The sequence below is a fragment of the Gopherus evgoodei genome, chromosome 1 (assembly GCF_007399415.2).
Source record: "Gopherus evgoodei ecotype Sinaloan lineage chromosome 1, rGopEvg1_v1.p, whole genome shotgun sequence".
Classification (NCBI taxonomy): domain Eukaryota; kingdom Metazoa; phylum Chordata; order Testudines; family Testudinidae; genus Gopherus; species Gopherus evgoodei.
In genome coordinates this window covers 2,957,884-3,014,411 of record NC_044322.1, presented here as the reverse complement: position 1 = coordinate 3,014,411, position 56,528 = coordinate 2,957,884, and the positions used below count along the sequence as shown (strand labels likewise).

The 56,528-nt window shown below is 49.1% G+C and overlaps 1 protein-coding gene across 4 annotated transcripts; it reads right to left on the bottom strand.

Moving 5' to 3' along the window:
* Positions 1 to 3,519: 3,519 nt before the first annotated feature.
* On the bottom strand, positions 3,520 to 49,393 carry RNF121 (ring finger protein 121). 4 transcript variants are annotated; one of them, XM_030556205.1, is made up of 10 exons: positions 49,314 to 49,391; positions 46,545 to 46,641; positions 36,170 to 36,207; positions 34,848 to 34,989; positions 33,228 to 33,382; positions 32,397 to 32,504; positions 31,432 to 31,552; positions 22,560 to 22,732; positions 8,527 to 8,628; positions 3,520 to 6,879 (listed from the first exon to the last, which is right to left on the bottom strand). In XM_030556205.1, exons 2-10 carry the CDS (start codon positions 46,554 to 46,556, stop codon positions 6,759 to 6,761), a joined length of 972 nt encoding a protein of 323 aa, XP_030412065.1. In that variant the 5' UTR covers positions 46,557 to 46,641; positions 49,314 to 49,391; the 3' UTR covers positions 3,520 to 6,758. The 4 variants fall into 4 exon arrangements, with proteins under 4 accessions (XP_030412065.1, XP_030412074.1, XP_030412048.1 ...); XM_030556214.1 differs by having other exon boundaries at positions 46,545 to 46,605; positions 49,314 to 49,340; XM_030556188.1 differs by lacking the exon at positions 46,545 to 46,641 and having other exon boundaries at positions 49,314 to 49,393.
* Between the last annotated feature and the right edge of the window lie 7,135 nt (positions 49,394 to 56,528).

Genomic DNA, 56,528 nt, shown 5'->3' with positions numbered 1-56,528 from the left:
TCTTTATTTTTCAGTGTATATAAAAAAAATGCATTTAGTTCCCACTAGGTACATGTACAGAAAGCTAAAAACACCATTAACACGGCAGCTGTGCCAATCTCCCTGGGCCGCACCCCAAACTCCTGTCAGGAAAAACCCAAGAGTGAATGGATTGATTTTTAGACCACGTTGCAAGGTCTGACCCTGGCTCTGTCAAAGCCAGGGGATGCGTGCACATTGCGAAGGCCCAAGCAAATTCCAAAGCCGAGGTCCATCCAGCAAGAATGGGCCTCAGCCATATTGTCTGCTCAAGTATTTCAGTGGATCTCTGGGTGGGAAGAAAGAGAGAGAGGGGATTGGTGGGCTGGAGCCCAGAAATAGCTCTGGACCAAAGGGCTTTGTGCTACAAAGCCCCATCACCTTAAGCTGCTGAAGCAGGTCAGTGCAATAAGCTGCCAGTGCAATCTTTGGTGCACAAGTGTAACATGCTCCACATGGTCAGCACTCCAAGTACAGAGGCAGCTGCATTCCGCAGTAGCTTATGTCTCTGTGTAGTCTTCATCTGTAGCCCCAGGCACACAGGAGTGACAAAGGAATGAGCCACAGTGGTGAGCTCCACGTGCGATGGGAGCAGTCGGCCTCCTTAGCCAAGTGAAGACTGCAAAAAAGTATTCTTGGCTGCCCCTCCGGCTTTTTTGGCCACCTAGAATGCAAAGGGCCTCCTGGACTATGGACAGAGTAACAACAGGCAGGCTCACACCCTCAGCCACAGGGGTGATACCAGCTTCTGATTCCAACAACTGACCAGAAACATCTACGTTGGGATTCACTTGCTCATCCATGCCCCGTCTGCACCAGACACTGAAAGAGCAAGAGATCCAACTACCTAGGTCCAGTGAAGCAGAACGGAGATCATCAAAAAGAACAAGGAGTACTTGTGGTTATGCTCAAACAAATTTGTTAGTCTCTAAGGTGCCACAAGTACTCCTCGTTCTTTTTGCTGATACAGACTAACATAGCTGCTACTCTGAAACCGGAGACCATCAAGATACCAATTGAAAGACTGTTTAGCCTGCAATTCTCTGTCCGCTTACACTGACGTATCAAGAACCACGAGTCCTTCCAGGGTAGATGCACCATGAAGCACGCAGCAGATCAGGTGGGGCTTTAAGGCTCCAAAGGCAGCTAGCTGATCTGGAAAAGGTTAAATCTTGAAATCCGAGTTGCGGTCTATATAACACCAGGACCACTTTGAGAAGCCCTTGGAATCATAGAAGGCCACCAGGAACCATTACAATCTGCTGTGCTCCACAGAACAGATACAGACAGAAGTACTCCCTAATAGGTGTTCAGTTTAACAATGTCTATTGCACAAAGGAGTGTGCAAACATTCCTCTGAAGATCCAGACTTTTGACTGCAATGGCCCCCATCTCCGTGAGTCTATGAGACGGTGTAATCAGTGTCAGAATGGGACGTGTACAGTGCTTAATTTGTACCAGGGCTTGGCAGAGTTGAGCCTTGGCACTTCTAGGCTTGGCAGTTCATAGCCTCAGCACTTCTGGGCTTGCTATGTCAGTTATGAATGTAAAAATATTGCTTAAGGCCTGGCACTTGTCTCATTACAAATTAAGCAGATGGGCATGTATCAGAACTGGTTACAATTAAGTTACTTCCTATGGACAGAGACCCATTTTCAAATGCTGATACGAGGGCCTCCATCAGAGAGGGCTAGGTTAGTTTTTGCTCTTGAGTAGCCATGCCAGTCAGGGTACAGGGTGCTCCTGCCTCCTACCTTCCAGAGCAGACCAGCCTCTCAGCCCCGCCACTCCCCATTCCAAAAGTGTTATGGAGCCACCTAGGCCAAACAAGGGTCTAGATTTTCGAGAATGGCCTAGAGATTTTGGGTGCTCCACTGGAAATGCCTCAACAGGGCCTGGTTTTCAGAGGCTGGGCACTCAGCCCTTTGAGCCTCTGCCTCCATTAAGGCATTTGCAGTTGGGCACCCAAAAAGCATTAGTCACCCTTGAAAAATGAGGCCTAAGCGGTAGCACACAGTATCTGAATACTTTATATAGCTCTGGTTCTTTGAGGTTTTCAAGGGCTTTATAAAAGGATGGCTAATAGTTATCCCTACTACACAGCTGGGAAAAACGGAGGCACATGGAGAGGAAGTGACTTGACCAAGGTCACACAGCAAACCTGTGGCAGAGGTGGGAACAGAATCCAACAGCCCTCTGCTGCAGCCCTATACCACATAGCCTCCTAGAGCTCAGAAAAGTCACACTTTACTGCAACTGAACATGCAGAGACAAGCCAGCTAGCCAGGACTGGCTGTAAAACTGGTTCCGGACCGTGAGACATGTGGAATTCACATAACAGGAGTAAAACTGACGGGGCAATGGGCCTAAACAAGTGACCCCACCTCATGTACTCACCAGAGTGCTTGCTAGGTAGCTGCAAAACCAATCACCCAAACAATGGATTTTTGAGTTACTCAGCCAGCAGCTGAGATTAGAAGCCAGCCGTTCCCTGGTCTGAACTGCTCTCAGAGATGTCCCTCGGGTAGGTCGAATTGGGGTGACCGCCCCAAGCCCCACACTTTGATCAAAATTGGGACTGCCCTGATATTTAGCCTTTGTCCCACATCCTGACTGATGTATGATCAGGATGCCATTTGTCCCGATAGTCAGGTGAGGAGGCAGGTGGGGTGAGGAGGCGAACAGGGAGGTGAGTGGCAGGCAAGAGGGGGGTGAGGCTGGTGGGCAGACAGCGAGGAGAACAGTGGGTGGGCGGATGGTGTGCCGGATGGAGAGAAGACTAGCAGGGAGGCTGATTTGTCCTGGGCCCCGCATGCCCCTAGGGATGGCCCAGCTAGCTCTAGTGTCAGGTGCTGGTCAGGTCACCTACTCGTTAATAGTAGAAAGCAGCACAGGGCTTGGGTAAGGTGACATATTTATGACCTAACCTAACAGCCACATTTTCTCCCCTTCCTGAGAGTGTAAATACCTAGCTAGATCCTAATTCATACTGATAATGTGACCTAGACCCATCACTATCTGCCCTGTTACTTCACGTGCTACAAGCAGAACCAGGGTTTGACATTCAGATCATGTCACAGATACCTGGTGAGTCGGGGCCATCAACCATTCTTGTAACAGCCACGTGTCATCAGGGTTTGTGACTCTGCATTTACACACTGCATGACCACGTTCACTCTGGGTTTAATGGGAAGAAAGAGGGAAAGCCAGCAAGCCCAGAGGGGGTAGGGGATAGATTAGTCAGAGTATGTTCATAAAGAGGGACATGAGCACAGTCTAGCGGAGAGAGGGAAGACACCTTTTCCAGCTGTGACAGTCTAGACTGCTACTAGGGGAGACATATGGTTAGCTGCCAAAGAGTATTAACCACACGTGGGGTGGACACAGGTCATGTTTGCAGCCAACCATGCCAATAACTGGTTAATGTATCAATCTGAAGGCCTATCATTGCCTGAACTTTGAACAGAAACAACAATAATAAAAACAAAAACACAGCACTACTCACTATCAAGGACTCTATTTTGGTTTTTGGCACAGAATTTCCAGAGTTGAGATTTCACTTTAAAAAATAAAAATAAATAAAACCTTGAATCAATGGTGAATAGGGTTACAGTCAAGTCTGATTTCTTCCAGAGCAAATAAAAGATACAGTTGACGTTGCTTCAGAGCGCTCACCAAGAGGTTGGGGAAAAACATGGCTTTTGTTCAGAGGGAGATCTGCTTCGGCGCTCCCAGACTTCCCTTCTTTCCACACCGTAAGGTCTGACAGTCACTGACAGACACCATTTTGCTCACCCCAATTTGAACTCACCTGGTTTCCCTGCCCCCAGAAGTAACAATACATCCATGTTCAATGGGCAGATTTAGAAACTATTTTGTTTTAAAACCCCCACAATATGTCTGTTAGAACAAACATCTGTGGAAGTGCTCTACTGATATATACAGTACATGCATGGAGTAAGGTAAATATGCAGCCCATGTAACAATAAGAACCAACCTGGACTTAACTGAGTGTCCACGAAGGAGTAACAGTGGTCTGAGTAGAACATTCTCCCCAAGAACCCTGCCCATGCACCTCAATAACCCTTGTGGCTGACCATGTTTCTGCTGATCCTGGGACCTCCACCTAGATCTGCCAATGTACCTCAGTCCTTCGGCACCATCCTTCGCTTCTCCTGGCACTGCCAGTCTTATGGGAATGATCATTAGCCTGGGGAACCATGTGGCAAAGAACCATTGATCAATCAGAATATTGTGCTATCTGCTGAGAGCCACCTAGCACAGAAAGATGTGCAGCCCTCCACAGGCCTGGGCGATTGACTTCCTAACTCTCTGGTCACTGAAAGACATGCTTGCGAGCATCAATGCTTTGCAAATGCATCGCGGTAAAAACGAAGTGGAAGATGGCAGAGCTCATTCACAAAGCCTTAAACAACCATAATACGCCAGGACCTCATGTTGCCACAACCGGTCACATGCTGCCTTGAGAACTGCAGAGTCGGGCTGTGGAGCACAGGCAGATGGGATACATCCAAGGACTGCTGTCTACGTCCCTATTCTCCAACACGTGTCAGAGTTTTTGTTCCAGAGACGCTTCCAAAGACCTGGCCCCATAGATCTAGCAGATCCCTCTGTAGAGCATTCCTGCGGCTGTATTGCAACCAGATTGCTGCACCCAGGTCCTTTGTTCCTTATTATTCATACACTTGGCGACGATGTTAACTATTTCTTTATAGAATTTAAACAGAGGGACAGGGATTGTAACCACCACAAATAATATATGTAGCTTTTTTCCCAGCAGACATCAGATTTGTTGGTAGACCTTGCAAGCCCATTCATGTGCTGGGGAAGTTAACATGAAAGCCCACCAAACACAACTCCTGGGCTGCACACTGAGCATGCCCAGGCTTCACAGAAAGTCAATGTGGCAGGAAGATGCTTGAACTGTGTTTCCTGAAAACGGCTCTTTAAATCATGAGCTCATCTGTATGCCCTAAGGCAAGCTTCAGTCGAAGCTCACTCATGTGTGCCATGCACAAGGACTGGCCACCTCATCCCCGTCTGAGACCGAGTCAACGCTTGCAGCAAGGTCTCCCATTACTAAGACACCGCTGCTTTTACAATCTGTAACTCACGTGTCACATGCTGGTAAAGTGAAACTTGTCAATCAGGGCCCGATTCTGACCCCGACTCAAGATGCGTAGTGCATTACACCACAAAGGGTTCCCTTGAATTTAATGGGACTGCTGAGTTAGCTAGTGAAGAAGAGTCATCATCTGGCCTTATGCGAACAGAACATATTGATAAAGCCTTTTATTAAACTTGCCAAATAGTAAAAGGCAGTTGTCCCCAGTGGGCACCCCTGGCAGCCTGAAACACGGTTCTGCTATCCTCCTAAAGAAGAGGAGAACATCTCTTTAAACGCTTTTTGGTAGGATGTTTGGATTTCAACACATCAAACAGGTTTTCCCCTCCAGCCTCATTCAGAGAAAGCTCAAAAAATAAGATAATTTGACACTTATCCCTTAAATAGGTTTGTCTGTTCTGAGCTGTTGGGAAAAGCAAACAAGCCCGAGCAGCCGTCCCCTTTTTGGGATGACAGAAGGAGGTGAGGGGGCCAATCCAAACCGGGTCAGGTCTGCGCAGCAGGTAGAAAATACACTGCCATCAAAAAATGTGACATTAGCCTGAACGTTCCAAAAAATGGAAGAGCACAGACAGAAGTGGCTTGCCCCCTAGACTGTGTCCATAACAGAGGTCAGACGTGCAGGTTCATTTCTTCGGTTTAGTACCTGGCTCGCCAGGTCGGGAGGTGAGTACACCCTCCTTTGTCCCTTAGTGTTGTGCACCGGAGGCAAGTGCACACCCCAGGTGTAGTCTCTCCCCTGTGCACTGAACATACGATGCAGGCTGTGATGTTACCCTCCCTTCGCTGTAGTTGGCTACTTGACTGCATTCCACGTTTGCTGTGAGCCCCTCAATCATGGGCCCAGCGCTCCGCACCTGTTCTCCTGGGCAGCGCTAGCCACAGGTGGATTCCTAGGTTGTTCTGCATGTAGATGCATTTCACAGGGCATGAGTTGTTAAGTCCTAGGTCTCATGCCTCCAGCTGCACAGTTCTGAGCTTCGCTAGCAGCAGGTGCCTTTTCTCTGGTTAATGCATTTACTCTTTCAGAATCCTGCCCTGACTACGGGGGACTCCAGGTGGCTTTTCCAGCGATCAAGGGCCACAGGTGCCCTCTGCCACCAGCTTACAGCAGAGGCGCTGGCAACTGCTGTGAAGAGGAGACCTGAGCAAGTGGCGAGGGATCTGATTTAGCCAGAGGAGGTGCGAAGGTACCTAGCAAGCTGCTGTGGGTTTCTGAGAGAGGTCTCTGCTAGCTTCCAAAACCAGCTTGGCTTTCTTTGTTCTAGGGGAATAAGACAACTAAGTGGAGAGGTGGTTGGAGGGAAGTGGGACAAACATTAATTTCCTTTTTAATCTGCAATATAAAGTTTTAAATATGCTCATTAAAATAATTGTTTTAAAAAAGAATACCCTTCCCCCACCCCAGCATAAACCCGCTTTGCTGGGAGCTGGCCAGTGCCAAGTCTTTCCCTTAGTCCCCGGAGACGTGTTGTGGGCGTGTAAGATCCTGAGAGGTGAATGATACAAGCAAGCCTTCCTGGCCAGCTGCTGCCCTCCACCACTGCTGTTGAAGTCCTGCTGTGATGTCCACAGCTCACTGGCCGCTCAGGATTTATTCCAGCCCCAGGATGTAGTTGATAGCTTGTACCAGTCCAATGATAACGGGTTGCCAGGCCACCAGATAGCGTAGCCAGTCGAGCAGCTGCCCGTACATGACGTGAGGCCTTTCCCAGCTGTACACAGAAAGAGTTAAGCAGCAAAACAGGGAAGCAGAGAGAAACATGGGGCTGGCTTGGAAGGCTGTGGGCAGGTGTCTTACCTAGTTGAAGCCTTCTGCATGCAGCCCTCTTGTTTGCATTTCTGACTTGAGGATGGCAGAATTATAGGTTATGGCAGAAAGGTTAGAGGAAGTGGACCTATCACACAGTATCAAGATGATAACCAGAGATAATAGCACACAGAGATGGGCCTTCCAATGCAGGGGTCATACAGCTGGGCTTTCATTTCCATGGGCTACGGGCTCAGGGTAGGCTGTGCCAGTGGGGGAGAAGAGCAGGGCTGGGGTCTAGCATTACCCTTGGTAACCCTTCTTGTGTGTCCAGGACAGCGACCTTCTGTGCTCTGCTGAGGGAGTCGCTGGCCTGGCAATAGCCCCTGGTAATGGCATTCAGAATACTGCTGAGGTGTATCCCCACCCCACAGCTCAGTGTTGAAATGGGAGCCTGGGGACAGAGGAACGGTTTCTGGGCTGGAGAATGACAAGGAAAGTACTGGGGAGGGGTCTTCACCCCATAAGGAGCTATGCTACACGGCTGGGTAGTGTAGAATATCCTTAGGCACTGTTCTGATGAGGGTATGATTAGAATCTTGCCCTCTTTCAACTCAGCTTTGCAGCTACAAACGGTACTAGGAACAAGCAGTCAAAACCTGACATTACAGCAAGCAGCCAATAGCCCACGTAGAGCCGACCTGCTTAGATGAGGCCCTGTTTACCAAGTCAAGCCAGACATAAAATTCCCCTAACTCTTACCTACCAGAATAAAAGCTAAGCACAAGCACTAACTGCGGGGAAGGGGGAGAAGAGAAGTACTTGCCTCATTCTTCTGAGCAGCCTGCAGCGGGGGTGTGGTAACAGGTTTACAGTGAGGGAGGTAGGATCTTTTAGAGCAGATGTCGGCAACCTCTGGCACGCAGCTCACCAGGGTAAGCACCCTGGCGGGCTGGGCCAGTTTGTTTACTTGCTGCGTCGGCAGGTTCGGCCGATTGCGGCTCCCACTGGCCATGGTTCGCCATCCCAGGCCAATGAGGGGGGAGGGGCAGGAAGCCGTGGCCAGTATGTCCCCTGGCATGCAACGGGGGAGAGGGGAGTATCGAAAGTTGATGCTTAAGACAGGGAAAGCAAAACTGAGGTGGAGAAACATATCCCGGGTCCCCCTTACACAGGGCTTTATTTTGAAGCACTTGGTAAAGGTTACCCAGTCCTCCCCCCAACCCCTGTGACGGAGCGAGAGAAGCATCACAGTTACAGATGGGGGATGAAGGGCAGGGAAGCGTCAAGTCCAAGGCCATACAAGTTACTGGCAGAGCTGGGATTAGAGTTTGAGGCTTCCTTACTGCCAAGTGTGCTCATTCTTCCACCCCATGCCACCTTCGCGGTTAAGGGACTAGATCCCTGCTCCCCACTGAAGTAAATGGGAGTTTTGCCATTGCCTAGAGTGAGCCAGGGAATCAGTGGAAGAGCTGTGATTAGAAGCAAGGAGACCCAACCCTCCCTGCCCAACTCCAGCACAGTTAATAAGTTTGCAGATCACCTTCAGGGGGCAAGGCAAACAAAAGAGACGAAGTTGCTAGGATTTGGCCCCAAGACCAGAAAAGGATACGGGTTACTAAACATTCTCTTGAGATCCACCTTCTCTTTGCAGTAAGGACACGTCTGTTTCTTCCCAACGATACACCAGCCTCGGATGCAGAACTCATGGAATCTGAAGGGTGACAAGTTAAGGGAAGCTGCTCTGGGGGGGTGAAAAAAAACCACAGCAAGAGAGCAGGAACACTGGGATTAGAACTCAGCACACCCAGATACACAAGTTGCTGCTCTAATCACAGATGAAGCCATTCAGATCTGCACAAGCAGCCATGTATTTGTTCAGTCTACTTAAATACATTTTGGCAGCCACATTTATACAAGGGAAATAATTCGGCATGAATTTAGACTTGCTGCTATGTACTGAACTCACTCCTGGGGCAGGCGTGCTCTACTGTTCACATCATCCTCCCCTAGGAGATAACAGTGCCACCTGAGTAGCCAAGTTACCGGCAGAATCAAGAACATAAACCTGGCCAGTTAATCCATCAGGATTTGGCGTACAAGACAGGTTTAACGGTGGGATAGAGAGTGGGACAGTCACTATAACTTGATGGTTACAGGTGGTGCAGGTCGATGCATATAGTCAAGGCTGCCCCCCAGTTTTCATTGTAACTCTGTTTTCTGTTGCTTATAACTACGCCAGACCTAAATCATTCAGGATGAAATTAAGGCTGAGCATGGATGGAACCGGCAATACGGATAGGCTGGAGGGCCAGGGGCAGAAAGGTCTGTAACCACTACAGAATGCTCTCCTCTCAAACCTAGAATTGAGCCCATTATTCCCAAATCTCCACACTCCTCTGCTGTCTAGCAACTAGCTGTGAAACCCATACTGTGTGGACCTGACACGAAAGGAGCTTGTGAACTGCGCCAGGTTGACCCACATGCTCACAGCTCCGCGAAGGAACTGCCAACTACTATCCCCAGTGGGCCATGGAAGCAGAATGGAGTACAGATAGGTCCTCCTCAAGAGGCAGCAGCTCCTGCCACGTGGCTTGGAAGGAGTGTAATTAATGAGGCAGGAGACAGCTGGAAGATAAAACAAAATCCTGATTCTACTATGGCTCCTTAGGGCACCTATTTAGCCTCTCCCACCATGTTGGAAGTTGACTAGTTATTCCTGCAACTCTCTGAGCCAGATTCCAGACCATTACAGCCTTCTACCTCTTACCCTACAACATTGATTCTTTAACAGAATCTTGAGGGATTTTATCAAAGGATTTTAAAAAGTCCCAATTACATCTACTGATGCACCCTCTTCTATTTTGTTGACTCCATCAACTGGTTCTAAGTCTGTCTGTCTAGCACTTGGGCCACCCCTCGTCATGGTTTCATGAGTGCACGATCACACTCGGGGGAAATTCTAACCATGACTAACAACCCATATCTCTAGAAGTTCAAGATTAAATTAAAAAAGGAAGTTAGAGCAGGAAAAATATACTGTCACCTTGGCAACTGTCACTCAGGGTCAGATTGCTGTCTGTAGCATAATCTGTTTCCATCCCATCACACAAATATAAAATTTCCTTTTAAGAAATTCTTTATTTCTCTTTTCCTTCTAATTTTTGGTCCAATATCAACCGCAGTAAGTCTGTGGTCACTAATGACAGACACTATCTACTTCCACATCACTAATTACACCATATGTACCTCCAAATTAAGTCAAGTGCTGCTTGCTTCCCTGTAGTTTCTGCTTTTGTTTTCACATTTCAACACCCTAAATGATGACTCAAATGTCCTGTTAAGCTTGAGCCTACGTACAACATCCCACCACGCCTCTGGGTAGCTGAAACTTCTGACTGCCACCACCTTCTAATGACTGAGTTCTAGAACGCTGCTTCTTGCTAACCCATTGTTCACCACTCTGCTTATGCATATCATGCACTTCAAAGAACAAACAACATCTGTAGTCCATGCCCACAGAAGCTTACAATTGAATTAAGACATGACACGAAGTAAGAACCAGCAGTATATAGAGAGAAAGGGTAAAAGAAAGATGAGGATTCCAGTAAGATTGTGCGGTATTTGCAGGGCTTAAATTCAGTCAGAGCTGTCCAGAGCAGAGCCCTGGTGGGGGCTGTGTGCAGGGCTCTGGGAAATACTATATGAGAATTTAAGCCCTAGGTATTTGCATATCTTGATGGCACAGTATTGTTTTTCAGTTGGAGCAAGGAAGTGATGGGAATAAGGTTAGAAAGAAGCAGGGAATGGAAGGTAGGTGAGATGATAGGGAAGACGGGGCTAGGAACAGAACTGCTGTAACTAGCAGTTAATAGGAGAGGCACAGGTGACTTGTAGATATGTAAGACCATGAAAAATAGTCAGGGCAGAAGGAGGGCAGCAGGATAGGAGGAGGTAGAGTTTGAGAACACAGGAAAAAGAAAAATGAGGGGGTGAGAGGAGGAGAGGTATAAGACAGGTAGAGAGCAAGGCAGGAGGACACACGGTACTGTAGGGATGTCCCATGAACCAAGATAAAAATAACAAGGAGATCTAGTGGCACCTTAGAGACTAACACATTTATTTGGGCATAAGCTTCCGTGGGCTAAAACGTACTTCATCATATGCACGGAGTGGAAAATACAGTAGGCGGGTATAAATACATAGCACATGAAAAGTTGCCTTACCAAGTGGGGGGATCAGTGCTAACAAGCCAATTCAGTTTAGGTGGAAATGGCCTATTCTCAACAGCTGACAAAAAGGAGTGAATACCAAGGGAGGGAAAATTCACTTTGTAGTGCTAACGAGGCCAATGAAATCAAAGTGGCCCATTTCAAACAGCTGACAAGAAGGTGCGAGTATCAGCAGGGGGAAATTAGTTTTTGTAGTGACTCATCTACTCCCAGTCTTTATTAAGGCCTAATTTGTTTGGTGTCCCATTTGCAAAGCAATTCCAGTTCTGCAGTTTCTCGGAGTGTGTTTTTGAAATTTTTTGTTGAATAGCAGCCACTTTTAAGTCTGTTATTGAGTGTCCAGGGAGATTGAAGTGTTCTCAGAACCCAATACCTTATTTGCTAGAAGTATTAAAAAGCCTCCCCAAGAACTGTAGAGATTCCAGTCTTATTTTTAACTCAAACTAACAAACTCATCTGTAAATCCTCAGAAAATTCAACCTACTCTCAGATCAAGTGCTGTCAAATTGAGGAGGATTGATACAAAATATTGATACAAAATATTGGCTACAGTATGCAAACGTCAGGATGTTTTTATTTGTATTATGGTAGCATCTCAGAGGCCTGGTCCTTGACCAAAACTTCATTGTACTGGGCCATCCCAGCCTCAAAGATCTGATAATCTAGGCCAGTGATATTTTTATCTTTCAGAGTGGTAGCCATGTTAGTCTGTATCAGCAAAAAGAATGAGGAGGACTTGTGGCACCTTAGACACTAATACATTTATTTGGGCATAAGCTTTGGTGGGCTAAAATCCACTTCATCAGATGCATGGAGTGGAAAATACAGTAGGAAGATCACACACACACAAAAATGAAGGTTGCCATACTAACTCTAACGCGACTAATCAATTAAGTGGGCTACTATCAGCAGGAGAAAACAAACAACTTTTGTAGTGATAATCAGGATGGCCCATTTCCAAAAAGTTGACAAGAATGTATGAGAAGAAGTAGGGGAAAAAATTACCATGAGGAAATAGTTTTTAGTTTGTGTAATGACCTATCCACTCCCAGGTTTTATTCAAGCCTAATTTAATGGTGTCCAATTTACAAATTAATTCCAGTTCTGCAGTTTCTCGTTGGAGTCTGTTTTTGAAGTTTTTTTGTTGAAGAATTGTGACTTTTAGATCTGTAATTGAGTGGCCAAGGAAGCTGAAGTGTTCTCCAACTGGTTTTTGAATGTTATAATTCTTGACATCTGATTTGTGTCCATTTATTCTTTTGCGTAGAGACTGTCCTGTTTGGCCAATGTACATGGTAGAGGGGCATTGCTGACACATGATGACATATATCACATTGGCAGATGTGCAGGTGAAAGAGCCCCGATGGTGTGGCTGATGTGATTAGATCCTATGATGCTGTCCCTTGAATAGATATGTGGACAGAGTTGGCACCGGGGTTTGTAGCAGGGATTGGTTCCAGGGTTAGTGTTTTTGTTGTGTGGTGTGTGGTTGCTGGTGAGTATTTGCTTCAGGTTGAGGGGTTGTCTGTAAACGAGGACTGGCCTGTCTCCCAGGATCTGTGAGAGTGAGGGATTGTCCTTCAGAATAGGTTGTAGATCCTTGATGATATGCTGGAGAGGTTTTAGTTGGGGGCTGAAGCTGACGGCTAGTGGAATTCTGTTACTTTCTTTGTTGGGCCTGTCATGTAGCAGGTGACTTCTGGGTACTCTTCTGGCTCTGTCAATCTGTTTTTTCACTTCAGCAGGTGGGTACTGTAGTTTTAAGAATGCTTGATAGAGATCTTGTAGGTGTTTGTCTCTGTCTGAGGGAATGGAGCAAATGCGGTTGTATCTTAGAGCTTGGCCGTAGACAATGGATCATGTGATGTGTTCTGGATGAAAGCTGGAGGCATGAAGGTAAGTATAGTGGTCAGAAGGTTTCTGGTATAAGGTGGTGTTTGTGTGACCATTGCTTATTAGTATTGTAGTGTCCAGGAAGTGGCTCTCTTGTGTGGACTGGTCCAGGCTGAGGTTGATGGTGGATGGAAATTGTTGAGGATATCATTGTGGAATTCCTTAAGGACTTCTTTTCTATGGGTCCAGATGATGATGTCACCAGTGTAGCACAAGTTGAGTAGGGACATCAGGGGATGAGAGCTGAGGAAGCGTTGTTCTAAGTCAGCCATAAAAATGTTGGCATACTGTGGGGCCATGCAGGTACCCATAGCAGTGCTGCTGACCTGAAGGTACACAGTGTCCCCAAATGTGAAATAGTTGTGGGTGAGGACAAAGTCACAAAGTTCAGCCACCATGGTGGTATCAGGGATACTGTTCCTGGCAGCTTGTAGTCCATCTTTGTGTGGAATATTGGTATTGAGGACTTCTACATCCATAGTGGCCAGGATGGTGTTTTCTGGAAGATCACCGATGGATTGTGCTTTTCTCAGGACGCCAGTAGTGTCTTGAAGATAGCTAGGAGTGCTGGTAGCATGACAGGCTGGCGGAGGCAGTGGGGGCCAGGGACAATGGGCGAGGAGCCCTGCAGCCAAGGGTTGGAGCTCCATGGCCAGAGCCTGCTGCTCCCGACCCCAGGGCTGGAGCCCAACCCTACTGTCCCCGGGAAGGTTGGGAACTCACTAGCTGCCTGCTCCTCCAGCATGTGTGTCTCGGGGGAAGTGTGCATGGCAGGGTCCAACCCCTGCTGGTGGCCCTGGGGGAGGGACCACTGCTTTGCCTCCCCCAATCACTGCCTAGGTGGATGTGGCAGGAAGAAAAGACCTTGGTGGCCGCATTTGAGAAATGGTGGCCTAGATCCCTCCCAAACTGCTCAGCTTATGATGAAGAGTCATTTATTCAAAACAAATGAGTTCAGAACGGTGATTATAACCTTAAAGACAAGTGCAGCCCATAGTTTCAGACGTGTTTTCAATGTGGTCCTTATTTAGGGCCAAGTTTAGACACCCTGGCTTTAGGTCAATGATTCTCAACCTGCAGCCCGTGGGCCAGTTGCAGCCCATGTGACATCCTCAGGGCCATACACGTAGTATTGGATGCGGCCCACAGCAATAAATAGGTTGAGAACCACCGCTGTAGCCCACAGGATTACTTTGCTAGCTATTATATCCTACTAATCCAGCCAGCCATGTCAAATTATGTGTCTTTTTCCAAATTAATCTATTTCATTCTTATATTTTACCAGTATTAATTTGAATTTAGGATGTGTTGAGATATGTGTTTCCCAATAAGATGTTTTACTGAAACGCAAGAAGGCTACCAACCTGTATATTGGGTAAAATCTGCTATATAGCTAAAAGTATAATCAGTTAAGAGTAAATCAGCATAAAGGCTGATAATCTATGGCACAGATAGGAGTGGTCCCTGAACTCTGGGGAACCAAAGGGAGGAACTAAACACAACACTGAACAGGCTTATCCGGCGTCTACAACCAGTTGGTAACTACAGGGTACACCACAATTTGGAAGTCGCCAAGAGAGCCTAGGCTGGCAGTTTTTGGAGTGAGATAATTTCTATATATTAATAAGGATTAAGTGTCAATCCACTAAGCTATAAGATAAGGGTACCCATAAATTTCTTAGGATACAGAAATAAGATTTAGGTATAGTAGGTTGGGTCTGAATTACAGTGTCAGGGTCCTATCAAATACCTTGTATGGAAGAAATCTGGAGCACTCTTCTAGCTTCTTGCTATTTAGCAGCCTTTAAGCTTTTCTTCTAGCTCTCTGAGCTCACTCTTTTAGTCCTTAGCTCTTCCTTTAGTCTTTGTTCTCCTATATTCTATAGAGTATCTTCTATCTCTCTCAGCTTGTGCATCATAGTATAACTACTCAACATTTCTAACTATTGGGGAAGCCAGCATCATCATGGTATGGGGCATGACAGGAGTGAGGCTGGTCCTTCACCTCCTATTACCAGGTCCTCAAGGAAGGATGTGAGTATGTTAAGGTAAGGTACTTACAATAGGAATATTACCACCAGGAGTTTTGGAATTTTTACTGTTTTGCAGTTATAAGTTTCATAACATTTATTATTCTGTTGTTAATCTCAAAGTTTGTGTCACTTTGGTATTGTTCTCAGCGTAAGTGTTTTTGCAGGCACCCGAGAGTCCTCTCCCGCTATAGAACTCTCCGAGTTCTTGAGCCCTGTAGTCTGAATTGGATAAGAACCTATAAGTCTTCTGGCTGGATGTGATCAGTGGCGAGCCATAACAACTAACCCATCATGTTCAGGTCAACATGTGCTAGGTAATCTAAGCAGCGGGTCAGGCTTTTAATTGTGCCATCAGCAGAAAACCCAGAAGACCTTTAGTAGAGACAGCCGCACGAAGTGTCTCATGCATGGGACCAGGAAGCCCAGCATCACTGGGGAACTATGTGGTTAACTCTCTGCAAAGTAAGGTGCACTCTGAAAACCACAGTGATTTCAATCTGATCTGTGTGTTCTGAAGATTTCCTCAAACATCACCTACATCAGATGCACACAAAGCAAAATTTAACCATGACAGAAGCAAGTAACAAGCCCCCCCCGCCCAAGAAAAATCAAAACACAGGAAGAAGCAACAGTGCAAGCTTCTCCAACAAGTCCCCTCAGACCTGCCTTGAGGAACAACCTCTATTGGCTGAATGGCTATTCCCAAACTTTGGCCTCTGGACAAAGTGCATCAACACTGTGGGTTTCTTAATGCCTGTTTCTTCTTCGAGTGATTGCTCACATCCATTCCAGTTAGGTGTGCGCGCCGCGCGTGCACGTTCGTCGGAAACTTTTTACCCTAGCAACTCCAGTGGGCCGGCAGGTCGCCCCCTGGAGTGGCGCCGCCATGGCGCACAATATATATCCCTGCCGGCCCGCCCGCTCCTCAGTTCCTTCTTACCGCCGTGTCGGTCGTTGGAACTGTGGAGCGCGGCATAGCTGTCCTCCACGTCCCTAGCTCTCCTAGTTTCTATCGCTTGTTTATCGCTTATCTCTAGTTCTATATAGTTGTTAAATTAGTATTGTTAAGTAGATAGTTTAGTAAATAGCTGTTAAGTAGTTCCTGGCCGGGGGGCTTAGCCCTTCCCGGCACCGGGCGTCAGGCTCATGCCTGTTTCGCCAGGCTTCAAGCAGTGTGCGGCCTGCAAGAAGCCCATGCCTACCAGCGATCCCCACGAAGCGTGCCTGAAGTGCCTCGGGGAATCGCACAGATCTGACAAGTGCCGCATCTGTAAGGCTTTTAAGCCGAGGACAAAAAAGGAGAGGGATCAGAGGCTCCGGACTCTCCTAATGGAGGCGGCACTTGACCCGTCGGCTTCGCAGACCGTGGTTTCGGCACCGGCACCGGATCGCTCCGGCACCGAGAAGACTCCCCGGCACCGACCTTCTCCGGCACCGGAATCAGAGCCTAGGCCGTCGAAGTCTAATACTCCGGCCAGGCAGACCCGGCTTGAGCGCCCGGCCTCAACATCGGCCGCGGCACCGCCGGCACCGTCAGCACCGTTGACTCCGGGCCCGGCGGGTCCGTTGAGTCCGGTGCCGCCGAGCTCCCCCATGAGATCTGGGGTTGAGATAGTGGTCCCATCCACTCCGGAGACCTTCGCCTCGGCTCGGGACCTTATTGCCCTGACTGAGCCCACTCGGCTGCCACCCCCGGTACCTCCGGTGCGGGTCGTATCCAGAGGCAAGCCCATGATGTCGGCACCGCCCAGAGACAGTCGTTCCCGATCCAGGTCCCGACGTCTTGGGCGCTCCAGATCCCGACGCCGCTCGCAGTCCCGGCACCGCTCCCCTCAGCGGTACCGGTCGCACTCGCGGCAACGGTCGGCATCGAGACGGTCGCGGTCAGGCTCCAGTCGGCGTCACCGCCACCGCGACTCCAGGAGCAGGTCCCGACGCTACTCACCGCACCGGTCGACCTCCCGGCACCGAGCTGGTGGCAGGTCCCGGTCCCGGTCTCGCTCGACCTCCCGGCACCGAGCTGGTGGCAGGTCCCGGTCCCGGTCGATCTCCCGGCACCGAGCTGGTGGCAGGTCCCGGTCCCGGTCGATCTCCCGGCACCGAGCTGGTAGTAGGTCCCGGCACCGAAGCGGCGCCCGGCACCGAAGCGGCGCCCGGCACCGTGACAGATCCCGGTCCCGGTCCCGATCCCGGCACCGATATGACTCCCGGCACCGGTCCCCGGCACCGAGACGATCCTCCGTGCCGGCCCGCGCAGACCCGTACCATCCAGGGTCGGCCCCGCCGTGGCCCTCGAGGCAGCCGTCCGTATCCTCCCAGACGGACAGCGGCTATGCGCTGGGCACCGACCGGCAGGCGGCGCTGTTTGCTGATCCGCCGCTGCAGGACCAAGGCCCACAACAGTGGGGATTCTGGACACCCTGGGCGTACCATCAGGCCCAGGGCCCCCAGCAGCTCCCTGCTAGGCCGGCGACTGCGGAGCGTAGGGCCCCGGAAGCCTCTTTGTCTCGCCCCCCTCCCTCCCCGGAAGGGGACGAAGGGTCCAAACAGCAGGACTCCGCTGTGGCTCCGGAGACAGAGGCGAGGGCTGAGGAAGACCCTCAGTTGGACACTATTGTGCCTGGGGTCTCATCATCCTCCTCCCCGGATGAGGCGGTGGCGGGTACCTCCTCCAACAGTCCCCCCCCGCTGGATCTCAGGGCGCACCAGGACCTCCTCAGGCGATTGGCTCAAAACCTGAGTCTGCAAGCAGAGGAGGTCTCGGAGATAGAGGACCCAATTGTTACCATCCTCTCTTCCGATGCTCCCACCAGGGTCGCCCTGCCGTTCATACGGACCATCCAGGCCAATGCCAATACTATCTGGCAGTCCCCGGCCTCCATCCCTCCGACAGCGAAAGGAGTCGAGAGGAAGTACATGGCCCCTTCTAAGGGGTACGAATATTTACATGTTCACCCGACTCCCGGTTCACTGGTAGTGCAATCGGTGAACGATAGGGAGCGTCACGGCCAGGAGGCTCCGGCCCCCAAATCCAGAGAAGCCAGACGGATGGACCTCCTTGGCCGTAAGGTGTATTCGGCTGGGGCGCTGCAGCTCAGGGTCTCTAACCAGCAGGCCCTGCTGAGCAGATACGCCTTTAACTCCTGGGTGGCAGGGGACAAATTTAAGGAGCTGCTGCCACAGGATGCTCGCCAGGAGTTTACGGCCATCCTGGACGAAGGCAAGAAGGTCGCGCGCACGGCCTTACAAGCCTCCTTGGACGCTGCGGACTCGGCTGCCCGTACCCTCGCGTCAGGAGTTACGATGCGTCGCATCTCCTGGCTGCAGGTTTCCGGCCTTCCGCCAGAGCTCCAGCACACGATACAGGACCTTCCTTTCGAAGGCCAGGGCCTGTTTTCCGATAAGACAGACCCCAGACTTAAGAGTTTAAAGGACAACCGGGTCATTGCGCGGTCCCTCGGGATGCACACCCCCGTGACACAGCGTAGACCCTTTAGGCCGCAACAACAGCAGCACCGTCGGCCGTTTTCCCAGTTCCGCCAGCGGCAGGACCTTTACAGGCGCCGCGGCAGGAACGGGAGGCGCAGGCAGTCGGGGAACCAAGGGGGGCAGAACCAAGGCTCCTCAAAACCCCCGCCTGGTCCTAAGCCTTCATTTTGAAGGTGCGCTCGAGGGCGCAGTAACAGTTTCCCCTATGGATCCTTCCCCCCCGTTTTCCAACCGCCTTTCGTTTTTCCTCCCGGCGTGGTCCCAAATAACATCGGACCGCTGGGTCTTAAGCGTGGTGCAGACGGGGTACCGCCTGCAGTTTGTTTCGTTTCCTCCTTCCCGCCCTCCTTCCTCGTCCCTCTTCAGGGACCCCTCTCACGAGCAATTCCTTCGGCAGGAGGTGCGGACGCTCCTCAGCAAAGGAGCTATAGAGGCGGTTCCCGAAAACGAGAAAGGCAAGGGGTTTTATTCCCGCTATTTTCTGATCCCCAAGGCCAAGGGGGGCCTCAGGCCTATCCTCGACCTGCGAGAGCTCAACAAATACCTCGTGAAGTTGAAGTTCCGCATGGTATCCCTGGGGACCATCATTCCATCCCTGGATCCGGGAGACTGGTACGCCGCCCTCGACATGCAGGACGCGTATTTCCACATTGCCATTTGGCCACGCCACAGACGCTTCCTCCGCTTCGTTGTGGGGGCTCGTCATTATCAATTTGCGGTCCTCCCGTTTGGCCTGTCCACGGCCCCGAGGGTGTTTACAAAATGCATGGCAGTTGTCGTGGCGCATCTTCGGCGCAACCGTGTCCACGTGTTCCCTTATCTGGACGATTGGTTGATTCGGGGCACGTCGGAACAGCAGGTGTACAGCCATGTCCGCGTGATCACCGGCATGTTTGCGAGTCTGGGCCTCTTGATAAACACAGACAAGTCCACCCTGAGGCCCACTCAGAAGGTGGAATTTATCGGGGCCGTCCTGGACGCCACTGTGGGCAGGGCCTCGCTGCCTCGGCAGCGGTTCCAGACCATGGCGGCGATCGTTCAACGCTTGCGGTCAGCCCCGTTGACGTCAGTGAGGACATGTCTAACCCTGTTAGGCCACATGGCGGCGTGCACTTTTGTGACCGACTACGCTCGGCTCCGCATGAGGCCTCTCCAGCTGTGGCTTATCAGTCATTACAGGCCAAGGCAACCGCTAGACATGTTAATCACAGTCCCCCAGAAGGTCTTAGATTCCCTCGGCTGGTGGTTGGACCAGTCCGTATTGTGTGCGGGTCTTCCCTTTCACCCGTCTCAGCCCTCGGTATCCCTGACAACGGATGCCTCAGATCTAGGCTGGGGGGCCCACCTGGGGACCCTGCGGACGCAGGGCCTATGGTCCCAGGAGGAGGTGGGGCTACACATCAACATGAGGGAGTTGAGAGCGGTCCGCCTTGCTTGCCAAACGTTTTGTCATCAGCTTCAGGGTCGTTGTGTAGCCGTGTTCACGGACAACACGACGACCATGTATTATATCAACAAGCAGGGCGGCACCAGGTCCTCCTCCCTGTGCCTCGAGGCGATACGACTCTGGGACTTTTGCGTAGCCCACTCCATTTACCTCAGGGCTTCCTTCCTTCCCGGAGTACGGAACACGCTGGCGGATCGATTGAGCAGATCCTTCCTGTCACACGAGTGGTCCCTTCGCCCGGACGTCGCTCTCTCCATTTTCCGGAGGTGGGGTTATCCCCGGGTGGACCTCTTTGCGTCCAAGGGGAACAGGAAGTGCCAAGCGTTCTGCTCCTTTCAGGGCAGGGAGCCGGGGTCGATAGCGGATGCCTTCCTCATCCAGTGGTCGACCCACCTGTACTATGCGTTTCCTCCGTTCCCTCTGGTTCACAAGGTCCTCCTGAAGGTGCGCAGAGACAGGGCTCGTGTGATCATGGTGGCCCCGGCATGGCCCAGACAGCACTGGTACACCATGCTGCTAGACTTGGCCGTAGCCGACCCGGTTCCCCTGCCCCTTCATCCGGACCTGATTACCCAGGACCACGGGTCTCTCTGTCACCCAGACCTGCAGTCGCTGCACCTAGCGGCGTGGCTCCTGCGTGGCTAACTGGTTCCGAGCTGCGCTGCTCCACGCCTGTGAGAGAGGTGCTCTTGAGCAGCAGGAAACCGTCCACAAGAGCCACATATTCGGCAAAATGGAAACGCTTCTCCTGTTGGTGCGTAGAGAGAAATCTCCGCCCTATGGAAGTTTCGGTATCCGAAATCTTAGACTATGTTTGGTCCCTCAAAGAACGTGGTCTGGCCTTATCGTCGTTGCGAGTCCATCTGGCAGCTATCTCCACCTTTCACCCGGGTGCGGACGGTCGCTCCGTCTTTTCTCACCCGATGGTGTCGAGATTTCTTAAAGGGCTGGAACGGTTATTCCCTAACGTCCGTCCCCCTGCTCCAACCTGGGATCTTAACCTGGTGTTGTCCCGGCTCATGGGGCCCCCCTTTGAGCCGTTAGCTACTTGCTCCCTGCTTTACCTCTCTTGGAAGGCTGCCTTTCTAGTAGCTATCACCTCAGCTAGACGGGTGTCGGAACTCCGAGCCCTTGTGGTAGACCCCCCATATACGGTCTTCCACAAAGACAAGGTACAGCTTAGACCACACCCTGCCTTTCTACCCAAGGTGGTCTCAGCCTTCCACGTCAACCAAGAGATTTTCCTCCCGGTTTTTTTCCCAAAACCTCACTCCTCAGGCAGGGAGCAGCAGCTCCACTCGCTGGATGTCCGTAGAGCTCTCGCGTTCTACATAGAGAGGACCAAACCCTTCCGCAAATCCCCCCAGCTTTTCGTGGCGGTAGCGGACCGTATGAAAGGGCTTCCTATCTCCTCCCAGAGGTTATCCTCGTGGGTTACGTCCTGTATCAGGACCTGTTATGACTTGGCCCAGGTCCCTACGGGCCGTGTGACTGCGCATTCTACCAGGGCGCAGGCGTCGTCGCTGGCTTTCCTTGCCCGTGTGCCCATCCAGGAAATCTGTCGGGCAGCGACCTGGTCATCGGTCCACACCTTTGCTTCGCACTACGCCCTGGTACAGCAGTCGAGAGAGGATGCGGCCTTCGGAACTGCAGTGCTCCATGCCGCGACTTCTCGCTCCGACCCCACCGCCTAGGTATGGCTTGGGAGTCACCTAACTGGAATGGATGTGAGCAATCACTCGAAGAAGAAAAGACGGTTACTCACCTTGTAACTGTTGTTCTTCGAGATGTGTTGCTCACATCCATTCCACACCCGCCCTCCTTCCCCACTGTCGGAGTAGCCGGCAAGAAGGAACTGAGGAGCGGGCGGGCCGGCAGGGATATATATTGGGCGCCATGGCGGCGCCACTCCAGGGGGCGACCTGCCGGCCCACTGGAGTTGCTAGGGTAAAAAGTTTCCGACGAACGTGCACGCGCGGCGCGCACACCTAACTGGAATGGATGTGAGCAACACATCTCGAAGAACAACAGTTACAAGGTGAGTAACCGTCTTTTTGACAGTGTGGACACTTATTCACTAAGAACTGGACCAAGACCAAATTTGTTTCCCATAGATGACCACACAATCGGATGGCAATGACTTTCTCGTTGTCAGCTTGGGCTGGTTTAGAACTGGTGACCCAGAGGTGGAAGGTTCTCACTTCCACTGGCAAATCCCTCAGTGACTCAGCTGTCTGGTTCTAGGCAAACTTACACTGTGCCTGTTCCTAAAGCAGAGACAGAGGGAAGCAATTCCTGGAAGATATGTATGCTCCTCCATAGCTTAACCCATTCCTGAAATGCAGCCACTTCAGAAGAGAGCTGCTGCCACGCAACTGGTTCAGGTTTGTTCTTTTTATAGAGATATGAAGTCAGGAAAGGGGGAATTCAGGGAAGTAGAATGAAGTTACCCAAACAGTAATTCTGACCAGATTTCAATAGTGACCCACAGTGGGTAGCAGGCTACCTGAGGTGCTAGCTCTCCAGCTGCTCCAGGAAGAGAAAAGGATACACATGATTGCAGGAAAGCCTGTATGTGTTCTCTATGATCCCTTCTTCATTAACATCTACAAAGATCTGTTGGCCACACACAGCGCAGACGCTGTCAGAAAGGTGCTTCGTTGGCATTCCTGATGCGCTGTAAAACTGAATAGGATGGCGGGAGGGGACAACACAAGACAAGAACTAGTCACAATTAATGTGCATTCACTAATAAAGTCTTGCTCCTCTACCGTTCAAACTAAAGGAGTCTGTGGCAAGATTACAGTTTAACTGGCAGAGTGAGTGATCCAGTGGTCACAGCAAGGACCTGGGAATATGAACTTCTAGCTTCAGCCTCTGGCCCCTGATTCAGCACTCCCCCTCTCCCCCCCCCCCGCCCCACCATGGGGCTTCAGGGGTGGACTTCAGACACCCTGCACTACTCCAGCTGCGGGGCTCTGGCTCTGGGCTTCAGCAGGTCTGGCCTTACTGGGCACCGTGGTCAAGAGGCAAGGAGTAGGGTGAGCCTGCGGTAGGAGGCAGCAAAAGGGAGCTCGAGACAATGGAGGGGGGAAGCAGTTGGGACCAGGGGCACGGGGACACAATGGGGGCCAGGGGCACAAAAATACAACTGGACATTTTTATTGTTGAGTCTGCAAAAAAATCCTACATAAATAAATTACAATGATTTATTTGGATATGTACACGTGCATATTTTTTTCCTAAGTTAATTAAGTATTTTAGGAAAATCTGTGAGAACCGCCACCAACAAAAAATGGGTTGTGAGAACCCTTGTCCTAGAGACTGTTACTGTAGGAAATGGGGAGGCTGCAGGCACATGCTTAGTCACCCACCTCAGTTACACCCTCCCTGCCAGAAACACCACACTGGGGTCCCCTCAAGCTAAGCGCTATTGCCATTGGAGCTGGTCAGAACATGGCTGCTCTCTTCTAGCAGCAGGTAGAATTGGGGGAAAAAAGTAAAAGAAAACCTAAAACCCCCAAAATATTTTGATTCTGAAATGCCACTGCAGTGCCCCATGGGCTAGTTGGGATTCTCCTGTATAGCTAACGCTCACTGGTCAGATTACATCTCCCATGAAGCACCATGGTCTCTCCTGTTGGTGAAGGGAGGTAGTGCAACATGTCTGGGGTGTATCGGGGAGATTATGGGCTAGGCTCCCCAGCTGGATTTTGAGGCGAACGGAAGCATGAGGCACCATAGTGGCATTTTGGAATCAAAATATCATGGTTGTTTGGTATTTTGATGAAAAACGGTCAGTTTTCCATGGAAGCCAGTCACATTTCAGAAAAGGTTTCATCTAATCAAAAAGAAGCAATTTCCATCAAACACTGCTGACAGAAAGTTTTTGACCAGGCCTATCCTAAAGCATGGGCAGTAACCAATTATTACTGTGGACTCTATACAGAGTGCAGGCACCAAGATCATAAGTGACTGGTGATTTTGGGAGCCCAACTCCAGACAGCTTAAAGGGGCATGATTATCAGAAAATGCCAAGCACCAGTTCTCTGAAAAATCACGTGTCATGCTAGATACCCAAATACCACGCTGCCCAAAATCCCTTTTGAAAAATCTTGGCTGGTTAAACATAAATTGGGCACTTATGCAGAGTGATGGTCAAACCCAGAATTTAATATAAAAAAATAAAATAAATAGAAAGGTGCTATTTGAAGGTAAGGTTTAACATGAAGGCCAATGATCTTTATAAATGCCATAGCCAGCAACTACTGAAGGGTAGCTATCTCTAGGCTGGCATAAGACAGTTATTTAATTTAGGGAAAGAGGTGAGGCAGGTTTTTCAAATCCAACTGAAACTGCAGATGGGGTCTGTGAGCAGCTCTGACCACCCACATAGGAAATAAGGCAAGACACCCCGAGTTCTGTGGAGAGGACCAGTGTCTGAGTAAGACCTCAGAAACCTTTTCAGCAGCACAGCTCCCCCTAGCACCATGCTGGGGCATCAGTTCAGGGAAAAGGCAGCCTCGTGAGTCATCAACACAGGACGTCCCAGGCGTTGATATGAGAACAATCAATCGATGTAGTATCTGAATGGCTGCCTTGGGAGTCTCCCTTCCAATACTAATCAGGCCTGCAACTCTTTAGCTGATGAAATAACAGCTTGAGCTGTATGTTGGCAGGTTTAAAAAAAACAAAACACAAAAACAAAAAAACCCTGAACCAGCACGCTGCCTTTTAACCAAGCCCACACTTCGTTCATCACTTTAGCTGTGTCTGATCGGACAGAATCTCTGACCCCTAAAGAAGAGGGAGACTGGAACAAGAATACTATTTTAGGGCTTTTGCTTTCTCTGGAGAAAGCATTCAAACCCAAGTCACAGAATAGTTCTCAAAACAGCAGAAATATGTTTGACGACACAGGAAGTGCCAGACTGGATCAGACCAGGGGGGCTGTCTAATCTGCAAACTGTTAGTGTCCAACAGCAGCAGAGTACAAGTTGTTTCAAGGAAAGTGAAAGAAATCCTGCAGCAATTATGCAATGGTCTTCCCTTGAAGTTTATTCTTTACCCTCACCGGAGAGCAGCTGACATATCTTGAGAGAGAGGTCTGTAAACCTTCTAATCACTTCCTAAATTTAACCTTTAGTCAAAATGCAGATTAGCAGACAGCAAGGAAGGGTTAGTCATATCTAAAGCTCTTGGTCTTAGTTGCAGGGAGTTCCAAAGGTTAACTATTCTGTGTACAATACGTTTCCTTCTCTCAGTTTTAGTGTTCTGCTTTTCAGTTTCATCAATGTGCCCATGTTCTTGTATTATGAGAAGTGCTCATTTTACCTTCTCTCTACCCTGTTCCCTCTTATTTATCTCCTCTCCAAACCAGGCTGTTCTGACCTTTTCCGTCTCTTACACAAAGTCTTTTTATGCCTCTAGCTACTTTTGTTATGTCTCTGAACCCCTTTTATGTGAGAAAGCTGCCCATGACTGAACATGCTATTCCCCAAGGGCAAAAAAAATGGGTTTATACAACTGCACAGTCATTTTACTATTTATTCCACTCCACGTGCATCCTAACCTCAGTGGCTGCACACTGAGCTAGACTTTTTCAGTGCACCACCTGCAACACCTCTCAGGTCTTTTTCTGTCCCTCCACAGACAGATGACTACCTGACATCAGAACCCAGGCCTGGTCTGGCAAAGCCTTCTTGGAAAGGAAGGAATGAAGCCTTCGTTCCCTAGTTCTGTGGGCTCACGGTGTGAAGGCCTAATGCAGTGATAGGAGGAATGGTCTGCCTCCCCGGAGGATGGAGTCTGTGCATCTACGTCTGGGAAAGTGGAAAGGCACAACACACTGACTAGAACCATCCTTAGATTCTTTGGAAGTTGGCTGTGCCCTATCAGAGCAGCCCAAAGATCCTAATCCAGATAAAGTTAGAGGCCACCTCAAAAAGGTGACTAAATTCTGAGAGCCAAGATGGTCTGGGACATAACCCCATGTTCTGGGTGTCCCCAAGCCTCTGATTGCCAGAAGCTAGGACTGGATGACAGGGGATGGATCAGTGGATAATTGCCCTGTTCTGTTCAATTCCTCTGAAGCATCTGGCAGAGGTCACTGTCGAGAGACAGGACACTGGGCTAGATGGACCATTGGTCTGACCTGTTATGGCCATTCTCAGGTTCTTCTAACAAGGGACCCTTATGACCCCAAACTCAGCAGCCAGTTTTCATGTTATTAGATCATCCATTGGAGAAGCTGAGGTTTTAGGACCCTGTTCGCTCTTCCACAGCATCTTTCATAACATGACCTCAAAGCACTTCATAAATATAAATACAAACATCACACCAGCACAAGAGAGGGTGTTCATCCAACACTGAAGAGAAGCACCCTTGAGATGAAACATGTTTAGGATTGGAGATGGAACTCAATACTGTAGGCAAATGAAACTACAACATAATTAGGCCCGTGCTCCCCATTGCCATGCTGGAGCCTCTGCATTTATTTACTGACAAAAAAACTTGAAGAATTTTAAAATACTGTGTGCAGAATTTTAAGTTTTTTGGCACAGAATTTTAAGTTTTTTGGTGTAGAATGCCCTCAGGAGTAGCACCTCCAGCATAGCACAGATTAGCACCATGCTGAACATTGGTTTGATACCAGCTCAGAGGGCAGAATGCTACCTAGGGTTCACAGATCTATTCTCTGCAGAACCCAGGTGTTCTTTAGGGAGGTCTCAGAAGCTGAGCGACTCACAAGTTTCTGGGTTCCCAATTAACTCAGGTGTCATTGTGGACAGCTCAATGGTAAGCTTCTGCTCAATGGAAAAAATCCAACAAGATGTTAGAATGTGTGTGGAATAGAACAGAAAACATTGATTGTGATGCCATTGTATAGATCAGCGGCATACCCTGTTGTGGAATACTGTGTCCAGTTGTGGACTATTAAAAAGAGAAATAAGCACTTCCCTGTGTCACAGAGAAAGCAGGGCTCAGAGGAAGCGATGAAGAGCGATCAGAAACATAGAAATACTTGCATATGAAGAGGCAATATGCTAGCACACACAATAGTGACTTGTATAGAGAAGGTACACGGAGTGCTCTTTACTCATAATCCAAGAACAAACGACATGCTGTTACACTGAAAGACAACAAGTGTAAAACTAACAGAAGGGATTTAATACAACTCACCGCCACCAGATATCATTGAGAGAGAACTCAAAGAGACCAGAGATGTAAATGGATAACTAGACAGCATAAAAGACTCCAGAAGGGATATAAACCCTCAGACTTCAAGGCATACACCAACCGTTAACTGATGGGGGCCAGAAAGAAGCTTCCTACTGTGGTTAAGTTATCCTATATTTGTCCACTAGACAGGTGGTACTGGCCACAGGCAGAGACAGGATACTGGACTAGAAGAACTGATTTGATCCATTACTACAGTTCTTATGTTCCAATCCAAATATTGAGCAAGCTCAGTTCTGTTCAGCTTTTGAGATCTGACTGTAGTATAATATAACTGTTAGGGCAACAAAGGGGCTTAATTCTGGACACTTCAGTATTTAAATTCCTTCTAGTTTACCTACATCTTTCAAAGACGAGCAACACATGATTAAGGAGCTAGACAGACTGATTGATGACAAATGTAAAACCATGGTTAACTCCACAAGTCTTTGGTAGGGTGGAAATACCAAAAAGGGAGAGATCATTTAGGTTGGTTTCAAGCCAGACTTGCTAAAGTTGAAACCTACAAAGATTGTGGAATGGTCTCCCGAAGTGGACAATGGCATGGTCACTGCTGTGTCACTCTGAACGAGGCTGGACAAACCACTAGTGGATAAAGCCTTTACAAAGGTACCAGGGAGGATGACTAGACCCGTTAGTTCTTTGACCATCTCCAACCTCATTTTGAGGGGCAAGCAGCATTAGAAGATCTGCTTCAATTCTAGGCCTGTCACTGTTGCTATGAATCTTTAGATCTGAAGAAGAGTTCCGACTAGCTCAAAGGTGTCTCTTTCAGCAAGAGAAATGGGTCCAATAACGGATATTACTTCATCCACCAGGGTGAATAAAAATCAATAATTTAAAAATTAACCAAAAAAATAAATCAGATTTTGATTTAGGTCGTATTTTTTTTTTGATAAAATGCTTTTTAAGGAAAAAACCTTCTAAAGATACATTATAGCTCAGAGACGGAATAGGGATTGTATACTATAGAATTAGAGACAATATATTCATGTAATGTTTAAGAAAAGTTTTGTAAATGAGTTCCAATAGTTCATGGATAAGGGACTCAATCATATGGGGCTCTAGGGGCTTCCGTAGAAATTAACCTAAATAATCTATCTACTCAGTGGGACTCAGCGCTCAGTCTAGAACATAGCATCAGAGATGCTTAGTTTTGCAGTTCTCAAACTGTGGATTTGTGTCTCCAGGGATAACAGCAAAAATGTTTTAAAATAAATGGATGAATAAATATATAGAGGTGACAAATAACAGACCTCAACCCTATTGTCCCTCTGCAAATTTGTGTACACAGAGTCAATTCCTTACCTCTCTCAAAAAAGTGCAGTTTCAAAAAGTTCAGTGAATAGAAGGTTGTTGGGGGCGGAATAGATCATTGATTTGATATCTAACATACCATTCTCTCACTAGGAGGGAAAACCTATAATGGCAGCAGGCCATAAGAGAGACCCATTTTGGGCATAAGAACCGTTCAAGAAATACGTTTGCAGATGATGTTTTAAAGAAAGTCACACCAGTGAACTGGTGGAAGTCACTTAAGCACTTGGATTCAGAGACTGTTGAAGTGATAATCTCACTTAACAGCAGTAGCTTCTTCTGCCGGTGTAGAAAGAATATTTTCTTCCTTTAGACTAATTCATTCCAAATTGAGAAATTGTTTGGGACCTGAAAAAAAGCAAGAAAGCTTGTTTTTCTTTTCCAGATTATGAACAAACAGGAAAATGAAGGTGAAGATGACTGAGTTAGCTGCAGAAGTCAATATTTTAAGTTTCTCACGTTGACCTGACAGTCTATTTAATTTGTTTTTTTTTAAATACTTCATTTAACTATTAAGAACAAATTTTAACAAAAAATAAACCTGATTTTAAAAAACGTGAATGTTTAACTAAATTCAAAAGTTCATATGGTTTGTTTTGTAAAATTATAATATGTTAGCTGTTGAAAATAATCCAGAAGACATAATGTTGTTGTTTTACGTAAATAAAACAATTGAAATGTCTGTCTGGTGATGTTCTCCATGGCAAAAAAATCCTCCAAATATACGATGAACCTGTTGAATTGGAGATAGTTCACCTCCCAATGACTTCATAAATATCTGCTTCAATTACTTTTGGTCAATGAAATAACCAAACAAACAATCATTCATTTTCTGATATATCTGTAAAACTATTCTGAAAAAAAGTTTTCAAAATAAATCACTGTTTAAAAAATGTATAGTGTGTACCTTCTAAAAATTAAACCTACATCTATCTGAGTTTTGAAGAATATGTATTAAGGTTGTAACAACCAACAAGAGTGCACTTTTATGTAGAAATCCATGATTAAAATCGAGTCTTCCTGACTAGTGATTTAAATCAAATCTTCCCTTTCACCCATCCTTTTCTCACTGCTGCTCTGATTCATTCTTCTCACTCAGAAAGAGCTATAGCGCCAGCTAGTGGAAGATTCTATGATGTATGGCAGCCTCACAAAACTACCCATGAAAACGTATCAAGCCAAGCCCAAGAAGTTCACTTGTGTAGCCTTTATCAGGAAGAAACTAATGAGAACCCACTAGCCCCAGCCCGGCCCCCCCCCCCCAAAAAAAAAAAAAAAAAAAAAAAAAAAAAGAAAGATAGAAGTTTCCTTGCCCAAGACACGAAGAATTTTTCAAGGCTGATTAAATTCCCCAGTCCAGTGGAAAGAACAGTGTTGTTTAAGACAGGAAAGCCCTCAGGCCAGCTGCACAAAGTGATGGATTTCACACTACAAAGACAGAGCCATTGCTAAAAAGAATTTGAATTGCTCTAGTGCACTGTGTGATCCGTGAGATCAACTCTGGAAAGGGGGAACTATTCTTCTTTGGAACCAGTACTTCCCCCACATCCCCCTTTTCAAGCTAAGGACATGGTTAATATGCCAAAGATGGAGAGAAGGGGTTGGAGGGAGACACATTTAAAGGCATCACCATGGGAACTGAATATCCTCCATTGGAGTCAACAGATCAGAAGGTAGGAGGTCACTTCCTGAAAATCATGGATTCTTGTGCGAGCTTAAGAACCACAGTAGTCCAAGCATTCTCCATAGATGCTTTAGTGCTGGGAGGCTGAGGAGAAAGACAACCATCCATTTTCCAAAAGAGGACAGAACTTTAGTACAGAGCTGTATGCCAAAAGAACTAACAGATTAGTTCCTTCTCTTCAGAAATGTCTAGACTACATGGATGTGTGGTCTACTCCATCCCACATTGCTTAAGGTGCTAAATAGCATATGGCAAACTGGAAGAGGGGAGCTATACTGAAGAGTTTATTGGGCTACTGGGATTCTTTGCCCTTGTATAGATGAGTATATTAGACAGAATCTATCCATGAGGGAAACTCACAGGCTCTACCCATTTCTTCAGTGGCCTGTTCAGTTCATGTAGAAGAGAAACTGCCTGTAATTGTGGTCTTCAAGAGTCAAGTTCTCTTAAGGGAATGATTAGCCCCACCATTTATTACAGCAGCTCTCAAACCTGTGGATTGGAATACAAGGGGTTAATGAGCATCCTCCTATCTAAGATTGTCTGTTGAAGCAAATTTACTCCATCGCATGCAGTAGGAGCCAGCCTCATGCCAAGAGCTCTCCCATAACCCCCTGTGCAGGCTGCTGCGGCACCTTCGTTGTGGAGGACTGGCTATTAGAACTGGGGTGACTAAGAGGTGGAGAACCCTGACTCAGCAACACTACTAACCACCTTCTCAGTGAGCACCAAAGAAGAAAGGAAGATGTTGTAGGCCATAACGTGAAACAGGTACATGGGGAAGTGGTTGGAGTGACAGACTGAAGGAAAGGGTAAATCATTCACTTAAGGTCTAATAATAATACCACTTGGACCTGCTGAGAGGCATGGAAAAGGGTACGAATCAATGGTGGGCTCCACCTTAACATGACGTCTTAAACCATCTTTACGCATGTGGGATGCCAGAAAAAGCAAGCAGCAGCCTTCAGAAGGGCACAGAAGACTTACGGAACATCCATGCTTAGACACTCAATTTAGACAAACTTGAAGAAGCTGCTCTTGTGTGTTATCATTTCTGAGCCCCCTTCCCCATGAAAAGATAGTGTTACAGAAGCAACCTTCACAAGAAGGCATCTTGTGATTAAACATGCCACTGAAGAGAATAACCACAGCTCAAGGAAACGGTGTGGCCATGCCAACTCACCCCTATGGTTGATGCCATGTAATCCGCACACATTTCAGCAAAGTCTCTCTCAAGTACTCCGTAATAAAGGCCGTAGAACAGGAGGGAAACACCAAAATCCATCGCATCTTCCGGTTTGATTCTGCAGTGCAAGAGGCAGAAAAACGTCAAACAAGTTCTTCAGTCAAACAAAGTTGCTTCACTGAACATATGCACAACTAGCCTGCTGTAAAAACAGAGCAAAGGCCTCATTAGCAATATTTAATAGTGTACTAGGAACCTCATCTACCACGTAAGCATTCAGTCTTGAAATATCTACACAGTGGTGACATGCACGACTGCCATGTCAATCCCTGTAAATACAAGATCTTCGGGAATTTTGGCAAGAGTTGCCATCTTCTAAATGCAGCAATATGCATTAATGTAGCACCCTGTGCTTGTGAATCTGTTTTGTTTTGAAGGAGGTCCGACTAGATGATCACAGTGGTCCCTTCTGGCCTCGGAATCTACAATCCTTAAATTGCCTAATGTGTATGGAGTCCATACCTTTCACTGCTACACTAGGACCACAGCCTGGCTTGTTCTAATTGTGAATTCTCAGGCAGTGATTCATAGCTAGATTTAAGGGGTAGTTCTAAGAGACAGGGGCTTCAGTTGCTGTTGTAGGTAATCAACATCTCTCAAGAAGAGAGAAAAAGATAGCCAGGAGTCTCCTTGACCATCAAGGCTGGAGATGTTACACAGTGGCAAATAACTGTAGAGCACAAAATAGACACAAATCACAGAGCCTAACTTCTCCATGCCTCTGTCTGCAGCCAAAAGAAAAACTAGTCAGCACTTTGGTCTCCTACCTTATTGATGACACGACTAGGAATATATATGGCAGTACCTATTTTCCAATGTGTTTTAAAGAGCCCCATAGCTAACACTTGGCTCTATACAGCTTTGCCATTTTAACTCTTTGATGGGAGCTAAGATTTACTCACCTGAACAACAAGTTAAGACCAAAAAGAGTGAACATTACAGCCATGTACCCAACAATTCCAGTGGCATAGCTGATCTTGTATATCAGCAGAAACCATTTATAGACCAGCCTGCAAAACAAAAACACACCCCCAAAAGTGAAGTGATTTTACAGGTATTTTGAAGGGAGTTTCATGGAACATCTGAAGGAGTTTTAAGATTCTAACTAAAGCTAGTTTATCACTTAGGCCATTTGAGCTGTTCATATGAAAGGGAAGATAATGGGCTGCCCATTGGCTGGGGAGCCAGATTTTCAGAGTTCTAATCCCAGCTCTGACACATACTCTGCCTGTGACTCTTGGCAAATCACGATGTATGGAATGTCATGACTTAAGTCCAGTACTTCATGACCTTCCAGGGATAGAAAATATCCCCACTAGGACATGGCTCCACTTATAGCCCAGCAGGGCTACGATCTACCAGGCTTTCCACCTGTTCCTCAGGTCAGCAGAGATTCTGGAGAAAATTAATATTTCAGTGACAGGCTGATTTTGTTTGAAGCTGATTAGTTGTCAGCAATGTTAGATGCACTCCTGACAGAGATGATTAGTGGGTAGAATCCAAGTGAGACGGTCAAGGAGTGTGATTAATACAGTCCCATCATAGGGCCCCTGGCACAAGGTGGGAATATTACTGGAGTCAGAAGCTGAACTGCAAAGCTGAAGCAAAGCAGTAAGTCTGTTGCATGGAAATCTGAATAAAGCCAGCTACCTGCTGACCTCACAGAGGCAGCCTGCACAAAACCATGTCTAGTTTTTGGTTCATGTGGCTTATAAGGAGATGATCATGCTAACCTCGGAGTTGTCTGCACAAGAGGTTTACGAGTTGCTCTGAAAGTGACAAAGGCTGTGACAGCAGAGAAGAGAACCCAGATCACCAGGAATCGCCACCAGTGCAGCTTCGCTGTGAAATAAAGGGGAACAACCCACATCTGGAAGAGGGTCACCATCTGCAAGAACAAAACAAAGGCATTTCAGCCAAGACTGAGCTCTCACACTGAATGGCACTGAAACCAATACTGGCTGCCCCGTTGTTCCCCCATGCCTCTATTAAAGAGAATACACTCTTGGTTGTCCAGCCCTGGACACTATGAAATCTGAATGAAATAATGCTACCCAATGTTTTTTCAATGGGTTCAGCGAGGGGCGAGATGGGACAGATAGTGGGAAGGTTTAAACCAGAGGGAGAAGTCATTGTAATATTGCTCATCTTTGCTAGAAGAGGCATATCTGCTCAATACTTGTCTCATCATTTTTTGTAAGACGGCCACAGCAATTTTCTCCTGTTTGAGGTTCTTAAGAGTTTACCCACACATCCCTCAAAGCAGATACTAAACAGGTGTACACAATAAGCTTCAGCTATTCCGTACAGATCCTTTCCCAGCACAAAGTTTTTGCAATGCAAATGGAATTGCTTGCAAAACCACCACGTAGGAAACAAGCCATTGTCTGGCAGTGTTAATTGGCATCATGAGGCTTGGAAGAGAGGAGGGTGTGGAGAATCCCCTGTTGTTCTTGAATGGAACGATATTCCCTGAAGTACAGTCTGATGCATCAAGTTAGCAAAATCAATGGTAGCAGAGTGACCAACAGGCTTGAGAGGATTCAGCAAACCGAGCGATCGGACAAGGATCCGTGAGCATTCAAATGGCAAATGAGGTCAGCGACCATGAAATCCAGCTTCCACTTAACCAGTCTGCGTTATTCTGAGTAACAATGGTGAAATCCAGCTTCCATTTACATTGTTCTGAGTAACATCAGAGGGGAGATCAATTTGTTCCATTGCCTCCTTAAGGGCTAACACAACTTGGTATAAGCTCCTTACTAGCAAAGAGTTACATATGCCATTGGTTCTCAGCCAGGGTCCGGGGCCCCCTGGGGAGCTGTGAGCAGGTTTCAGAGGGCCCATCAAGCAGCTAGCATCAGACTCACCGGGGCCCAGGGCAGAAAGCTGAAGCCCCACTGCATGGGGCTGAAGTCCAGGGCCCTGAGCCCAGTCACCCAGGGTCGAAGCCAAAGCCTGAGCAACTTAGCTTTGCAGGGCCCCTGTGGCATAGGGCCCCAAGCAATTGCCCTGCTTGCTACCCCCGAACGCTAGCTCCACCTTTCATATGTGGAAAATCAGTTTTTGTGACAAGTGGGCTGTGGAGGTTTTATAGCATGTTGGGGAGGAGGTCAGAAAGAAAACGGTTGAGAACCCCTGAGATATGCTACACCGATAAGGAAATTGTATTTTTATGGCTTACGTGGCCTATGTGTCTCATACAGTTCCAATGCGCACTGTTGGACAGCGAAGATTTCAACATCATACGGTAGTCAGAGAATGGCATTAATACAACTGTTTATACAGTAAATGCCAGCTCCATTCAGCACTTGCAGCCAGAGGGTGGATGAAAGAGAGTGGGAAACACTTACATTGTAGGAGCGAGGATGTCTCTGTTTCCACTGTACCAAGAGGAGCTGTGCAACCACTAGCGTGGCAATGAGGATGAGGACCATTTCGGCATGCATGGCCTCGTGACCACGGTGCTTGGCGTGCATCCGAGCATGCTCGACCCTGAAATGAGAATAAAGCAAGTCAAGTCTGGAGTGCACAGGCTGGAATCAGCCAGAACCTGGTATATAGAGCAGCACAGCAGGGTTGCAGGAAAGTTTCCATGTCAGGATGGAAAGTGGCGTGGGGGAGGAGGATGTAGTGTGTGGGAGGTTAGCAGGGAAGGATGCTGCTATAATCAAGAGAGGAAAGGCAGAGGAATACAAATCTGGTCTGGTGCTCTCAGATTCTAGAGCTATAAAAACCCAGGTATTTCTTTGGTTCAAGCTCTGTGCAGACAGGAAAGATGAAGTTTGAAGTGTCTTCTTGGTGCTGTCAGACTTTGGGAGCAAGGAAAAGCAGACTGCATCTCTTGTACCTACAATCTTGCAGTTCACTAGTGCAGCATTAGCGGCTGAAGGGGCTCCCTGCCATCATGGCTAGAAGGAGAGGCCCAAGGATATCAACTGATGCCCAGCAGAAATATAAAGGGCCCAAGCAGAATAGACAAAATGTCTTTCGCTTTAATTTTGCGTAGCAAGAGGCATCCCTCTTCCTCCTGCCCAATGAAGGGGATAGGAGCCCCAGCTCACACCTCTGCTGCAGTTCACACAACTAATTGACATCCCTTGCGTCTTTGAGAGAGGAACAGTTCTACAAGAACTGCAGGTCCCAGCATGCAATGCTTCCTATTTGAGGGCAGCTACCAGCTCATATCAAGCTGGAACTATGGGACTTGTAAGCTACATGGGCCTTACCACTATATTAAACATGAGCCCCGCTGAGTTGCGTAAAGCTCATGGTTGCTCCCATCGGGCCTGCAAGTCATGCTTTGGGAGCAGGAGAAAATGCTCCTAACTCATGGTTCACTTAAGACCAAGTGAGCTCAATGCAAACTGAAAATATGAAACAAAGCTACTTCTATGAGCCTTCAGGACATTTCTACTGATTAACATTCAAGTAGGTTGAGAGTACAGGGAGGCCAATTCTAAACATCCAACTAAAACTGGCTGGATTAACAGAAGTGGTGGGCAAATAATCTAGTAACACTGTGCAAGGCAAGAGGGCTTAGTCCACAGTTGGATGCTATCGCTCTGCATTGACAACTACAGCAATCCAGCCTCACTGGATAGTAAGGCTGGAGTGAAATTAAGACCTACGCATACATTCACCTCTCCCACACCCACTGCAATGCACCACTCACCTCCATCTCTCTTCGGGGGACAGTCGTGATAGATCAACCTAGGGAGGAAAAGCAACCAGTTACTGAAGTCCAAGAGTGGCAGTTAAAGCCTAGAGAAGATCATTGCAATACTTTGTTTACACACTAGTTGAAAAAAACAAGCTCTTTTCTGTGTAAGAGGAACTGTCCCTGGCTAAATGCTGTCACAAGCAATTTAAGATCATAACAAGGAAACCACCATTTAGTGCATGCCTCGCGGTAATCATGTTGGAATTCTGACTAGGGCTGAAGGCAATGCAAGAGTTTTATGTTAATTGCAAGGTTGTCATTATAGATCCCAGGGAATCATGGTCAGAGAGTGCTTCTTAAGAGTCAGGTAAGGGGTTCAGAGGAAGAAGCCACAAACCCATGTTCTAGCCATCTTGATTAGTCACCTTAGCAATCATCCTCCCAACATTAGCTGCTAGCAACCTAGGACTTCCATCTCTGCTCTATACCCTGGACACTTGTGGAAGTTCTAAAGAATCTTTGCACCACTCCTCACAATTGTTAGATCACTTGGGTGTCTAAGGTACACTCCCACACACCACTTTGAGGAGTGAAATATGCATCTTGACATCTCACCTAGAAACACAACTTAGGACAGTTTGTTCTGAGCAGTGGCTGCAATCTCAGGTACAGCCTAGTAACCCCAAGGGAGTAGATGATTCAGCCCCCTGCTTTGTAGATGTAAGGGTCAGACGGGACCAACAGGATCATTCAGTCTGAACTCCTACATAACACAAGTCGCAGAATTTCACCCAATAATTCCTGGAGCAAACCCATCATCCTTGACTATCTTTTGGGAAACATTCAATCTTGAGTTAGATGTTAGGGGATTTCGAATTTACCACATCCCTCAATACATTGTTCTAATGGTTAATTACCCTGAATGTTTTAAAAAAAATGATCAGTCTTATTTCTAGTCTGAATTTGCCTGGCTTCAGTTTCCAGCCATTGGATCACCTTATGCCTTTGTTTGCTAGATTAGAGAATCCTCTAATCTAACTTGTCAGAGGGCATATTTTCCTCCTATGGTAACACAAACACTGTCGCGGGAGGCAAACAGTCACTTTGGGTGTGGTTAATGAAATCTTATAGATCCGACTTCATTTCAGCTCATCCTTAACTGTATTTATATTACAAACAGTTAAAACCAATGAAAGCAGGTTGCTTGGGGCCCAGACCAACTGCCAGCTGCGCAACTGTTTAGACATGCCAGCTGTCTAAGTACACGACAGCACACTACTGAAGTCAGGAAGTCAATGTGATATTTGTATTGGCCCTTGGCTTTTCCTCACATCATATTATCCGTAAACAGCCAGGTGAGCTTGTTCCAAGTGACGTACGTATGAAACGTGTCATCATTGTGAGAGACAGCCGCTCAGTTTGCAGACAGGCCGCTTCAGGGACATAGCATGCATTTCTCCAGTGCAAACAGTGTAAAAACAAAAAACAAAAACGGACATGCAGCTCCTCTTTCCACACAAGCTCATTAGATGATTAACATTCCAAGTTCAGATTTAACCTTTATCCTTTAATCTTTTTATATGCAGCACTTATGTCTGTGCAATACTGCTGACTTCCCTCAATAAACCTGCCTTCAAACAAGATATAGAACTGAGTGCTCAACTACTTGTGACCATTAAAGATCTCACTGACCCTCTATCAAACAGTAACATGAGTCCCAGTGTTTTAATTAAATTCTATCTTTGCTAAAATTCTGGGTCCCCTGTAGATAGGGTTTCCATCTCTTTTTTGTCCTAGGTTAACACTGCACAGGCGCACTGTGCAAAGAGCTGCTGTATTCCACCCCAGAACAATGGAATTACAAGGGATTTAGCCCCTGCAGGCTTTGGAAAGCACTTTGATAAACGCAAGATACGGCCATAAGAAAACTTCTATTTAACATTTAGGGTTTGCTTAAGAGACTGAGTAGGTGATGAAGATTTAATATAGGAGCTGAAGAGATGTATTCAGATCAGTGCAACTCTCAATGTTACTTGTTCCTGACTATTGGATACTATTTTATTGAATCATGAGAGGAAGTCACAGGACTTTTAGTTACAGCAGAATTCAGTTTAAACAGTAAGGACCCGAAAAACTGCCAGAGTCAAGAAATTCAGTATGGCAGATAACCTGTTCCCAACTCACTGTGAGTGGGCAAAGTACAAAAGAATAAGGCTGCTATTCCTAGCCTCACTCAGCTTCAAATTGCTTAGATTTTGCTGGTGTAGAAATTACTGAGATTCTCCTCAAAACACTGGAAAAACAGTTACTTCACCAAGCACAAGGCAGCTTCTCTACCTCAGTGTCCTTGCTGGATTTCCATGCTGACACAAGTATGCTCCTGTCCCTCCCATACAGTCCACGTGCCTTAACCCACCACTGACAGTGTTAATGTTGGAAAAATTTTAGAAAAGTTTCCCGCTGTTGCTAGAACTGTGTACATGGGGTTTTATCTACTGACCCCCTTGACAGGCTGAGAAATAATCCCGCAAATGATGGAAGCCCCATTGCTTGAGAAATTTTAAGAGAAGAGAACTGGAAAATAAGCTATAGGAAAGAATCCTATGCAGACATGAGGAAGAATGGAAATGAGCTATTAGTCCATAGATCAAATGTGACCTCTGATTTCATTTTTAATCCGTTAAGTGCTGACAGATGCATTTTCTCAGCACTCAAAACAATAACAATCTCTGCCTGCAGTAGTTTACAATCTAATTTGCAAACACATGGGAGAGACCCAAATACTGGTGCCAATTTAAGCAGTGATCCAAGACACACTGATTCAATAAGACTAGTCCCATGCATTCCGAGATTAACCATGTGTAAAGTTACTCAGGTAACCAAATGTTGCAGGATCACAGCCCTACTGTATTTTAAACAACAGGGTAAAAAAGCCAGATGTGACCATTAGTATAGTTGAGCTTTTTCAAAGTTAATCCTCACTGTAACGGAAAAGTTCTTACTGAAGACTAAATTTCGCTGGTTCCCACCTGCAGACATCCCGCAGGAGAGGGGACAAGCAGCTTCTCATAGAGTTATGCATCGACTAGACAAGAGAAGCTTTTAACGGAACGTTACAATAAGCATAACAGCTGTTTGAGAATGCTGGACAGCCCTTGTGTGTAAATGGGTACCACCTGAGCAGAAGAGAGCCGCCTCTGCGGAAAAAATTCATTTGGCAACTTAAAAAAAAAATTACACATCTGAAACGTAACCTGCAAAGGGGGGAAAAAATGGGTCAGTGTCATTGTTGCTTTAGGATGTAGAAAAGAGACCCCTTAAACAAATGTTCCCTTTCACTGTCAGAGGTCCTAGGATTATCCAATCGTGTTCTGTTTTCCTGGAGGATTTCTTAGATGACAAACATGGACCAATCAGGAAAAAGATCTTGGAGTCATCGTGGATAGCCCTCTGAAGACATCCATGCAGTGTGCAGCAGCAGTCAAAAAAGCGAACAGGATGTTAGGAATCATTAAAAAGGAGATAAAGAATAAGACTGAGAATATTTTATTGCCCTTATATAAATCTGTGGTATGCCCACATCTTGAATACTACATACAGATGTGGTCTCCTCATCTCAAAAAAAGATATACTGGCATTAGGAAAGGTTCAGAGAAGGGGAACTAAAATGATTAGGGGTTTGGATTAGGTCCCATATGAGGAGAGATTAAAGAGGCTAGGACTTTTCAGCTTGGAAAAGAGGAGACTAAGGGGGGATATGATAGAGGTATATAAAATCATGAGTGATGTGGAGAAAGTGAATAAGGAAAAGTTATTTACTTGTCCTCATAATATAAGAACTAGGGGCCACCAAATGAAATTAATGGTCAGCAGGTTTAAAACAAATAAAAAGAAGTTCTTCTTCACACAGCACACAGTCAATTTGTGGATCGCCTTGCCTGAGGAGGTTGTGAAGGATAAGACTATAACAGGGTTTAAAAGAGAACTGGATAAATTCATGGTGGTTAAGTCCATTAATGGCTATTAGCCAGGATGGGTAAGGAACGGTGTCCCTACCCTCTGTTTATCAGAGGGTGGCAATGGACAGCAGGAGAGAGATCACTTGATCATTACCAGTTAGGTTCAGTCCCTCTGGGGCACCTGGCATTGGCCACTGTTGGTAGACAGGATACTGGGCTGGATGGACCTCTAATCTGACCCAGTATGGCCACTCTTATTCTTAGAAACCTCTTAAGAACACAACACTGAAGGGGTGGAGGCAATGAATCCTTAAACAAGAGGGTTTCACTCCTAAGTATTCGACAAAACCAAACCAATTTGAATAAACTACGTTCAGCTAGCTATCGGTGAGTGGGAAGTACTCTGCTCAAGGTTTTTGTTTGGAACACACAACGAGCATTGCTAAATTGAAGAGCTCGGAGCTACAAGAGGGCAATAAAAAGATCTCATGAAGATGGTGAACTCTTCTCTGTATGCAGCTTTCCTTGTAATTTAACAAATTTCACCCATGCTGAGAAAAAAAAAATCCATGTCGTCTGATCCAGAAAGAGGGTCAGCCTCACCCAAATATATGGTGCTTTCCCTGGCCAGCAAAAGCTTGTTAAACTTGTTTGAGACTTAACAAACGGAAAAGGAATTAGAGTATATAAAAGATTTTCTCCAGTTTAGACAGATCTTGGGTAGCAAGATGATTCACTCAAAGGTGCTCACAGCAAGTTTTAAAGGTGATTATGGCCTTTTTTGCTTCAATAGGACGTTTGGAAAAGAATTGAAAAAATCTCAGATGCAGGGTTTTCCCTCCTGCCTTTTACGTTAAAAAAAATATAAAAAAGAAAGAAAGAAATTCAGGTCCTGTCTAGGTGGGAAGACCATGGCCAGGTCTCCATTCTATTATTTGTATTATCTGAGGGGGTCTCCGACAGCTGCAGCTCCACCAGTGGAAGAACAAGCATAGCCCACCCACAGCCTTTTAGGTCCTGCATCACCTAAGCAGGGGGTTCTCAAACATCATTACACCATGACCCCCTTCTGATGACAAAAATTACTACACGACCCCAGGAGGGGGGACTGAAGCCTGAGCCCACTCAAGCTCTGTTGACCTGGGGGTGCCAAAGCCAAAGACCAAGGGCTTCAGCCTCAGGCAGGGGGCCTATAACCTGAGCCCTGGGCGGTGAGGCTCAGGCTTCGGTCCTGGATCCCAGCAAGTCTAAGCCAGCCCTGGTGACCCCATTAAAATGGGGTTGTGACCCATTTTGGGGTCCTGACCCCCAGTCAGAGAACCGCTGACCTAAGGTCTAGCCAACACAGCAATTAGAACGCTGATGCTGGCTTGCCCCTTGCCTCCACTGTTGCTACATGGGTGTAGTACAGTCGCGAGGTTTTTTTTTTCCTTCAGAAGTTTGCCATTGTAGACAAAGTACAGAGCCAGCAAAAGGCTGACATCACAATGGCGAAGCTGGAGCAACTGAGGTCCTCTCTACATTAGTTACCTATTTTAGGTACTTTTCCAGCATCTATTATTCCACAGAATCTAAGCACCTCACAATCTTACACGCATTTATCCTCTCAACACCACTGTGGGATAGAAGTGCTACCATTGTACAGATGGGCAACTGAGGCACACAGAGGCTAAGTGACTTGCCTAAGGTTACACAAGAAGTTTGTGAAAGAGCAAGGAACTAAGACTGGGTCCCCTGGGTCTCACAGGACCACCCTTCCTCTCAACCTTAAGATGAATGTTTTGGGGACTGTAGTAATTTGAGTTAACTGATTGCCAGGTCAAGTGGAATTCCACACAAATTTGTCCCTGGTCATGATACCTAGAAGTAAAAAAGGACAAAAAAAAGTCAGTATTTTAGAAGTCACTTTTAATAACCATGTCACCGAAAAAGGTATTTTAATAAAAACACCGACCTCTGAATCACAATTAAGTCAGATTTTAAAAGGTACTTTTAAAAAGACTGTATTCACAGGATTCATCCTACACATTTCTCTTAGGGAAATCACAGCCAAATCCTTGAGACAAGCAATTCATCCTTCATTTCTGTATTTTAGGCAATGCATTGATAGTATATGCAGCAAATATGGTGGTGACTGGAGAAGAGTTTTCAAGTGTCCTTGAGGCATTTGCTTAATACAAAGTCTTCCCTTAGAGCTAGAAATCATGCTTAACTGCTGTCTTAATGGGGATAATTTTCACTCAACTATGTTCAATAGTTATATGGTTTTATTACTATTCCTTAAAAAGTTACCGTGTGACATCTAATAGAACAGTTCAAAATTATAACAATGAAGATTTTAAAGATATAAAGGAACCAGTAACCTCAAAGCAGGAGAGCAAAAACAGCAGAGGCTCCAAGTATTTGTACTACAAAAAAGACCAAGACATTTGTTTCCTATAATCCAACAATAGTACTGTCCAGACAGCAAGAGAAAAGAGAAGCAGAAGTCTTGAAACATGTTGATCAGAATCACTTTATACTAGTAGGCTTAGAAAAGATCTAATGAAACCAATCTTGAGAATGGCGAAGTGGCTACTTGTTTAAATATCCAACTGTAGATCCTTCTATTCCAAAAGCAAGATATTCCTGCAGTATTACATGTACCAAAAATGACAAGTTTGTTCAGGGCCTGAAGAGAATGATGTTTAATGGTTAGAGCAAGGGAATAGCATTCAGGTTGCCTAGATTCTAATAGCATATTCCTAGCTCCTTCAGGCTTCAGCAAATGTTTTCAGACAGGTCCATTTTTGGGTACCTAAAGTGAAACCTTGATCTCTTCAGGCCTGATTTTCAGAAGTGCTGAGCATTCAGCAATCCTACTGCCTTGCAGGGCTCTTCTGGCACTTGTGTGACATTGGGAAGTCCCTTAATCCGTTCTTCACCTTGCCTCTTATTTCCCTGTTTCTCATGATGTTGAGAGGCTGGTAGGTATCTGTAAAGTGCTCTGAGATCTTGAATGAAAGCTGTTAGAAAAGTGTGGAGTATAAGAAGTCAATGTTAATGCCACATTTTTCAATGCAGAATGAGGCACATAGCCAATACTGACCCACCGATACAGCAATGACACACTATATGATGATCCCAAAGCATCTCACGAGATCTATATACATACACTACCATTGAAATGCAGCCACTTCTGGGTTAAATGGGGGCAACCAGGCACATGGCATGCTGCACAGCAGGAATGAAGGAAGGGGCTATTTCGATCAAGGACACTGGGCTTTTATGAAAAGTGTTACAGGACTATTAGTATCCAGAGACATCTGAGGTGTCCCGTGAAAAATCCACACATGAAAAACCATCAATTCATTGTGTATGCCTTGGAAAGACAATGGACTGAGCTGACCTGGCTGGGGTTTGAACTCAGAGGGAATTGAGGAATTTCAAACCTGATGCTTAGGCCACAAACTCATCCCCAATTAGACAAAGTATTTGCAAGACAAGGGCAGACAAATTCTTCTCAACAACTCAGGCTTGTATAAGGGACAACGGTTATTCACATATGCATTGTTCATATGTTCCTTTCCAGAAGCTGATACCTATTTGTGCTGATCTGTTTGGCCCTCTCAGTATGTTTTTAAGGCTATGTCTAGACTACCCGCCGTATCGGCGAGTTAAAATCGATTGCTAGGGGATCGATATATCGTGTCTCATCTAGACGCGATATATCGATCCCCGAGTGCGCTTACATCGATTCCGGAACTCCACCAACCCCAACAGAGTTGCGGATCGACAGGGGGAGCCGTGGACATCGATCCCGCGCGGTGAGGACGGGTGAGTAATCCGATCTTAGATATTCGACTTCAGCTACGTTATTCACGTAGCTGAAGTTGCATATCTAAGATCGATTTCCCCCCGTAGTGTAGACCAGCCCTGCAAACATCTTAGAGTAAGAGGGATCAACAGGGTTCTCAGTTATGAGGGTCAGTCTGCAATGGATTTTCTTTCATGGTTTCACATGCAGGAAAAGTCTCATATCTCCTGAGTTCCACTCTGCTGCTGGTAAAAAACACAACAGTTGAACAGCTTGTGGGAATGCCAGTTAGAGGCTATCTTACCCAGATTAATTTGCCTTCAGTGGTATAACTGTCCTAGCAAGCGGATGATTTTGCTTCTATCCAGATCAGAGTTGGGGAGCTTATGATTTCGGAGCCCATATATAGTGATCAACCGGATGCCATGAGCAAAGGGAGTAGAAGTGGGTGCATTTGATTTCCACAATCCTTAAGAGATGATTCCAGCATACAGAGTACAGTGGGTCTTATTCTTGCCTTATTAGATAAGGTTGAGATGGCACCATTGCTTGTAACTCAAATACTCAGCCCAGCAGTTTATTTTGCATGAACAGCCTATTGCTGAAGTTATACAGATGTAAAAAGAAAGCCTTAAAAATACAGTTCAGATGCTTCTCATGCTGGAATAACTAGCTGTAAGAGGCCAAGCCTGATGCACAAGGAATCACTTTAAACCCACACCTTGCTTTCAAGGCACTGCATAGCTGTGCCCCCTACCAACATCTCCACTCCTCCTCCCAGCCCTATCTACTCCCTTCTCATTCTTTCCATGCTTCTCCTAACCACCCTCTCTCAAGTCTTCTCCCCGAGCACCTCCACACCCTTGTGACAACATCCCACTCCTAAGGCCTCTCCATTTCAAGTCCTTCCCTTAGGCATTTTCTACCCTCAGGTCTTCCAATGATGCTCCCTTCAAGACATGCTCTCCTTAATAGTAAGCACTAGCTTATTAGGTGCCTGCAACGTTGTCTGTCCAATGAGAACTTTGAGGGAATTTGTCATTTTACATGTTTTTACAGCACCTAGCACACTGACAGCACTCAACTGAGTGAGAGCCTGACTGAAAAAAGCTATCACTGAGTGAAAGGCACAAGACTTATTAATACACAAATGGATACATGGAAGTATGACAAATGACGACAGAGGTAGAGCAGCTCACTGCCAGTAAACACAGATCATTTAGGCCTAACTGATCCATTTTAATTAGGTCAACTTACTCTACCAATCTGAGACATCTCTCAGCCATGCTACATCACTCATACTCCTTGTCAGGTCATTCCTACATATTGCATCTGAGAGCATGGCCGCCTCCCTTCTCGGCTTCAAGGAGCATCATGACTACGGGTTAATTTCCCGCTGAGCTGCGTAGCAGGCTATCAAGGGCTGCGCAAGTGCGCAGCAGGGAGAGGTGCCTCTCCCCCAGCCCCGGAGCCGCTGCAGCCGGGGAGAGGCACTCTCCCCCAGTCCTGGGCTGCTGCAGCTGGGGAGAGAGGGCTAGGGGGAGTCCTCTCTCCCTGTCGCAGCCATGGGGCAGCCTGCACCCCAAACCCCTTATCTCCAGCCCCACCTCAGAGCCCTCACCCCCCTGCACCTTAACCCTCTGCCCTAGCCCTGAGCCCCCTCCTGCTACCCAAACCCCTCATTTCCCAGCCCCACAGAGAGCTCTCACTCCCCCACACCCCAACCCTCTGTCCTAGTCCCCTCCTGCAACCCAAACCCCTCATTCCCAGCCCCATCCCAGAGCCCTCACCCCAACCCTGAGCCCTCTCCCACAACCCAGACCCCTCATTCCTGGCCCCAACCCAGAGCTCACCCCTCTCGCACCTCAACTCTCTGCCCTAGCCCTGAGCCCCCTCCCGCAATCCAAACCCCTTATCCCCAGCCCCACCTCAAAGCCCGCACACCCAGCCAGAGCCCTCACCACCCCTCAAGCTCCTGCTCCAGCCCTGAAACCCCGCTCCCACTCCAAACCCTTGAGACCCACCCCTTCCGCACATCACCTCCATATTGGTGCACATAACAAAATTCATTCCACACACAGAAATAAAAAATTAGGGGGAACAGTGGCTATAGAATGCACAAAGTTTGCTGCTGCTGCTATTACGTGTGCAGAAAACCTTTAGTTCCACTCTGCTCACAATTCAATTGGAAACCAAAGAAGTACTAAGACACCTTCCAATATCACACCCTACAAATTACAAAAATTCTTCAATGTTAAAGAAAAAATTGGTCCTAAGGTAGGGGATTGAACCATGCAAGAACGAACATCAGTTGCCATGATCCTCTGTGACCCTGCTTAGGCAGGGCCAGTAGCATTGTTAGCTATACTCATCTGCCTGATATGTAGTTATTACATAAATATATATGTTTTAAGGCAAGAGGTAGTTGTATTGAATGCTCTAGCTTGTGGCAATGTGACTAAAGGCTTCTATCTGTCTCACAGGCTGAAAAAAGACAATAGAGTAGGAAAAGTAAGAGGCTGGCTGCAAAAAGCCTAGATAGAAAGATCATGTCTGAGCAGCTGACCCTTTGAGAGCACTGTATTATGATTGTGGCTGCAATTTTCTCTTATAGAAGAAAGTGGAAGCATACCTGCTTTCTCATCTCCGGCTAATGCACATCAAGGAGTTTGATCATAACATAGCTTCTTCACCTGTCAGCCAGCAATAATGATTTACAAAGCAGGGATCTAGAAGACAGGAATCCCCAAGTTCTAATACTAGCACTGTACGATATGGTGCCAATCCTCTAACCTTGCTGTGCCTCAATTTCTCTATCTACAACATGGGAATAATGGCTACCTGACTGTGTAGACCTGTGAGGCACAGAGCCTATACCTTCAAAGTACTGTAAGAGAATACAGAAAATTCTTGCCAGCAATTAATATTGCCAGCGCTGTTAATCTGCCCATACTTTCCAAGTACACCAGTTACTGTCAAATACATGAGCCCCACACAGATGTGCATGACCAACCAAGCTAGTATGGTAACGGACCTCAGAAGCACTGAATCATGTCACTGATAAAAACGCTTTACATTATGTTACACAGATCAAGCCATCATTTCTAATTAGGGTGACCAGATGTCCTGATTTTATAGGGACTGTCCCAATTTTGGGGTCTCTCTTATATAGGCTCCTATTACCCCCCAACCCCTGTCCCGATTTTTCACATTTGCTGTCTGGTCACCGTATTTCTTACGCCTCTCTTCAGTGAGTCAGGTTTTAACAGTCTGAATCTTGGGGCAGAAAAGAGCTGTGACTCTAACTGCACCTGCCAGCACATGCTGAAGCCTTGAAACCACTTGAGAACCATATTCTGGCTGCTCCCCCACTGAGACTCCCTAACCTCCCCAACAGGTCCCAGAGACCCTGGTCTGAGCTGCTCACCCACTTTCCCCAGCACCCCTATACCCTGGTGTTGAAGGGGTCAGTCACACTTTCACTGCCTGGCTCATCCCTCACAGAGCCCTTAGCTCCCTCCATCCCTGCTCCTGGCACAGAGCCCTGCGATGCCCCCCCGAGAAACCGAGACCCACGCCCCACCCCTTCCCAAACTGCCTCAAGCTCCCAGAGCCTCCAGGTCACCACCCCCCGCACAGCCTCTCCCTGCAGCTCATCCTACTTCACCCCCCAAGCTCCACCCAACTCCACAGCCCCCCAACATCCTCCACAGTCCCCTCACATCACCCCCTCAGTTCCACCAAACTCCACAGCCCCTCCCTGCAATCCCCCCACATCATCCCCCAGCTCCACAGCCCCCTCACATCACCCCCTCAGTTCCACCCAACTCCACAGCCCCTCCCTGCAATCCCCCTACATCACCCAACTCTACAGCCCCCCAACATCCTCCACAGCCCCTCCCTGCAACCCACCTACATCACCCAACCCCACAGCCCCCCAACATCCTCCACAGCTCCTCCCTGCAGCCCCCCCACATCACCTCGCCAGCTCCACCCAACCCCACAGCCCCCCCAACATCCTCCAAAGCCCCTCCCTGCAGCCCACCCTACATCACCCCAGTTCCACCCAACCCCACAACCCCTCCATTCTCCACAGCCCCTCCCTGCAACCCCCCTATATCACCCGCAGCTCCACCCAACCCCACAACCCCCCATCCTCCACAGCCCCTCCCTGCAACCTCCCTATATCACCCCCAGCTCCACCCAACCCCACAACCCCCCCATCCTGCACAGCTCCTCCCAGCAGCCCCCCCACATCACCTCACCAGCTCCACTCAACCCCACAGCCTCTTACATCCTCCAAAGCCCCTCCTTGCAGCCCACCTTACATCACCCCCCTAGTTCCACCTAACCCCACAACCTCCCAACATCCTCCACAGCCCCTCCCTGCAGCCCCCCTACATCACCCCCAGCTCCACCCAACCCCACAACCCCCATCCTCCACAGCCCCTCCCTGCAGCCCCCTACATCACCCCCAGCTTCACCCAACCCCACAGCCCCCTCACCCTCCACAGCCCCCTCACATCACCCTCTCAGTTCCACCCAACTCCACAGCCCCCAACATCCTCCACAGCCCCTCCCTGCAACCCCCCTACATCACCCAGCCCCACAGCCCCCCAACATCCTCCACAGCTCCTCCCAGCAGCCCCCCCACATCACCTCACCAGCTCCACTCAACCCCACAGCCTCCTACATCCTCCAAAACCCCTCCCTGCAGCCCACCTTATATCACCCCCCTAGTTCCACCTAACCCCACAACCTCCCAACATCCTCCACAGCTTCTCCCAGCAGCCCCCATCCTCCACCCCCCAACATCCTCCACAGCCCCTCCCTACAGCTCACATCACCCCCTAGTTCCACCCAACCCCGCAACCCCCCCATCCTCCACAGCCCCTCCCTGCAGCCCCCCTACATCACCCCCAGTTCCACCCAACCCCACAGTCCCCCATCCTCCACAGCCCCTCCCTGCAGCCCCCCTACATCACCCCCAGTTCCACCCAACCCCACAGCCTCCCATCCTCCACAGCCCCTCCCTGCAGCCCCCCTACATCACCCCCAGCTCCACCCAACCCTGCAATCCCCCCATCCTCCACAGCCCCTCCCTGCAGCCCCCCTACATCACCCCCAGCTCCACCCAACCCCACAACCCCTCCATTCTCCACAGCCCCTCCCTGCAGCCCCCCTACATCACCCCCAGCTCCACCCAACCCCACAACCCCCATCCTGCACAGCCCTTCCCTGCAGCCCCCTAGTTCCACCCAACCCCACGTCGCCCCAGCTCCCCCCCAGCACCCGCGGCTCGGCGCTCGCAGCCCTGGGGTGACCCGTCCTCGGCACCCGGGACCCCCAGCGCCCCTCACACCTCCCCCACCCGCGAGCCCCCGCCTCACGCCGCCCTCACCTCCTCCACGTCCCGCTCGACGGGGCCGCCAATCTCCACCTCCAGCACCGCCGCCATCTTACCCTGCCTGCCCCCGAGCCGGCCAGCTACTTCCCCTCGGCCCGCCAATCACCTGCGACGTCAACCTAAAGTCCGCCAATCAGCGAGCACGACGCTCCGCCACTAGCCAGTCAGAGAACGGAGGGGCGGGACGGCTCCCGGACGGCCGGCGAGCTGTCACAGAGTTTGAGAGTCATCTGATATTTACAACTCCAGAAAGAAACGCAAAATCCTTAAAAAGAGTCATACCTTGCCCGCACGCCTCTCGGATCAGAGAGCACACTGGTTCGCTGATGTCACGCTGTAAAAATTAAGCGTCCTCTCCGTTTAGTTCAATTTACTTTTTTTACTGGGGTGCTGAACTTGGGAGACGCTCCCTGCTCTTGTCCCGCCCCTCAGTTTGGGCCCTCGACGTGGCGAGACGCTCCGGAAAGACTACAAAGCCCGGCATGCCCCATGGGTCTCCTGACCTTTAACCCCTCCTGCGGCCACCCTTCCGAGAGAGGAAAAACGCATAATAATTATGGGAACATCTTTATAATTAGCGTCGTAATTGTGGGGGGAGAGAGAAATAAATAAAATATTTACAAATAGCCCCGGCGGGGCCTAAGCGCGGCTCCCAGCGGGAGGTCAAAGGTCAGGCGGGTTTTGGCGGGAGATAGCGGCTTCCTTCCCCAGTCCCTGGCTCCTGCCTGAGGTGCGACTAGGGGTTAAAGAGGGGCTGGGTTGGTGGGTACAGACCGGGGGTGGGGGGTTGGGCTTGAGGGGAGGGGGATTAGCTGTTTGCTGGTAGCTGCCTGGCTCTGTGCCTCAGGCTGCCCTGGGGTGTGTGTCCCGCTCGGGGGGGGGGGAAGGGGGTTGTGGGTTGGGGGGGTGGGATGTGTTTTTGGGGGGGGGGGGGTTGCGTCTATGCTGCTGGCTCTGGCTGCAGGGCCGGCTTTAGGAAGTGCGGGGCCCAGTTTGAACATTTTTGGCGGGGCCCCGGCAGGGAGGACTAAAAACCACAAAACACGTAGAAAACCCCCTTTCATTTCTTCCATGTATTATTTACTTTCCATGACTATATAAATAATAACAAAATTATCGATTACGTAAATAGCGTAATGTACGCGGATGCATGTTAACTCCCCCCATAGTTCTTGACGCCCCCCTGGGACCCCTGCACCATGCACCCCCCTTCCCTGTCCCCTGACAGCCTCCTGTCTGCCCATCCAACCCCTCCTGTCCTTCCTGTCTCCTATGTGTGGTCCATCGCCGCTGCGGCCGTCATGGTTGAGCGGTCGCGACGTATTGTTTTAGGGCACCCTCTAACTGTCTGGGTTCCTCACGAGCTTGAGGTTCTCTTGAAGCAGCGTACGACGCAGGTGCTGTTTCCACAGCGAGCTCATAAATATGAATAGATTTTGCTGGCGGCTGACAACATCACCTTGTGCCGCTGCAATGTCCTCAACCCTGTGTCACGGAGTCCCCGGGCGATGCTCTGGAACTGCTCCCCACAAAGCCAATCAGGACTTTGGGGAGCCTCCTCTCCCTTGGAGCAGACTATGTTTAGGGCAGGAAGCTCACACGTAGCATTCAGCATGTGCCCCTCCGTGTGCTTCCCACAGCGAGTCCACCCAGTCGGGGTCCTGGGGAAGCCAGAGGGTCCTGCACCCTCACTTCGCAGTCAGACGTGACTCTCAACCAGCCAGTAAGACAGAGGTTTATTTAGATGACAGGAACACAGTCCAAAACAGGTGTTGCCAGTACAGACAACAAGACCCGCCTTAGTTAGGTCTATCTGGGGCTCCAGGGAGGCCACAGCCCCACTGGGAGGCCCGAGCCTCCTCGGGGCTCCCCTCCATTTTCCAGCCAGCTTCCAAAAACTACCAGACTCCCTCCAGTCCCTCCTCTCTGAGCTCTGTCTCTTTCCCAGGCCAGGAGGTCATCTGATTTCTCTGTCTCCAACACCTTTAGCATCCCCTTGCAGGGGGGAAGGGCCTGGCCATTAGTTGCCAGGCGACAGAGGGTCGGCCAGAGCTGAGGCCCCCACACAGCATTCAGAGGAAACATTAAAACCAGTCCCACTTCGTCACATCCCGCTATGCTGCTACCCCTCCCGGAGGATGACACAGCTTATCATGTATGTATGGATGTTATCGCTGAGAGTGGTAAGCCTCTACCGGATTTACGCGACTCCCCTCTAGCCAATCCTGACCCACTCCTCTACACCAACGGCTCCTTGTACTATTCGGATGGCCGGCGGGTATCGGGCTATTCAGTTACCATTCGGAGAGATGTTGTTGAAGCTGCCCCTCTACCACCCTCCTTTAGCACTCAGGGTGCAGAATTACATGCTCTCACCAGGGCTTGCTTGCTGTCTGCTGGGAAAATTGTCACTATTTATACAGACTCTAGATATGCCTTTGGGGTTTGCCATGCCACAGGCCAGACCTGGAAACAGCGGGGGTTCCTGACCTCCTCGGATACAAAAATCGCCAACGGCCCTTTGATCTCTGCACTCTTGGATGCCATACAGGCCCCTCTCCAGTTGGCAGTGGTTCATTGCTATGCACACCAGCAGCCTGATGCTTCTGTGTCCCAGGGTAATGCCTTAGTTGATGCGGCCGCAAAGGCTGCGGCCCTACAGCCCCTCCTGGTCTCGGCTTCCCTCCTCCTGGATGCGTCCTTCCCGCCCTCTGGTTGGATGATGTTATACGCTGATGTGCCCCTGGAGGAACTCTGGGATTGGGAACGCTGGGAGGGATCTGAGGGCCCCGATAAGGTCTGGCGTATTGGGGATAAGCCTATTCTACCCTGCTACCTACTCCCAGCTGCCCATTATTTTAATTCCTTGGACCACACTGGGATACAGCGCACGCTACTGCTATACTTAAGTTTGGGGCAGCGCCTCATGTTTACCCTGCTGTAAAATGGGCCCTTGGTTCCTGTTCTACTTCTCTGACTTTTTCTGCAAGTTCTTGGCTTCATGCCGACTCAAAGGGGGGAGACCCGGGCAAACTTCCCGTTTCAACGCCTGCAAATGGACTATGCTGAGATGCCTAGAAGCTCAGGGTTTCACCACTTCCTTGTAGTAATGGTTCAACTTTCGGGATGGCCTGAAGCAATACCAACTAGAAAAGCAGATGCAAGATGTGTGGTGAAATTTCTAATGAAAGACATTGTGCCCGAGTTTGGTGTTCCTGAAGTCATCGACTCTGACCGGGATTCACACTTTACAGCAAAAATCATGGACGAACTGTACTGGTGTCTGGGAATTACGCGACAACTACATACCCCGTATCATCCCCAATCTGCAGGACAGGTGGAGCATATGAACCGAACTGTAAAAATAATGATAGCAAAGTACTGTAAGGAGACCGGACTTAAGTGGCCAGACATATTGCCTATAGTCCTGTGGCACATAAGGCGAACTCCACGTATGCCCCTGGGCCTGTCCCCGTTTGAAATATTGTTTGGTAAACTGGCTTTGGTCCTGGGAACTTATGTTCTTCTTCGAGTGATTGCTCACATCCATTCCAGTTAGGTGTGCGCGCCGCGCGTGCACGTTCGTCGGAAACTTTTTACCCTAGCAACTCCAGTGGGCCGGCAGGTCGCCCCCTGGAGTGGCGCCGCCATGGCGCCCAATATATATCCCTGCCGGCCCGCCCGCTCCTCAGTTCCTTCTTACCGCCGTGTCGGTCGTTGGAACTGTGGAGCGCGGCATAGCTGTCCTCCACGTCCCTAGCTCTCCTAGTTTCTATCGCTTGTTTATCGCTTATCTCTAGTTCTATAGATAGTTGTTAATTAGTATTGTTAAGTAGATAGTTTAGTAAATAGCTGTTAAGTAGTTCCTGGCCGGGGGGCTTAGCCCTTCCCGGCACCGGGCGCCAGGCTCATGCCTGTTTCGCCAGGCTTCAAGCAGTGTGCGGCCTGCAAGAAGCCCATGCCTACCAGCGATCCCCACGAAGCGTGCCTGAAGTGCCTCGGGGAATCGCACAGATCTGACAAGTGCCGCATCTGTAAGGCTTTTAAGCCGAGGACAAAAAAGGAGAGGGATCAGAGGCTCCGAACTCTCCTAATGGAGGCGGCACTTGACCCGTCGACTTCGCAGACCGTGGTTTCGGCACCGGCACCGGATCGCTCCGGCACCTAGAAGACTCCTCGGCACCGACCTTCTCCGGCACCGGAATCAGTGCCTAGGCCGTCGAAGTCTAATACTCCGGCCAGGCAGACCCGGCTTGAACGCCCGGCCTCGACATCGGCCGCGGCGCCGCCGGCACCGTCAGCACCGTTGACTCCGGGCCCGGCGGGTCTGTTGAGTCCGGTGCCGCCGAGCTCCCCCATGAGATCTGGGGTTGAGATAATGGTCCCATCCACACCGGAGACCTTCGCCTCGGCTCGGGACCTTATTGCCCTGACGGAGCCTACTCGGCTGCCACCCCCGGTTCCTCCGGTGCGGGTCACGTCCAGAGGCAAGCCCATGATGTCGGCACCGCCCTCGGACAGTCGTTCGCCATCCAGGCCCCGACGTCTTGGGCGCTCCAGATCCCGACGCCGCTCGCAGTCCCGGCACCGCTCCCCTCAGCGGTACCGGTCGCACTCGCGGCACCGGTCGGCATCGAGACGGTCGCGGTCAGGCTCCAGTCGACACCGGCACCGCGACTCCAGGAGCAGGTCCCGACGCTACTCGCCGCACCGGTCGACCTCCCGGCACCGAGCTGGTGGCAGGTCCCGGTCCCGATCTCGCTCGACCTCCCGGCACCGAGCTGGTGGCAGGTCCCGGTCCCGGTCGATCTCCCGGCACCGAGCTGGTAGTAGGTCCCGGCACCGAAGCGGCGCCCGGCACCGTGACAGATCCCGGTCCCGAAGCAGCGCCCGGCACCGTGACAGATCCCGGTCCCGAAGCAGCGCCCGGCACCGTGACAGATCCCGGTCCCGGTCCCGGCACCGTTATGACTCCCGGCACCGGTCCCCGGCACCGAGACGATCCTCCGTGCCGGCCCGCGCAGACCCGTACCATCCAGGGTCGGCCCCGCCGTGGCCCTCCAGGCAGCCGTCCGTGTCCTCCCAGACGGACAGCGGCTATGCGCTGGGCACCGACCGGCAGGCGGCGCTGTTTGCTGATCCGCCGCTGCAGGACCAAGGCCCCCCACAGTGGGGATTCTGGACACCCTGGGCGTACCATCAGGCCCAGGGCCCCCAGCAGCTCCCTGCTAGGCCGGCGACTGCGGAGCGTAGGGCCCCTGAAGCCTCTTTGTCTCGCCCCCCTCCCTCCCCGGAAGGGGACGAAGGGTCCAAACAGCAGGACTCCGCTGCGGCTCCGGAGACAGAGGCGAGGGCTGAGGAAGACCCTCAGTTGGACACTATTGTGCCTGGGGTCTCATCATCCTCCTCCCCGGATGAGGCGGTGGCGGGTACCTCCTCCAACAGTCCCCCCCCGCTGGATCTCAGGGCGCACCAGGACCTCCTCAGGCGATTGGCTCAAAACCTGAGTCTGCAGGCAGAGGAGGTCTCGGAGATAGAGGACCCAATTGTTACCATCCTCTCTTCCGATGCTCCCACCAGGGTCGCCCTGCCGTTTATACGGACCATTCAGGCCAATGCCAATACTATCTGGCAGTCCCCGGCCTCCATCCCTCCGACAGCGAAAGGAGTCGAGAGGAAGTACATGGCCCCTTCTAAGGGGTACGAATATTTACATGTTCACCCGACTCCCGGTTCACTGGTAGTGCAATCGGTGAACGATAGGGAGCGTCACGGCCAGGAGGCTCCGGCCCCCAAATCCAGAGAAGCCAGGCGGATGGACCTCCTTGGCCGTAAGGTGTATTCGGCTGGGGCGCTGCAGCTCAGGGTCTCTAACCAACAGGCCCTGCTGAGCAGATACGCCTTTAACTCCTGGGTGGCAGTGGACAAATTTAAGGAGCTGCTGCCACAGGATGCTCGCCAAGAGTTCACGGCCATCTTGGACGAAGGCAAGAAGGTCGCGCGCACGGCCTTGCAAGCCTCCTTGGACGCTGCGGACTCGGCTGCCCGTACCCTCGCGTCAGGAGTTACGATGCGTCGCATCTCCTGGCTGCAGGTTTCCGGCCTTCCGCCAGAGCTCCAGCACACGATACAGGACCTTCCTTTCGAAGGCCAGGGCCTGTTTTCCGATAAGACAGACCCCAGACTTAAGAGTTTAAAGGACAACCGGGTCATTGCGCGGTCCCTCGGGATGCACACCCCCGTGACACAGCGTAGACCCTTTAGGCCGCAGCAACAGCAGCACCGTCGGCCGTTTTCCCAGTTCCGCCAGCGGCAGGACCCTTACAGGCGCCGCGGCAGGAACGGGAGGCGCAGGCAGTCGGGGAACCAAGGGGGGCAGAACCAAGGATCCTCAAAACCCCCGCCTGGTCCTAAGCCTTCATTTTGAAGGTGCGCTCGAGGGCGCAGTAACAGTTTCCCCTACGGATCCTTCCCCTCCGTTTTCCAACCGCCTTTCGTTTTTCCTCCCGGCGTGGTCCCAAATAACATCGGACCGCTGGGTCTTGAGCGTGGTGCAGACGGGGTACCGCCTGCAGTTTGTTTCGTTCCCTCCTTCCCGCCCTCCTTCCTCGTCCCTCTTCAGGGACCCCTCTCACGAGCAATTCCTTCGGCAGGAGGTGCGGACGCTCCTCAGCAAAGGAGCTATAGAGGCGGTTCCCGAAAACGAGAAAGGCAAGGGGTTTTATTCCCGCTATTTTCTGATCCCCAAGGCCAAGGGGGGCCTCAGGCCTATCCTCGACCTGCGAGAACTCAACAAATACCTCGTGAAGTTGAAGTTCCGCATGGTATCCCTGGGGACCATCATTCCATCCCTGGATCCGGGAGACTGGTACGCCGCCCTCGACATGCAGGACGCGTATTTCCACGTTGCCATTTGGCCACGCCACAGACGCTTCCTCCGCTTCGTTGTGGGGGCTCGTCATTATCAATTTGCGGTCCTCCCGTTTGGCCTGTCCACGGCCCCGAGGGTGTTTACAAAATGCATGGCAGTTGTCGTGGCGCATCTTCGGCGCAACCGTGTCCACGTGTTCCCTTATCTGGACGATTGGTTGATTCGGGGCACGTCGGAACAGCAGGTGTACAGCCATGTCCGCGTGATCACCGGCATGTTTGCGAGTCTGGGCCTCTTGATAAACACAGACAAGTCCACCCTGAGGCCCACTCAGAAGG

Coding starts and splice junctions, on each gene's coding strand:
- RNF121 (XM_030556188.1), bottom strand. CDS start 49,370: ATGGCGGCGGTGCTGGAGGTGGAGATTGGCGGCCCCGTCGAGCGGGAC. Junction 34,990..36,169: donor TCCCCCGAAGAGAGATGGAG/GTGAGTGGTGCA, acceptor TTCTCATTTCAG/GGTCGAGCATGCTCGGATGC. Junction 22,733..31,431: donor ACATGGCATCAACCATAGGG/GTGAGTTGGCAT, acceptor AATTGTGACTAG/TTCTTGTCTTGTGTTGTCCC.